This window comes from Phocoena phocoena, chromosome 5, assembly GCF_963924675.1.
Source record: "Phocoena phocoena chromosome 5, mPhoPho1.1, whole genome shotgun sequence".
In the NCBI taxonomy this organism is placed as follows: Eukaryota; Metazoa; Chordata; class Mammalia; order Artiodactyla; family Phocoenidae; genus Phocoena; species Phocoena phocoena.
In genome coordinates this window covers 55,613,520-55,685,608 of record NC_089223.1, presented here as the reverse complement: position 1 = coordinate 55,685,608, position 72,089 = coordinate 55,613,520, and the positions used below count along the sequence as shown (strand labels likewise).

The following is a 72,089-nucleotide window of genomic DNA, read 5'->3' as shown; positions in this document are numbered from 1 at the left end:
TGGGCAGAAGAAGATGAACTCTAATGCGGTTGCAACAAAGATCTCAGCCAAGCCCACAGAGATCTCTGAAGCTGGGGATGGCTTTCAGGGACTAAGCTGAGAGTTATGATTCTCTTAATGGCTAGAAATATGAGTGTCTTAATCCTGAAGAGGAAATTGAAGTACTTCACTTCAGAAACCACTACAATTGTGAATGGTTTTTATCTAATATATGAATTTCCAACAAACATTTGAAATTTAATTTTCGTTAACATTCAATAAATATTGTATTTTTTCAATATTGTGATTTTTAAATATTTTAATGTTTCTGAAATTAGGGTATATCTTATAATCAATGTGTACCTTTAGTTTGAAACCAGTGTTACACTTTCCAAGAAATTCCACTACAAAGTGGATAATATAGAGTATGTGTCAGAGGAGCTTCAAGATGGTGGAAGAGTAAGACATGGAGATCACCTTCCACCCCATAGATACATCAGAAATACATCTACACGTGGAACTGCTCCTACAGAATACCTACTGAACGCTGGCAGAAGACCTCAGACCTCCCAAAAGGCAACAAACTCCCCACGTACCTGGGTAGGGCAAAAGAAAAAAGAAAAAACAGAGACAAAAGAATAGGGATGGGATCTGCACCAGTGGGAGGGAGCTGTGAAGGAGGAAAGGTTTCCACACACAAGAAGCCCCTTCACGGGTGGAGACTGCGGGTGGCGGAGCGGGGAGCTTCGGGCCCGCGGAGGAGAGCGCAGCAACAGGTGCGGAGGGCAAAGTGGAGAGATTCACGCATGGAGGATCGGTGCCGACCAGCACTCACCAGCCTGAGAGGCTTGTCTGCTCACCCGCCGGGACAGGTAGGGGCTGGAAGCTGAGGCTCGGGCTTCAGAGGTCGGATCCCAGGGAGAGTCCTGGGGTTGGCGGCATGAACACAGCCTGAAGGGAGCTAGTGTGCTATGGCTAGCCGGGAGTCCAGGAAAAAGTCTGGAGCTGCCAAAGAGACTACAGACTTTTTTTTCCCTCTTTGTTTCCTGGTGCGCAAGGAGAGGGGATTCAGAGCACCACTTAAAGGAGCTCCAGAGACGGGCACGAGCTGCGGCTATCAGCGTGGACCCCAGAGACGGGCATGAGATGCTCAGGCTGCTGCTGCCACCACCAAGAAGCCTGTGTGTGAGCACAGGTCACTATCCACACCGCCCTTCCCGGGAGCCTGTGCAGCCCGCCACTGCCAGAGTCCCGTGATCCAGGGACAACTTCCCCGGGAGAATGCACAGAGCGCCTCAGGCTGGGGCAACGTGATGCTGGCCTCTGCCGCCGCAGGCTCGCCCCACTTCCGTACCCCTCCCTCACCCAGGCCTGAGTGAGCCAGAGCCCCTGAATCAGCTGCTACTTTAGCCCCCTCCTGTCTGAGCGAACAATAGACACCCTCAGGCCACCTACACGCAGAGGTGGGTCCAAATCCAAAGCTGAACCCGGGAGCTGTGCGAACAAAGAAGAGAAATGGAAATTTCTCCCAGCAGCCTCAGGAGCAGTGGATTAAATCTCCACAATCAACTTGATGTACCCTACATCTGTGGAATACCTGACTAGACAATGAATCATCCCAAATTGAGGAGGTGCTCTTTGGGAGCAACGAAATGTTAATAGGAACATACCTATCGATAATTACCTTAAATGTAAATGGATTAAATGCTCCAAACAAAAGACATAGACTGGCTGAACTGATACAAAAACAAGACCCATATATATGCTGTCTACAAGAGACCCACCTCAGACCTAGGGTTACATACAGACTGAAAGTGAGGGGATGGAAAAAGATATTCCATGCAGACAGAAGTCAAAAGAAAGCTGGAGTAGCAATTCTCATATCAGACAACATAGACTTTAAAATAAGGACTATTAAAAGAGACAAAGAAGGACACTACATAATGATCAAGGGATCAATCCAAGAAGATATAACAACTGTAAATATTTATGCACCCAACATAGGAGCACTTCAATACATAAGGCAAATACTAACAGCCATAAAAGGAGACATTGACAGTAACACAATCATAGTAGGGGACTTTAACACCCCACTCTCACCAATGGACAGACCATCCAAAATGAAAATAAATAAGGAAACACAAGCTTTAAATGATACATTAAACAAGATGGACTTAATTGATATTTATCGGACAACAGAATACACATTCTTCTCAAGGGCTTATGGAACATTCTCCAGTTAGGTCATATCTTGGGTCACAAATCAAGCCTTGGTAAATTTAAGAAAATTGAAATCATATTAAGTATCTTATCTGACCACAACACTTTGAGACTAGATATCAATTACAGGAAAAAATATGTAAAAAATACAAACACATGGAGGCTAAACAATACACTACTTAATAACTAAGAGATCACTGAAGAAATCAAAGAGGAAATCAAAAAATACCTAGAAACAAATGACAATGAAAATATGACAACCCAAAACCTGTGGGATGCAGCAAAAGCAGTTCTAAGAGGGAAGTTTATAGCAATACAATCCTACCTTAAGAAACAGGAAACATCTCAAATAAACAACCTAACCTTGTACCTAAAGCAATTAGAGAAAGAAGAACAAAAAAAACCCCCAAAGTTAGTAGAAGGAGAGAAATCATAAAGCTCAGAGCAGAAATAAATGAAAAAGAAATGAAGGAAACAATAGCAAAGATGAATAAAACTAAAAGCTGGTTCTTTGAGATGATAAACAACATCGATAAACCATTTCTGTGGAATCATCAAGAAAAAATGGAAGAAGACTCAAATCAATAGAATTAGAAATCAAAAAGGAGAAGTAACAACTGACACTGCAGAAATACAAAGGATCATGAGAAATTACTACAAGCAACTATGTACCAATAAAATGGACAACCTGGAAGAAATGGACACATTCTTAGAAATGCACAACCTGCCAAGACTGAATCAGGAAGAAATAGAAAATATGAACAGACCAACCACAAGCACTGAAATTGAAACTGTGATTTAAAATCTTCCAACAAACAAAAGCCCAGGACCAGATGGCTTCACAGGCGAATTCTATCAAACATTTAGAGAAGAGCTAACACCTATCCTTCTCAAACTCTTCCAAAATATAGCAGAGGGAGGAACACTCCCAAACTCATTCTATGAGGCCACCATCACCCTGATAGCACAACCAGACAAAGATGTCACAAAGAAAGAAAACTACAAGCCAATATCACTGATGAACATAGATGTAAAAATCCTGAACAAAATAATAGCAAACAGAATCCAACAGCACATTAAAAGGATCATACAACATGATCAAGTGGTGTTTATCCCTGGAATGCAAGGATTCTTCAAAATACACAAATCAATCAGATGTGATAAACCATATTAACAAATTGAATGAGAAAAACCATATGATCATCTCAATAGATGCAGAAAAAGCTTTCGACAAAATTCAACACCCATTTATGATAAAAACCCTCCAGAAAGTAGGCATAGAGGGAACTTTTCTCAACATAATGAAGTCCATATATGACAAACCCACAGCCAACATCATCCTCAATGGTGAAAAACTGAAAGCATTTCCACTAAGATCAGGAAAAAGACAAGGTTGCCCACTCTCACAACTATTATTCAACATAGTTTTGGAAGTTTTAGCCACAGCAATCAGAGAAGAAAAAGAAAAAAAAGGAATCCAAATCGGAAAAGAAGACATAAAGCTGTCACTGTTTCCAGATGACATATTATACATAGATAATCCTAAAGATGCTACCAGAAAACTGCTAGAGCTAATCAGTGAATTTGGTAAAGTAGCAGGATACAAAATTAATGCACAGAAATCTCTGGCATTCCTATATACTAATGATGAAATATCTGAAAGAGAAATTAAGGAAACACTCCCATTTACCACTGCAACAAAAATAATAAAATACCTAAGAGTAAACCTACCTAAGGAGACAAAAGACCTGTACTCAGAAAATTATATGACACTGATGAAAGAAATTAAAGATGATACAAATAAATGGAGAGATATACCATGTTCTTGGATTGGAAGAATCAACATTGTGAAAATGACTATACTACCCAAAACAATCTACAGACTCAATGCAATCCCTATCAAACTACCAATTGCATTTTTCTCAGAAGTAGAACAAAAAATTTCACAATTTGTATGGAAAAACAAAAGACCACAAACAGCTAAAGCAATCTTGAGAACGAAAAATGGAGCTGGAGGAATAAGGCTCCCTGACTTCAGACTATACTACAAAGCAACAGTAATCAGGACAGTATGGTTCTGGCACAAAAACAGAAATATAGATCAATGGAAGAGCATAAAAAGCCCAGAGTTAAACCCACGCACATATGGTCCCCTTATCTTTGATAAAGGAGGCAAGGATATACAATGGAGAAAAGACAGCCTCTTCAATAAGTGGTACTGGGAAAACTGGACAGCTACACGTAAAGGAATGAAATTAGAACACTCCCTAACACCATACACAAAAATAAACTCAAAATGGATTAAAGACCTAAATCTAAGGCCCAACACTATCAAAGCCTTAGAGGGAAACATAGTCAAAACACTCTATGACATAAATCATAGCAACATCCTTTTTGACCCACCTCCTAGAGTAATGGAAATAAAAACAAGAATAAACAAATGGGACCTAATGGAACTTAAAAGCTTTTGCAAGCAAAGGAAACCATAAACAAGACCAAAAGACAACCCTCAGAATGGGAGAAAATATTTGCAAATGAAGCAACTGATAAAGGAGTAATCTCCAAAATTAACAAGCAGCCCATGCAGCTCAATATCGAAAAGAGCAAACAACCCAATCCAAAAATGGGCAGAAGGCCTATACAGACATTTCTCCAAAGAAGATATACAGATTGCCAACAAACACGTGAAAGAATGCTAAACATCATTAATCATTAGAGAAATGCAAATCAAAACTACAATGAGATATCATCTCACACCGGTCAGAATGGCCATCCACAAAAAATCTACAAACAGGGCTTCCCTGGTGGTGCAGTGGTTGAGAGTCCGCCTGCCAATGCGGGGAATGCGGGTTCGTGCCCCGGTCCGGGAGGATCCCACATGCCGTGGAGCGGCTGGGGCCGTGAGCCATGGCCACTGGGCCTGCGCGTCCGGAGCCTGTGCTCTGCGGCGGGAGAGGCCGCAGCAGTGGGAGGCCTGCATACCGCAAAAAAAGAAAAAAAATCTACAAACAATAAATGCTGTAGAGGGTGTGGAGAAAAGGGAATCCTCTTGCACTGTTGGTGGGAATGTAAATTGATACAGCCACTATGGAGAGCCGTATGGAGGTTCCTTCAAAAACTAAAAATAGAACTACCATACGACCCAGCAATCCCACTACTGGGCATATACCCTGAGAAAACCATAATTCAAAAAGAGTCATGTAGCACAATGTTCATTGCAGCTCTATTTACAATAGCCAGAACATTGAAGCAACCTAAGTGTCCATCACTTAGGATAAAGTGGATAAAGAAGATGTGGCACATATATACAATGGAATATTACTCAGCCATAAAAAGAACCGAAATTGAGTTATTTGTAGTGAGGTGGATGGACCTAGAGTCTGTCATACAGAGTGAAGTAAGTCAGAAAGAGAAAAACAAATGCCGTATACTAACACATATATATGGAATCTAAAAACAACAACAAAAAAATGGTCATGAAGAACCTAGGGGCAAGACGGGAATAAAGACACAGACCTACTAGAGGGTGGACTTGAGGATACGGGGAGGGGGAAGGGTAGTCTGGGACAAAATGAGAGAATGGCATGGACATATATACACTACCAAATGTAGAATAGGGAGCTAGTGGGAAGCAGCTGCATAGCACAGGGAGATCAGCTCGCTGCTTTGTGACCACCTTTAGGGGTGGGATAAGGAGGATAGGAGGGAGGGAGACACAAGAAGGAAGAGATATGGGGACATGTGTATATGTATAACTGATTCACTTTGTTATCAAGCAGAAAGTAACACACCATTGTAAAGCAATTATACTCCAATAAAGATGTTAAAAAAAAAAAGGAGTATGTGTCAAATGGTAAAATTCTAGATAATGCCTCACACCCATAGGGATACCTCAGAGTCCCTTTCTGATGCCTTCAAAGCAGATCAAGTATGTAACTAACTTTCTACCTATGTATCCATGGAGAGATCTTTTGCTTGAGTTTTGCTTTGTGGTCTTTCAGCAAATCCTGGGGAATTGGCCTTTAGTCATGTTGATTCAAATCCTATCAGGCTAACCTGGCATCACTATTTATGTTTGAGTATACATCATGTAGATTATTACCATCCACAAGTCTTTCTGTAGCCTTCTGTATCTCCCTTGTCTTCTCAATGAATATTTTCTATCATTTTTGCTTCACTCTAATTACCAAAATGAATTCCCCAGGCTAGTACATCGCTGTTCTGACAGGTCATTTCTTTAATTGAGAAGGACGTCTTGAAATAGAGGTAGCAGGGTTAATAATTTTCAACAAGATTCATTAGAAAAATCTCTAAAATCATGTTGACTGGTGAAGTCTCCTTAAAGTCCCAGACTGGGAAACTAGACTTACAAAATATATGTCTAAAAGTGTTCTTTAGTGAAAGCTGCAACATATTCCTCACATGGAATCAAATGAAAATAGTGTAGCACATCTGGAATAAGCATCTGTTTCCTTAAATTTAATTTTCTAAAATTTCAGACAACTTATTTCTACGATCATCCCTTTTTTTTCCTTTATAAACTAACGTCTAGAGAACAAAAGACTCTATGACCCCTACACTCCCCCCTCCAACTAAATACTATTAGCTACTTATATAAGGAGTAGTAATAGCATGAATACTCCAGTGAAGGGTTAATTCCATTTCTATGATCTGTAAAAGGACAATATTTGATTCTTTTCACAGAACGCAATGACTAAGTTGATTACCAAATTAGTAATAGCATAATATTCCACTGGCTCTTTCAGGTTCTTAATATTGGTACCAAAGAAAATCACTCGTATACATTTAAAAATATATATTTCTAAGTGTTTATGTATCCCTCATTATAAATCAAATGTTTTTTGTGGCTTTTGCCTGTGTTACAAAAAAAAAGTTGAGATCATTGTGTGGTCGATCTGATTCATGTCACTATGCTGACATCTATAGAAAATGAATGAGTCAGTAGAAGACATAAAAGGTTAATTTAAGGTGAACAAGTTGAGATCTGCATATGCCTTTGGGTGGATTCACATCAGAAAAAGATTTCAATTCTGGGATTCACATTTGAATGTAAGCATCCAGTATGTCACAATAAGTTACAGTTGATCTGAATGTTATACAAGGCCAGTGGCTCACCATATGACCTCAAATGCTGTAAACCACATAAGCAACACAGGAAACTTTGAGACTCAGAGAAATGGCAAGAAAAGTAATTTCTGGTTAGAGAGGAAAAATGGAAGTTAAAAAAAATAAGTCCATGAAATATTTATGGGTTTTGCATGTATCATTCTAATAAGAATGCAAATATTGTGAATGCTTTCTACTCACACAGTACTGACATTTACCAAATAGAATTCTGTTATTTGACCTCCTTCTGTAAGCATTGACATTGCACTCACATTTATAATAGATTTCTGTCTGTTTTACTGCAGTTGAATGTTTCCACCGGGAATGTTATTAGTTATTACGGTTGAAAATGCACCTGCACCAGCTGTGCGGCTAAGCATAAAGAAGGCACCAGTCAAAATCCCGGAGTCTCTTAACAGACCTTTGCTGCATTACTACCACGGATCCAACATTCATCCTGAAACAGCAGGGAGGAAAACCTCTTCCAACACTTTATTTCCATAGAAATGAGAATCTGACTTCTACTCTTGCTTTCCCTCATAATATTAGCTACTGTTCCCTTCCTTGCATCCTAATCTTTATCATTTATCCATAAGCTGTAGACAGTTTCACGTTGCATTAGTAGAAACTATTGGAAGAAGAGGATGAAGTCAATTGAGTCATAGGAACATATAAATGTTAAAAAAAAAAAGATCAATGCAAGCAAGTTTATTTTAAAGTACAAAAGAGAATGGGAGAAAGCAAGAGCTTAGTCTATTTTTTCAAACTATTGAATTATTAACACACATTACTGAAAATTACTGAGATGCTCTCTGATATCAGAAATATTTTCCAGAAAAATTCCTACTTAGATTAAGCTCTTGAATAATTATATTTTTATAATTTTGTGAGTGGTAGAGATGGAGACAAGAGTCAGGTCAATTTAGAGTAAAAATGCTAAGAACAGTCTATGCAGTAGTTCAAGCTGGAGGAACTAACACTAACCCAAAATATGAATTAAAATACAACTTTCATAGATATTGTTTCTCTGAATCAATAAGGATATTTATTGATACTAACAGGTTTTTATTATACTATCAACTGGCCTATTTTTAAATAAGATATTTGAAAGAGGTTATTTTTGATGTTATGCATCCAGTAGTCAATTTCATTGTATTTAATTATTTTTGAGTGAGTTGTTTTGAAGATATTTCTCAATCTCATAGGGTAGGCTCCATCTCGACTTTGATGACACTTTTGTGGGTTAGGTTAAAATGAGCATTTTACTTTTCTGATAATCATTGAATTATTTTTTGTTGTTATTTATTGGAAGAGGTCATGGAGAGGGTACGACTGCTTGTTGACCCATGAGCTAGACCCCAGCAATCATACTTAGGCTCTTCATCCCCTCCTCTGTCCTTGGAATGTGTATTCCACTTGCCTTCCCCACACTAATACTTGCCTCAAGGACACAGCCTTGAGTTAGTGATGTGCTACTGAGACTGTCAGGACGGTATATACGACTGGACCCAGTTAAGGCCTCTATATAAACTTTTAATATTCTGGCATGCAAATGTAGAGATCTACTTGTCTTGTGGATGCCCAAGACAAGCCTTATGTGAAATTCTCTTGCTTATTAAACCTGCCACCTCCCAATCTGGAGTGGTTTGTCTCTTTCTTTGGTCTCTCATTGCCTACCATGTACAGAAGCCAGTTTCAGGTTTCACCCAGAAGCACCTTTGTGAACCAACATTATTCCTGCTCACAAAATTATGTTTTCTCATTTCATTTTGTTTGTGTTGCTTCCAAACAATATATTTATGATTACTTGAAAACCAGCGGCAATAAATACATAGATGCTAGTTTTCAGTCAAAAGTTTAATTAATTAATATGAGTTATTCAATACTCAGCTAATATGCTTTAAACACTATGGTTAGGGATCATATTAGGTACTGGAGAAATAATCCCCACTCTTAAGAAATTTTAAATACAGTAGGGATGACAGATAAGATGAAATGTATTTTAAATCACTCTGATATATGGTAAAGTGTGGGGTACTTTTTTGTTTGTTAGCTGAAGGTCTGTGATTGAAGAGAAATGAAATTTCATTAGAGGAAACAGCATATAAAAAGGCCCAGGTATGGTTTGTAGTTAGAAAAATATAACAATAGTCAGGACTTCCCTGGCAGTCAAGTGGTTAAGACTCCACACTTCCAATGCAGGGGATGCGGGTTCAATCCCTGGTCTGGGAACTAAGATCCCACATGCCACACGGCACGGCCAAAGTATATATATATATATATATATATATATATATATATATATATATATATATATATATAAAATAGTGATTAATATTTTTATTTTCATCCTTAAAATAGAGTTTTCCATACCACATTGTAAACCTCACACCTGGAATTCTGAAGAGTTTTGCCAAATTTATGAAGTTATAAAAAGTATGAAAGGTGATTATTCCAAATTAGGAGAATAATGTGTGTGCATGTGTATCTACATGCACATATTAATATGTGTGTTTTATTTGATGGTGTTTTAAAAGAAATGCAAACAAGCAAAACCCTGTAACTTACTTTCCTAAAATTGTCTTAGAGGCCCTTTTTGACATCATAAAAACAAAATCAAAAGCAAGTGCTTTCTCTCTCCTCCAGATATTTTCAGCACTAGAAACTTCCACACTCCCTAGTTTTTCTGCTTCTCCTAGTCAATGCTTGTATTTGAAAGAAGAACCATGTTGCCATTAAAAGAACACCTGCTTTGGAGTCAGACAGGGAGGGGTAACAGGCCCAGGCACTAATTAACTGTTTTACTCCAGTTAAATTTAATAAAACTCTGAGCTTTAACTTTTTCATCTGTAAAAGGAGGATACTACCATACATAGTTGCAAGAATTAAGGATGTTGTAAAGTACTTTTCAAACATAAGAATGTATGAACTCTTATTACCATGGCACTTATCTGCCTTGATTTCATCTCAGTAAAATAATTTTGAATGAAGATATTGGACAACCTAATATAAGTTTCATATATTGGATTGGCCCACTTGAATTGGCCCTATGCATTACATTCCTTTTATTTTCCCCTTCTCACTACTTTATAAAGTAATTGACTTATAAAACATCAATATTATTAATTAAATGCATATTCACTTGAGATATAAAAATGAAAATAGTAAGAACTAGGTATAATATTCCTGTGACTCAACAAATGCAAAATCTAAGGCATTTTAAAATTTTTCTTTTTTTTAATTAATTAATTTATTTTTGGGTGCGTTGGGTCTTTGTTACTGTGCCCGGGCTTTCTCTAGTTGCAGCGAGCAGGGGCTACTCTATGTTGCAGAGTGCAGGCTTCTCTTTGTGGTGGCTTCTCTTGTTGCGGAGAACAGGCTCTAGGTGCACGGGCTTCAGTAGTGTGACACGTGGCCTCAGTAGTTGTGGCTTTCGGGCTCTAGAGTGCAGGCTCAGTAGTTGTGGCACATGGGCTTAATTGCTCTGTGGCATGTGGGATCTTCCCAGACCAGGGATCAAACGCTTGCGCCCTGAATTGGCAGGCAGATTCTTAAGCACTGTGCCACCAGGGAAGTCCTTAATGCATTTTGATCAAATGTAGAAATAAAACGTAGAACAAAAGGAAGAAAATTAGTTTATCTTCATCAATTAATTTCTTTATCAAATATTAAGAAAATTTCAAAGCAATTCTCTAGATTCTTGTAAGGGAAAATGTGAAGAATGAGATAGAAATTATGATTACTACAGCTTTTGACAGAGGTGGAACTTCATATATTCTGGATATGTAACAAAAATTAAGTGTATGAATGTAATTCAACATAATATAGCTTCAATTAAAATTCTGCCAACTATTTATGGTCTTGAGAAAAGCAACTGATCATTGGGTAAGAATTAAATTATTCTTAGTCACCTCATTTGTGGCACAGCACTTGCTGCACTCACTTTATTAATCAATGCATTCCCATGTCAAAGTACTAGTCTTATTACCTAGAACCTACTGTGGATTATAAGTAGTTCCATGTTGCTCATAGCAGCAGAGGCAAAAAATCAGTAGATCCTAGAGTTTTGGAAGAAAGTCTTCCATCAAAGACGGAGCATGAGAGCATGGCTGTTGGGTGTACCAACACATAGTATCTTCCATATTATTAAAACATAATTTTTAATAAAAATATCACCTTTTATCCAAAGTCTTCATATAGATATATTTTAGTATATCCAGAATTGTAGAACAAACTACTGTCTTCCTAAAATACTCAAAGTTTCATCCTATCCATAAGAAGCATCTGTTTTATTTCAGTTTCAACTTTGACTCTTGCAGAGAAATCTGTTTCTAATCTTTATATAATGGTTCCTCTGAAAGAAAAGAAATACCAGTGAGATATGACCCACCATTTTCACCCCCGAATTCACTGGAAACAAACTGCTGTCCTCAAGACTTCAAAGAACCTCACAACTAGAAACCCTGATAAACAACTGTGTTTTAGATCTCCCTTCAATAAATTCCATGCAATGTGTGATTTCAGTTTTCCACCTAAGGAAGACTTTGCATGCAAGATGACAGCATGTGCTGTTTAAAATGGTGCATTGGTTCAGGTCAAATGGATCTCCCTCTTATTATTCCTACTTAAAAGAAAAATGGCATTTGAAATCCCAAGGTAAGGCAACAAATTGGCCATAATTCAACAATGTCTATGGTTTTATATGACATTTGGCACATTTGAAATCCTCAAACAAAACTGAAGTTTCAAATTACGAGACTATCTTCCTGCATCATGAAAATTGCTTCGAAAGACTCTCAGGCACTAATATATTTAGGATCCAATTACAGGCTTCCTGTAAACAAGTAATTTTTCTAAGTAGATAATAAAGTTTTGTGTCTTTATTCATTGAAGTGTTGTTGATAGATGGCAAAGAAAATACAAATATGTCAAAGGATTTTTTTCTGGCAATTGAGTGTTTCAGAAATTCTATTCTTTTGCATTCTGACTTGCAAGCTGCTACTGCTATTTTTCATTGACAAAAGAATTGTTTCCTAGATGTGACAACAAAAAACAAAAAATTTGGAAAACGGGGCTTAAATAATTAAATGTTTGAAATAACACATAATTTAAAATAATAGCAGTTGATTCGTAGGATAAATGTTACCCAAAGCTAATATATGTTTTGTTTTGTTTTTTTGCGGTACACGGGCCTCTCACTGTTGCGGCCTTTTCCGTTGCGGAGCACAGGCTCCGGACACACAGGCTCAGCTGCCACGGCTCACGGGCCCAGCCGCTCCACGGCATGTGGGAATCTTCCCGGACTGGGGCTCGAACCCGTGTCCACTGCTTTGGCAGGCAGACTCTCAACCACTGCGCCACAAGGGAAGCCCGCTAATATATGTTTTATGTTAGATGCCAAGTGGAAGAAATATATATTTTACCCATTAAAAAGTACTTTCATATCACTTGCTATTTACTTGTCTTCTCACAAAGTGATGCTCTTGTTTTTGCTGTAGTTATTGTTATTTTAATCTAAAATGACTAGATGTTTCCAGAAATGACACCCCAGTGGTCAGAAAAATGTGTATGTATATCTGTGCATACACACACACACACACACAGTGTGTGTGCACATAGATATACATATACATAATTATGTATGTATAAACAGACATTCATGCATACATACATCTGTAACAATTTCTATATCTAACTGTATACACACATACTGACACACACATGTATATATATGGCATGAGTTTATACCAATATTTCTAATTTCAATCCAGTACCTCAAGGTTCTTTCTAGCCTTCCTCCTTTCCTTGTTGGTAAAGCCACTTCTGCTATATTTGAGGGAGAATCCTGGGAAAAGGAGAAACCACTTTATTTATTTATTACTTTTTTAAAAATTCAATTAAATAACTTGAATTTTATTCAGTTAAATAAATTGAATTTTATTCAATTAAATAAATTGAAGTAAGAAATGAAAACAAAAACAGTTCACCCATTTATCTTACCACCTCACTCCCCCACCTCTGACAACCACCAATCTGTTTGCTATATCTATGTGCTCATTTATTTATTTATTTATGTATGAGAGAGATCATATGGCATTTGTCTTTCTCTTTCTAGCTTATTTCACTTAGCATAAGGCCCTCAAGGTCCATTCACATTGTCACATATGGCAAGATTTCATCCTTTCCTATGGCTGAATAATATTCCATTGTATGTATATGTGTGTGTGGGGGGGGTGTATCACAACTTCTTTATTCATTTGTGCAGCAATAGACACATAGGTTGTTTCCACATCTTGCCTATTGTAAATAATGCTGCAATTAACATGGTGGTACAGATATCTTTTCAAATTACTGCTTCCATTTTCTTCAGGTAAATACCCTGGGTATTTACAGGGGGAATTCGTGGATCATATCATAGTTCTATTCTTAAATTCTTGAGAAAGCTCTTTATTGTCTCCCATAGTGGCTGCACCAATTTACATTCCCACCAACAGTATATAAGTGTTTTCTTTTCTCCACATATTCACAACACTTGGTATTTCTTGCCTTTAAAGCCATTCTAACAGGTGTGAGGTGATATCTCATTGTGGTTTTGATTTGCATTTTCCTGATGATTAACGATGAAGAGCATCTTTTCGTGTGTCTGTTGGCCATCTGTATGTCTTCTTTGGAAAAATGTCTATTCAGATCTTCTGATCATTTTTAAATCATGGGGATTTTTACTATTGAATTTCATAAGTTCTTTATATATTTTGGACATTAGCCCCTTATCAGATATACGATTTGCAGATACTTTCTACCATCCAGAAGGTTTCCTTTTTATTTTGTTGATGGTTCCCTTTGCTGTGCAGAAGGTTTTGAGACTGATGTAGTCCCACTTGTTTATTTTTACTTTTGTTACCTTTTGGTGTCAGATTTAAAGAATCATCACCAGAACCTATGTCAAGAAGTTTACCAGCTAAGTTTTCTTCTAGTAATTTAATGGTTTCAGGTCTTACTTTCAAGTAATCTATTTTGAATTAATTTTTGAGTATGGTGTAAGATAGTGGTCCAGTTTCATTCTTTTGCATGTGGCTGTCCAATTTTCCCAGCACCATTTATTGAAGAGGTATTCTTTCCCCACTGTATATTTTGACTCCTTTGTTGTAAATTACTTGACCATATATGTGTAGGTTTATTTCTGAGCTCTTTATTCTATTCCACTGATCTATGTGTCTGTTTTTGTGCCAGAACCATCCTGTTTTAATTACCATGACCTTGTAATGTAGTTTGAAGTCAGAGCATGTGATGCCTTTAGCTCTGTTCTTTCTCAAGATTGCTTTGGCTATTTGGAATCTTTTGTGGCTTCATACAAATTTTAGAATTATTTGTTCTATTTCTGTGAAAAATGTCATTGGAATTTTCACAGGGATTGCATTGAATCCATAGATTGCTTTGGGTAGTATGGGCATTTTAACAATGTTAATTATTCTAATTCATGAGTATGGAATGTCTTTCCATTTATGTGTGCTTCTTCAATTTCTTTCCTCAGTGTCTATAATTTTCAGTATACCGGACTTTCACCTCTTTGGTTAAATTTATTCCTAGGTATTTTATTCCTTTTAATGCATTTGAACTTGGAATTGTTTTCTTAATTTCTGTTTCTAATAGTTATTTATTAATGTGTAAAAACAACAAAATTCTGTATATTGATTTTGTATCCTGAAACTTTACTGAATTATTATTTCTGACAGATTTTTTGGTGGAATCTTTAAGGTTTTTTATATATAGTACCATGTTATCTGTAAATAGTGACCGTTTTACATCTTCTTTTCCATTTTGCATGCCTTTTATTTACTTTTCCTGCCTAAATTGCTTGGCTAGGATTTCCAATACTATGCTGTATAAAAGGGATAAGAATGGGCATCCTTGTCTTGTTGCTGATCTTAGAGGAAATGCTTACAGTTTTTCACCATTAAATATTATGTTAGCTGTGGGATTGTCATATATGGCCTTTGTTATGTTAAGGTACTTTCCCTCTATACCCACTTTGTTGAGAGTTTTTATTATAAATGAACATTGAATTTTGTCAAAAGCTTTTTCTGCATCTATTGAGATGATCATGTGATTTTTATTCTTTAATTTTTTTAATGTGGTCTATCACATAGACTGATATGTGCATATGAACAATCCTTGCATCCCTTGAATAAATCCCCCAGTTGATCGTGGCGTATGATCATTTTATTGCCTTGTTGATTTTTGTTTGCTAATATTTTGTTGAGGATTTTTGCACCTATGTTCATCAGAGATATCGGCCTGTAATTTTTTTTTTATGTTATCTGTCTAGTTTTGATATCAAGGTAATGCTAGCCTCATAAAATAAGTTTGGGAGTGTTCCCTCCTCTTCTATTTTTTGGAATAGTTTGACAAGGATTGCTATTAATCCTTCTTTGATTGTTTGGTAGAATTCACCAGTGAAGTTGACTGGTCCTGCCTTTTGTTTATAGGAAGCTTCTAAATTACCAATTCAATCTCCTTACTGGTAATTGGTCTGTTCAGATTTTCTACTGCTTCATGATTCAGTCTTGGAAGGTTGTATGCTTTAGAAATTTATCATTTCTTCTAGGTTGTCTAATTTATTGGTGTATAATTGTCTCTCAGGGACAGGTCTTAGAAGTTGGGTTACCTGATATGGGGCATAAACCCTTCACTCTTCAAGGAGAAGCTCTGGGTTTTGAGTTACCTCCTGAGATGAGAGGTGAGATTGTGCCTCAGCCTCTTCTACCAACTTTGATGTGGAGTCCTTCTCATTTGCTTGATGTGAAGGGGTTGCTCCACCAGTTTTTAGGGTTTTTTTCAATGGAAATTGTTCCATATATAGCTGTAGATCCAGTGTATCTGTTGGATAAGGTGATTTTAGGATCTTCCTCTGTCACCATCTTGAACTGGAACCCCAATAGTACTTTAGCTATGCTCCTCTATTGACACCATTTACATTCCTGTTCTGTCTATAAGCAACTTGAGGAGAAGGCACAAACTTTGTCATCTCCAAAAGCCTCCTTCAAGTAATTAATATTAAATGATGTTTAATGATTACATGGATGATTAATGATATGTTGAATAAGTTGTATTTTTATATGGGTGATGCTTTCCTAATACCAAAGACAACTTATATTTATAATGATGAACTTCAACCATTAGGATAGTTATTGAATGTATCTTCTGCTAACATCCATGCTTCTAAAAGAGTACTTGACATAAAGCAAATATTTGAAGATTTACAAAATAGATACACATGGCCTAATAGCTATATTATTATACATCTTCAGGTGATACTAATTATTTGGGTTTCTGAGAAAGAAGTGGGTCAAGATAAAAGGAATGATGCTATTTTAACTAACAATGGATGCCTATTACATGTCAGAAATCCTCTACATATTATCTCAGTCAGCAAAATAACAGCAGTGATGTGCTGTTTTCATATTCATTGCACAGGTGATGAAACCTGTCCAAGTTCACACAGCCAGTAACAATAGAAGTAGTATATGAAGCCAGGCAGCTTGATATCAGATAATATACTAAACCACAGTTTGATATGGAAAATTTGTAGAACGATAACCAAAATTGGGGTGGGAAGAAGGGCATTTAGAACAGAAATAAAATGCCTACAAAGGATTCTTCAAATACAAGAAGAATTGTACTAAATCTAGTTGTAGGATGTCAATCGATGTCCCAAGTGGACTTAGAAGTATAGAGGAAGCCTAATTAAACATTTGATTAGGCCTAAAATAAGGTAAGAGAGACTAAGGATAGATTTTTTCAGGATTGTATAAAGGCCAAAAAAGTAATAGCCTATTATTTATTTCTATTTCTGAATTGGACACGGAAAATTTTGATCAAAATAGTAGCTTTACTGTTATAAATAGCTGAATGGAAGTCACGACTTTTGACCTGTGAAGAAAGTGCTTGCTAATATGTTATGGAAATACACAGCCTTAAGGCCATCCTTTCTTCCCTCCTCTATGTCACTGGCTCAGTAGGACACCACAGGCCCCACATTGAGGGTCTTAGCCAATTACTTCAGGTTACCTCAGAGCAAGGAGCAAACTAGACTTCACTATTTGCAGGCAGGCAGATACAAAATAGAGGCACAGACATATTCACGTCAGTACGCTCAAATCCTCCCTAATTCACTTAACAAATAAGTCCCTCCACCCTTGAGAAAGACTGAGTAGCAGAGAGAAGGTGGGTTTTTTCTGAGTGAATTTCCTGAAATTCATGAAAACCAGAGAAGTAGTTCCCCTCAAAGGATTAAACCTCTGGAACTGGTGGGGGGGTGGGGAACCAAATAGAGAAGATTAATAGGAATCTGGATAACATAATCCAAGTTATTTAAAAGTTCAGAATAGAAGTAAATGGGAGCATAAGTGTATTTAGAATAAATTGGGAATAGGACAACATAGTCTTGGATATGAAAGAAACTCTAAGGACATGACCCTCAAGGAGATGGGAGGCTGAAAAATAGCATTTGATAAAATTATAAATAATCCCAATTAAAAAAGAAAAAGGAAATCAGCTAAACTAAACCATATGGAATATATTTTCATTTGAAAAATGGGGGCTTCCCTGGTGGTGCAATGGTTGAGATGTACGCCTGCTGATGCAGGGGACACGTGTTCGTGCCCCGGTCTGGGAGGATCCTGCATGCCACGGAGCGCCTGGGCCCGTGAGCCATGGCCTCTGAGCCTGTGTGTCTGGAGCCTGTGTGTCTGGAGCCTGTGCTCTGCAGCGGGAGAGGCCGCAGCGGTGAGAGGCCCGCGTACCTCAAAAAAAAAAAAGAAAAATGGGATTTATTTTTATACTGTGAATAGACATTTAAGATCTTTCCTCAAAAAGTAAGTTGTTGCAACATTGTGTTTTTAATAATCTATTATTTTATCTTTGATGTGAAATCTTGACAATTCTTGTAATTAAAATTGAACATATATGAAGTACTGTTAGCTATGTTTAATTCCATTCATCTCATTCATTGGTCATTTATCTTGGCAGAAGTACAACACTGTTCTGATTATGGAGACTTTCTAATATGCATTTTTATCTAATATGATGAAACACTCTTTTCCTGATCCTTTTCCATCAAGACATTCTTCTAACAAAAAAAAAAGAAGTCTTTAGATTTCTGCAGTTAATCTGCAGAAAATGGTGGAAGCATTTGGTTGAAGTGCAAAGTATGTGGTTTTGTATTCACTTTGTAGTTGATCAGTCAGTCATTTAGTAAGGAGCTATCAATTACTTTCCCAGTCTGAGGATATACTAGTGGACAGTTAGTTATAAGCTATGCCTTCATGGAGTTTCCTAGTGATTAGGGATAACATACCTTAAACAAATCATGACAAATATCAATATGATGTGCTAAAAGTGAAATATGAGGGATGTTGTTCCCACATAAGATAAGGGAGTAACAATCTACAGGGTCAGGGCAAGCTTCCATGAGGAAGTGATGTTTAAGCTCTCACATAGAATATCAGTACACCTTAGTCATGAAAGGTAGTAGAAGAAGAAAATTTGGTAAACCATATTTTTACTGGTATATTTACTTATTTTCTATCTTCTCAAATTGGAATGTAAGTTCCTTAAGGGCAGTGTATGTTTTATTCACTAATTCATGCTCTGTGCCTAGCTTCATGCCTAGAACAGAAGGAAGGAGAGGAAGAAAATGAGGAGAAAGGAAACGTTATAGTTGAAAGACTGAAGACAAGTGAGGATATATTTTGTAGAATTTAAATAAGTCTATGTGTCCAGAGAACAAAAAGCAAGAAAAGGCAGATTTTGAAGGATTTTAAAGCTCATCTTATAAATGAATTCTATTCTAATAGCACTGAAAACACTGAGAGGTATTAAGAAAGGAAGTGATATTCAGGGATTTTTCTCTTTAAAAGATCATTCTGGCTGCAGTCCTGAGCATGGATTTGACTGACAGGAAGAGACAATGTGGAAATTACTTACTTGGACTAGAACAGTAGCAATGGTGATAGCAAGAAGTGGACAGAATAAGAATTCACTCAGGCAGTAAAAAGGCAGGATTTTGACTTCAAGTGTTATGGCTTGAGAAACTGGGGGTAAATTGAGAAGAAGTGAGGAAGTCGACCAGTAAATTTTTGAACATTTAAGTTTGGAGTATCCATGACACATCCAGGCAGAGGTATCAAGAAAGTAGGTAAATCTGAATCTACTTGAATTTAAGTTGAGGGCCATCTTTGGTAGAATATTAAGTAATTCTGTGATTACTCTTCACTTGTTAAACATTTTTTATTAGTGGCTTACAAGATGAGTTAAGATAGGCTTACCAAATTTTCAGGTGGCAAAAATCTGAGGCCACATAATTAAATAAAAGTGAAAATAGTAACAGAATATTTTGTATATGATGACTTTGAATATTAAATGAGATAATTGCTTAGTACTGTGTCTGTGGATTAGTAAGTGCTCAATAAATGTCAGGTTTTAAATAGTATGATTCAGTATAAAAATAATATTTTGGGGAGGAAAGAATGTGACAAAGCTGAAGAGTGCAAGTTAATAGAAATATTCACATATGCAATTGTTTCAAGAAGCAAATTCAACTGTAGAATGGAGAAGCCTTGGAATCATATCAGTTCATGAACAAAAGTTCCAGGGATTCCATTTGACTAATAGGTTAACCTGAGTCCACAATCCATAGTTGAAGCAGCTTAGGGTAAGGAAGAACTCTATGCCCTGCACTAAACAGACAATATATGATAGATTATCTTCAAAATGTAGGATCACAAATAGGATTGCATCCACAGAACAAACAAGACAATGAAGGATACAGAAACACTTCATATGCATAAGGTTTGAAAGAACTAATAATTGTTTTTCTTGAAAAATAATTCTAGGGAAATGAGAAACATGACAAATAGTGATTAAATTATTCTACTTTTCCAGAAAACAGAGTAATCATGATTGCATGGAATTTTAAATAAATCAATTTTTAAGGGAATCACTTATTCAATATAAAAATGAAATCCATAAATTTCACCAAGAAGTAAGTTTTCTCTTAGTGTATTTAAGTGAATGAAGGTAGATAACTTTCTGCTGGAATGTGCACAGAAACTGATGAGCATATAAGACTTCCTTTATTATCAACAAAATTCACCACATCACATCAAAGATACACTAAAATGATGTGTATCAAACTGTAATTCCACTGTTGTCAGTTAGCACATGGCTAACTGTGTATATATTTTACAAGCTCATTGTAACATTGGATATCCTATTCAAGTTGAATACTGGAAGTAATATTTAGTTTAGTACACTAAAGTTACGTTTGGTGTAGTATACTATAAAGTATAATTTATTTTTAAAAAATCACATTTAACGTCTCACAATTTGTTTAAAGCATATTTGTTACACTAGAGTGACTGTATATCTAAGAACCTGAGATCAGAATAATAGATATTAATTCACATTATTATTTGAAGTTCTGGGTTCAGAATATCCTGAATTCCATCTCTTTACTTATATTCTGCATTTTGTAATTTAAGGGTCTGCTACTTTGAACCCTCCATATAAATAATCAAGAAGAAATATTTTAAGATATAAAAGAACTCTAGCCTTTATCTGGTCTGTTTCTTTTCATAGAAAGGGAAGAGTTAAATCTCCAGAAAATAGTCAACAAAATTATTAACCCCATCAATTGGCATTGTGATGAAATAATTTTAATAATAATGGCAAAAGTAGCTAGACATTTAACTTTCAAGCATGCATTAGTCAGTGAGCAAAGTTCTATATAAGAACTAATTCATGTGTCATCACATCCTACTCTCTGGGGTAGGATGAATAAACTGAAGCCCAGAAATATTCCACTAGATCCAAGTCACACAGCAAGTAAGTGTCCCAGCCAGGATCAGACCTCAGTCAGCGTGGTTATAGAATCTTCATTTTTAACATATTCTTTAATTATTTTAGTGGAATAATCAAAACGTGCACATGTCAAATTGTAAAGGACAAAATAGCTACAGTAAATTTAAATGATAATGCTATTGAATATTTCTGCAAATTTGGTCCCATATAGTATAATAAGAAAAATCTCATTTTTTAAAAAAGACTTTGGTGATAAAGAGTATTTCTCTAAATGCTCCTTAGAATTTCCTTGAAAGGACTTTAAGGGGAGGTTTGAAATAATTGCAAAATCTAGGCCTTTCCTTACCTCCTTTAGCAAGATACTTAAAGAAACCTTATCTCATCTAAAGCTGAATAAATCTTACAAAATTTAGCTGTTTGGTAACATTACATCATTGCCATTTTCCTTGACCTTCCACCAGATGGAAAGCATTGACTCTAATAATTTTGCCTTGGAAATCCTAATGTTTGTTATTCTGTTAGAGAGGAAATGGTATATTGTTGCATCTCTTCCAACAGTGTTCTTATTATTAAATCAATGATGCCATTTTACATAAAAAGGGTTCCATAAGAACATAACAGTCTCATAAATAAAGCAGGCCCAGCTTGTCTGGTGAACTGTTTCTTACACATCAAATAACGCCAGATGCTTTAAAGGTACTGGTACTGGACCACAATGTTATTTTGACCAGACTATTTATATCACATTCATTTATCTAGTTCTTTCCTTGAATAAATATCATTATTTTGTTAGCCTTAGTACAATTGAAAAGGCTTCTGGTAATTTCATAATGATTTTTCCAAAAGGAAGTTAAATATTCAAATCAGGTCCAAATCACGGAAACAGACCAGGGCTACCTAGAAGTAACAAGATTCTCTTCATCTTGTCGGACTTGACAGTATGATTCATTACAGGCCAATAGATTGCTGTTGGTGGCTTGAGAAAGGTGAGACACTTTACCCTTATAGAAGTATAGAATATTTTTCTTGATAAAATTCATGATGTTGTAACTCTAGCCAGATACTATGACCCATAGTGGGTCAACTGGCAACAAACCAGTGTAGGGAGATATCCATGACTATGGGATTGTTTGCTTTTATTCACGTCAGATGAGTAAGAAGAGATAGTCTCAGTGTATACAACATTCACAGACACACACAGACACACCCATTACCACCACTACCACCATGGCTTAGAAATCATGTTGGACTCTTCAGGGTTAAAAACAGAATAAAAATATAATCATAAGGGAGACAATTTGGTTAGCATTTTCAAGAGCCATATTTAGGATTTATAATGTTTTTCTATATCAGATCTTAAAACATTTTAAAGACTGTGTATATTATATATTCACAGTTAAAATGATATGATTGTTAGCGCTGGAGGGTCAAGTGACCCAAGCACTGTTATAGAAATAAAGGTACACCTGTTAATGAAGTCTTCTTTCTCACCTTGCATTGTGTAACTTTAACTCAGACAAAATTACTTTACATTGTCTATATAGCAGGAATATATTATATTCATCCTTGCAAAAATCCACTCCTAAGTAGTTTTATGTATGAAATTAAACCTTCAAAGTGACCAAATTATGAGTATCTTTCTGAGTAGTTTTAGCAATATCAAGCCAAGAGCAAGAATGAATGAACTATTTTTAGCTAATATTTAGTTGACACTTACATGCTAGGAATTTTGCTTAGTATTTTGTGTTAAAATATATGTAATCTTACCTAATAGGATTATTATTGTGTGTATTTTACCATGAGTTATCACAGTACTATGTTATTGAGGAAGAAAAAAAGAGGCAAAACATGTTTCTAGAACTTAGAAGTTCTTTTATTTTGGTTAAGATATGTGAAACTAATGATGCCAAAATATTAGAAAATAATTGATTTTGTTAGTAGTGTAGCAACAGTTACTAGCTCAAGATATTTGAAGATTATTCTTGACTGGAACAATACATTTTGAATTTGTAGGCTATGTAAAAGCTGAGCTGAACTTAGCATAGCAGGTAGAATTTGTATACTTCATAGAATAAAAGGAATTCCTTCCTAACTAGGGGTCACGTATGAAGCACAGTGTCTGTCATCCATGCTGAATGTAGCAAAAGCAAGTTCCAAAAAGAGACAAAGAGATTACAGTGGGGAAAACCAAGAAATAGGATTAAATAGATGAATGAAAAAAACTAATACCAAGCTCTATAAAGCTGAGAGCTTAGAGTTTAGATTTTGATGTAAAAGACCATTAAGGGTAGAGTTACATAACAAAAGTTCTACCTGTCATGATCTATTCAAATAAAAGTTGGGGTTATATTCAACTATTTAATATTCCTTTGGTAAAATATAAATATTTCATTAAAAATTCCAATATTTGATTACATGTAAGTTACTTATTAGAGAATATTTTTGCTAGAATTACAAAAGGATGGGGAGTAGCATGGAATCAGGATTGGACTACAGACACAGAGATTCAGTGTATGTAAAAACACATATCAGTAATAGAAGAAAGGATTGAGGGTATAGTGTAAGCCAAGGTTGAAAGCATTGAGAGGGAAACAGAACTAAAGAAAATATTTCAGAAATTTCTGAGTGATGCAAAATTGAATACTCTAGGTGACTTTCAGAGAGGTATTATGGCAATAAGTTCTACATTATTCTTCAAGACCTCGGGAGTTGAAATAGTGAAGAGACTGGAACGCAAAGTTAGTAGCTGGGGTGAGGGATAGGAGAGCATCTCTATTCAGATAGCAGGTAGACAGTGCTTAAGATTTATGTGTCTTCAACAAACAAAGAAAACCCCAGGCTTCTCAGCTGAATCAAAAGAATAACTAAATGGACAAATGTGTATAGGCCAATTCATGATTAGCAAATAAATTTCAACCTTTGATTGTTGATTTGATATCAAAGGTATCATCTCTTAAAATACAAGGTGAATAGGCTGAAATTCATGCTAGAATAAAGCTCAAAATAAAAAGAAGTACTTATTTGGAAGTACTTATATAACTCAAAACCTCTTCCTTCAGTATTTTAAAACATATTTGAATTTAATATAAATTTTCAGGAGAACAATAAGTAATATTAAATTGGTCCATTCTTTGAACATCATCCAACTTTCCTATAGATATTGCTTATGAAAACTAAACACCCTTCACAATGTTTTTGTCTTCTTCATCTATTTTTAAAATGCCTATTTAATCCAGATATTCCTTCAAAGAGTAAAGTGAGTGTTTCAAATTATAACTGTCAAGCTCACAGCATTTTCAAAGGCTTTTGCATTTGGAGAACATCTTATACCCATTTGTCTGGGAAAAATAATTGGGGTTACTCTGACCCCCCCAATATGTGTGACTAAATTTAAAGGTATTGACTACTATTAGCCTTGAGAATATATCATATGGTGGATTTTTTCCATGGAACTTTCCCAAGGTATTCTCAACCCATAGAATTTTTCATGTATAATTATCAGAAATCTTATAATTTGACATAATTTGGAGAGAAATCTCTATTATTATAATAATTTACTTCTAACTCTTTAGGAATCCCCTCCCATTTTAAATTGTGATTTTCTCATTCTTGATTACCTTCAATGAGCAAGGTATATCTATAATAAATTGTTTTTGAAATGGATTTATTTTCTAAGTTATGTGTGTGATACAGGTGCATATTGAACTCATTAAGTTGGATAATGTTTACAAATTGATTTTCTTCTGAACTCATCTTGTTTCCATGAAACAAATATAGTTTAATAAAGCCATTATTACTTGTCAATAAATGACATTTCATTTGATCATATATGAGTAGAATGCACAATATTTTCACAGAGCATTGCTTTTATAAAGATGATAAATATTTTAGCTAATGAATTGTTAGCTCTTATAAAATAAACAATACATAACAGCATTATTGATGAAATTGGATATATTGTTCCTCATTTATTTATATTTACCAAATTTTAGTCTTTAGCTTGGTAAACTTTTCAGACCTCATTTTCACAAGTTTCTTAGAATTTATACTGGTAAAAGAACTGCAGACGTATGGAAATGCAGATCCAGTATATGCCAATAACACTAATGAATTGATTCACTATTTTTTAGATGAGATAGAGAAAGAGCAGAAAAATAAGATGAAAATTGTCCTCTTTCATTCTTGCAGATTTCCCTATCCTAATAGTGCTGCACATCATTTGGCTTTAATTCCAGATTTTCTATTTCTCAGCATAGAAAAGAAGATAATGTTTCTTTTCTTCCTTCTTTATAGCATCAAATAACAAATTTTAACTATTTAGAATATGAAAACTTGTTGTATAGTAGAGGAGTGGCAATATAACACGGTAACAATCTCAGCTCCACCACATACTAGCATAGGACCTGACCTCTTTATGATTCAAGTTTCTTTGTTAATAAAATGGAAATAATAATATTACTTAACTTATAGAGTGTGCTATTGTTGTGAGCACATCAAACTTTAGTTATTGTACTAGATTTGTATGCTGTACAATAAATTACAAATTTAGCTCCTTAAGACAAATATTTATCATCTCCCAGACGTCTGGGGATGGCTCATCTTGGTCCACCGTTCAGAGTCTCACAAGGTTGCAGTCAAGATGTAGGCTGGAGCTGGGTTTCCTTCTGAGGCTGGGGGTTCTCTTCCAAGCTGATATAGTTGTTGGCAGGTTTCATCTCCTTGCAGCTATAGAACACATAGAAGCCTATTTCTTCAAAGCCAATGGGAGACTCTCTCTCTTCAGAAAGGTCCTAGTATCTCTTTCATATCTTTTCACTAATGAAGTCAGGCCCACACAGGACAATCTCCCTTTTGATTACCTCAAATGCAAATGATTTGGCACCTTACTTACAGCTGCAAAATCCCTTTACCTTATGACATAATTTTATCACAGGTCTGAATCATATTCACAGGTCCTGGTTACATTCAATGCAAGGGAATTATACAGAGGGAGGGGAGTCATACAGCTTCCTTAGAGTTCTGCCTACCACAGTTAGCTACCTACAGCTGGATATCTTTGTCCTTTCCTTTCTGTACATCTGGTAAGGTTGTACTCTATACAGAGTTCTAGTCATTCAATATGTTGGTCAATAAGTGGTATTATCAGTCTTTTTGAATTTCATCTTTTCTTTTGAATGCATAGTGTTACCCTATTTTTGTTATAGGTGTATTACTCACCTGAAATGGTGTTCTTTATCTTCCAAGTAAAGCCAAGTAGATTCTTTTGCTCTTCCTGGAGTGTCAGCCATGTCCAGGAAAGCATTATCCATATACAGGGTGATATGTAGAACAAAAGTCGGAAATAGAAGCACTCTGTTCAGTCACTGTTGTGATGTCAAGCATTGTGGGAACAACTGTAGCATCTTTTGGTTAACCCCTGATGGTCTACAATAAGGGTCCAGGTAGAATAGCTACCAGTGGAGACTAAGTTTGGCCCATGAGTCAGTATTGCAGATATCAGTTACTTATTTTGGCTGAGGGTTCTCTGCTTTTTCCATGTGCTCCACATGGAAAAAGTTTTTGTCTTTTCCAGACAAAAACTTTTGTCTTTTCCAGACAAAAACCTTTCTACTTTATCACTATGTTCATGTACTTCCATGTTGGGTTCTCTGAATCAGCCTTTTCCCCAAAGTGCAAGTACTTTTCCTCAGTGGTTGGCACCCAGGACAGGTTGCTGGAATGATTTCCCAATGGCTGAATACCAGTTGTGAGCTGGCTTCTTCCTGATTTCATCCATGAAGAAAGCTTTTGGCCCTGGGCAGCAGAGGCCTAACGATAAATATGTCTGCCTAATCTTTTCTTTTTCTTGAAACACTTAAACTTTTCTCTTTGACAGGACAGTATAGACTTACTAAGCCAAGAACATTACCTCTGGGCATGATGCCACATATGTGCATAACTGCCAGCAGGCACTGAGGTTTCACTTGTAGCACATCTCCACACACTTCTCTCATGGTGGCAGTTAGCTGTCCTGAGAAGAGTCCACAGCAATCAGGCAGTAACACTTCTCCTTTCTGAGCAGTCCCCTTCTCAAAAGGCTCAGAGCAGCCATCTTGATTTTCATCTTGACCAGATTAGGTTTCATCTTCCCCCTGTTTCTCCTTTAATAGACCACTTGACTCTTGATTCTGCTTATCACTTGCTCCTTGTTGCTCGAAGTTACTTAAGGCTCGTATTCTAAGACAAAACAGATGCCCATGAGAGGGCATCCATGAGAGGATGGGTCCAGAGAGGGCTGCGATTGGAAGATACTCACAATGCTGTTGTCCAAATCTCAGTATTTACTGCCTCATTTGGAAACTTGATCAGTTGGGCCTGGTCATATCAAGTTCTGAAAAGCCTCACTATTATGGACTAATAGGTTGGACCCAAATTTTCTTGGGACAAACAACCAGATTTGGCCAACAGTGTTCCTCCATTTTCTCCCTGTTAGATGTTGCTCTAGTTTTCCCTTGAATTCACAATTCCCTCTTAGATCTTCTGGTGGATCATTAATTTCTGCCCTGATTCACTGAGGATGTCAGTTCCTCCACAGAACAAACCAGATCACTATTTTCTTCCAGAATCTGACTGACTTCTTCACACTGAGCATGACAAATTTATTGAAAGTTGTTTTGGTGATTAGCACATGAGTCAACCTGGATTCCTTCATGGATTTTGCTTTCTTTTGTTCTGTGTATGACTGTAATTTTTTGTTGATTGACTATTTATTCATTTACCATATCAACTTTTGAAGGTTTTATGATTGTTTTTCTGAATAGAATAATGGGTTCAGGTACACTGATTTTGAATCTTTACAATTTTTTCTTTTAAGTCATCAGGCATTGTTGCATGTGGATTTCTCTGGTTGTAACTAAAATGTGCCCTCAGCTCAATTTCCTGAATTAAATTCCAAGGGGTCATTTGGTTTAACAGCTTCATTTCTTTGATGAGGTGGGGCATTTCACTTGGGGGGTCTTTATTCAACGGCAACCCTGACAATAAGGGTGGCTACAAAGTTGAGTGGAATAAATGGTAGGCAGGATGGCAAGCTACACAGTATTGCAGAAATCACCACAAAGTCTTGTAGGCCTCCTGTTCTTAGAGATAGCCCCTCTAGATTTTCCAGTTCCTAGTTACATTCTAATCAGAAGATCTGTGTTCTTAAGAATACAAAATGTCATGTGAGGACTTGGGGAAGGACATCTGCTGGAACTGAGAAACCTAACGGTACCTGTTGCAAAAGTTCAAGCTGACCGTCCTTGGGCCATCTTTCTTTTATTTCCTCTTCAAGCCATATGAAATACAACATACTTGATTGTTTCCCTCCTAAAACACAGGTTTAGACGTCATAATCTCCATCTTTTGCCCATCACCTCTTGACTCTTCTCTCTTTAGATTTGTTTCATGGGCACTCCCATTTGGGGTGGGCTAGAAAGACACCTGCCCCTGAACTGCTGCCAGCTTCTGCATGTGCCTTTGTCTCACATCCTCATGTCAGATTTCTTCTTGAGTGAGAGATCATGACTTGTGAGGGAAAACCTCAGCACCAACTGGAAATATGTTGGAAACAAAGATTATAACTGGAGGATTGTCTTCCCTTCTACATCTCATAAAAGCTGATTTCAGTGCCTGGGTTTCTTGTGGAAGAGAATCAAACATTTGTCCTCTTGTGCCCATTAATTTCTCCACTCTCTTGGCTATAATATTAAGCAAGCTATAATGTTTCTGACACACTATAGCAAGAACAGTTTGGGATATGGTGGCCACTGACAGTAAATGGCATTGTTCTGAACATTAGTATCTAAATGAGTTGCCTTCTGGGCTCCAATATTTTATCCTAAAGAACTTACTATTTTATTAATTTTTTCTTTGTTCTTTTTCAAGACAGCATCATATAAACTACATATATTTTCCAGGATCAACTTTATAAGTAAAAAATTTCATTCCTTTTGCCTGATCAATCCTCCTAATTTTCTTATTCTTTATAGTCATCTAATAATCTTCTCACAGGTTTTCAAAAAAAACTTCCTTTTTGATGCTAATCTTTTGACTAGATTTTGTCAAGGAGCTCAATTCCAAAGTCTCACCCATCCAATGCACTGGTAACCATATTTCTTTAATCTGGGAAAAGTAACATTAAAAAGTATCCATATCCTCTAAGCCAGTGCTTCAGTAATATTCTTGCCTTCTTTGTTCAGAATTTGGATTCACTTGCAATTTAATCTCTCTCTCTGCTCTCCTTCTGGGACGTTAGAAGTAAAAGAGCTCCTGTGAGTGCGCTAATCTCTTCTAAAAGATGCGTAAGATGAGAATAAGCCTCTTGTGGAGTGAATTTCAGTTCCACTATCAAGTAATCTCATTCACTAATCACTAAACCTAGATGAATATTTTTGATCCAGACTTGTCACAGAACTTCTTATGTCTGCAGACAGACTGCTTCCATCACATTTACCAGTTATGTACCCATCACAAATGCAACCAGTTTATAGTTCAGAGGCAAAATCGGTATGTCCTGGAGAGTGTATCAGATTAACCAGGTGGTCCTCATTACTTGGGTAGATGAGGGGCAGGTGTGGACTGACCTCAAGCTGGTCAGTGATCTCCACCTGGACAGCCTGACTCTTGCATAACGTAGTGAGATGGAAGTGGATTTCATAGTGATACCTCACATCTGCTCATTTTCTCTGCAGTCCACATACCTTTACCCTTCCTCAGATATGTCTTGACTATTATTGGCCCTTTGTTCTTCTATATGAATTTTAGAATCAGCATATCAAGTTCCTGCTTGCCAGGCAACTGCCATTACTAGATATAAGACAGTTAGTCAGGGCAACAGGAGCCAAAACACAGATATGTCTGATGTTCGCAGTGTTTCTTTGGAGTTGAATCATCTTATCCAAACTATTGAACACTGTGGCCACTTTATTTCTTGTGAAGACTTCAGCCCCCAACTCAGCTCCAGCTCTTGGCATACAGCACACCACATGTCAATGAGACATGAAGGCTTCCAGGGTTTTTGTTTGTTTGTTTTTGTCATTGGGAGACCATTCTGCTGCCTAAACTTGCGTTTTTAAAAGACCTCAACAAATGAGTTAAACATCTGTGAGGCTTGCAGGGTACTGGGCTAACAGACTAGGTGGCTACTTGATACCTACCCTGGCAAGATGACTCTTTTGGGGTTTGGAACAGACCTCTCAGCAGTCATTTAAAGGAGGGAGGGCTAAGCTGACCTAACAGCCAGCCCACTCACTCAGGGCTAGCAGAGGGTGACCTGTCCTCACAATTAGAAAGAAATAGTATCCACCCATGACTAAGCCAGTTAAGTTTTTTCCAAAAATTCATAGGCAGAGTGGAGTATGTCCCTTAAGGACTAACAGCGGTCCTAAAAAAAGAGTGTAGACATAAAACCATAGTACCATAAAGGTACAGATGAGATGGACCTTACTGGGAAAATTTTACAAGCAGAGAAGGAATAGAGTGTCCAGAATCTCTTGTTATCCTATCTCACAGACTCCACTGGGCATAAATGGACTACATGCACACTGGCCAACATTTGAGGAGAGAGGAAGACTGCCTCAGTAATGCTCTACTTATAGGAACAGGGGAGAAGGTAAAATACATGGGACTATATAAGAGTAGAACCTTCTTGGTTTGGGAAGTGACTTTGTGATAATATGAAACCCATTGACTAATATCAAACTCTTCTGCCTTTGAGTTAACTCGGATCTACTGAGCCAAATATCTGTCAAACAACCAAAGGGGGAAGGAAATGAGCTACCATCACCTTCCAAATCTGTCTTTCTTCAGTGATATTTAAAAATCTACTCATGAAAGTATTCTTCTCTGTTATTTCCTAGAAGTGTTTTTATTTACAGCTTTCATATCTAAATCTACAATCCACCTTGCATTGCTTTTGTGTGTACAGTGTAAAATGGAAGTCAATATGTGTGGATGTATGTGTGTGTAAAATAATAAATATTTTCCCATATGGATATCTAATTAACACAAAGCAATTTATTGAAAAGGCTCTCTCTCCTGAGTACACTGCCATTGCAGTGGCATATCTGTAAAGTAACTATATGTATAAGTTTGTTTCTTGATTCTCTCTTGGTTTATTTAGCTATTCTTCTGCCAATAACAGACTATCTTATTCAATGTTACTTTATAATAACTCGATATTGTTGGAAGACAATTCTCCAGGTGTCTCTCAGATTCCTGCATGTTTTGCAAGCATAGGACCTGTCTATCATTGTTCTGGTTTAACTTTTCAAGGGTGTTAGTAAAGTGAACTGTCTTGGAAGATGAAAGATAGTATCTTTTTGCAGAGCAAAGGGAAACTTAGCTTATAGTCTCAGAAGGTAGAGATAGTGCCTACCTCTGGAGCAAAGAGAAAGAATGCTAACTGTTTAAAAGATTCAGGTTCTGTAAGTTTAGGATTCATCTCCTCTAATGCAATATTCTGTATATGCTGGTGTCATCTGGACCTCTTTGCATCATCTTGTAGGAATTAGGGTTTAGGGAACTGACACAACTATGCTGTTTCTGTTCTGACTCAAGGATAGATGCTTGTGTGATTTTGTTATATAAGTGATGCTGGCCTAAACTGATAGTTTCATTCCTTCAGTAGACTGGATCATAACACGAGACAAAAGACGAAGTTTAAGACTGCAAAAACATACTGATTTTCAGAGAAGTGCATAGAAGCAAGCCATAAAGAACCACCAAAATGAATAAGCAAGTGAGATATCATTCTGTCTGCAAACACAATATTAACCTATGTTTTGAGTAGGTGATTATGTGCTATGTCCAAAATATACAAATTTTATGGTGGCATTTTAAGTAAGTTAAAGTAAGTCTAATATCACAAATTTCATAAGTTTTATTCACTGATTCTTTTTTTAAAAATCAATGCAATTATTATCATAAAAGTATTAAAGAATAATATCTAAGCATTTCATTTTCAGAAATCAAGAAGTAACTCTGGTACAATTTTATGGAATTATAAAAGATTAGATGAATGAGATTTAGATTTGTTAAAGCTATCTGACATCAACACTATGCAGTTCTTTTTTATTAATTTCATTGTACTTCTTTTTCTATAGTTAAAGGATGTCCTTATCCATCTTGTCTAGAGAAAAAATGCCCACAGATTCTAAAAGCTAAAGAATGCCAGGATTCAGTATTAAATTTAAAAGATGAAGTGTCAAAGCAATTAATTAATGTTGGCCCCATGTCAGATAGAAGTGCCACATAATGAAGCCCTTAGAAACTGATGTAAAAATCTAAGAGTTAAAGCAGTTAGTTTTAGACCTACTCTCCTATTGATTTAATTTGTAGGGAGGCAAAGGGTTAGTATTCCCCAACCCTGTCTCCACACACTGCTAAACAAAAGTGTTCTTGCGTTTTTCATTTCATACCAGATCTTGACATCCTTTTGAATTTATTTTACATACTTGGAGAACATGAATACAACTTCATGCTTTCATCCTTTTATAAGACATTCATTATGTGCATTAACTGACAGCTGTGAAATTATCTGCCACTTGTCTCAAATAAAAGCAAGAAAATTCAAAATAGATGTGCATTCTGTACTTAGGCAAATTTCACATAATCTTCTTTAATTCAAATTTCTCTAGACACTTTTAATATAGGCTTTAAGTACAATGAATATGTTCAGTCATTACTACATATTGAGTGTCTGATGGCTTTTGAAAGCTCAGGAGGCAGTCTACATTTTTCTCACTTGTTTTTAGTGTAACTAGGTTTGGCAGCTCTACGTGAGTTTTTGCATCTTAAAAAATCTCCATCTCTATTGCATTTTTTTTTTTTTTTTTTTTTTTGCGGTACGTGGGCCTCTCACTGTTGTGGCCTCTCCCGTTGTGGAGCACAGGCTCCGGACGCGCAGGCTCAGCGGCCATGGTTCACGGGCCCAGCCGCTCTGCGGCACGTGGGATCCTCCCGGACCGGGGCACGAACCCGCGTCCCCTGCATCGGCAGGCGGACTCCCAACCACTGCGCCACCAGGGAAGCCCTCTATTGCATTTTATTATATATTAATGTTGTTCTTTAAATTGTTTTAATATTCATTTTGCCGTTTAAGGCAAAGTTGTCCAAAAAGAAGTGACTAGTGAGCACAATGTTTTCAGCCATTCAAGCTGATGCCACTTTTTTTTTTTTTTTTTTTGCGGTACGCGGGCCTCTCACTGTTGTGGCCTCTCCCGTTGCAGAGCACAGGCTCCGGACGCGCAGGCTCAGCGGCCATGGCTCACGGGCCTAGCCGCTCCGCGGCATGTGGGATCTTCCCGGACTGGGGCACGAACCCGTGTCCCCTGCATCGACAGGCGGACTCTCAACCACTGCGCCACCAGGGAAGCCCTGATGCCACTTTTTTAAATCCTTTTTGGTAACAAATATGAAAAACTAGCAAGTGGGAAAAGTATGTTTCCCTTAGGGAAGAGTGTGTGGGAAAATATTAATGGTCATTTCTAGCTATAGGCCTTTGTTCTGCTTTTCATAAAGATAAAGATCTGATTAGATCAAAAGACAAGGACACAGAGTTTAAGGCAAACAAAACTGTATAAAATGAGTAAAAGTGGGGCTTCCCTGGTGGCGCAGTGGTTGAGAGTCCGCCTGTCGATGCAGGGGACACGGGTTCGTGCCCCGGTCCGGGAAAATCTCACATGCCACGGAGTGGCTGGGCCCGTGAGCCATGGCCGCTGAGCCTGCGCGTCCGGAGCCTGTGCTCCACAACGGGAGAGGCCGCAACAGTGAGAGGCCCGCATACCGCAAAAAAAAAAAAAAGGAGTAAAAGTGAAAAGCCCTATCCTGGAAATTAAACTGTGGAGACTCCCATCCACTTTTCACTATTATTTAGGTTTTATAGCAGTAAACTGCAGTAAACAAAGTAACAGCTGCTCTATAGAGTAAAAGATTATTCAACCCTTAGTTTCAATTTCTTGGGCAAAAACTTCCTTTGGAACATGCTCACATACTTTACCAAATTAATGTGTACTTTCATATTTAAAATATAGATACTAGACAGATGGATAAATAGATATATAATAGATGTTTTCTTAATAATTAAAACAGCATAAAAATATAATGGAACATTATTGCTTTTTAATTTGACTTATTTTGATTGGTAGATTTATATTTACCAAAATAAAAATGGCAGGTGACTAGGCAGTTACACTATTTAATAACTTGTGCTTCTAAGATTTTCTTTGGGAGGTATAGGTCTGCCTTAAATAATCTGTCTGTAGGATAATAACTTAAATCATTACAGGATACTGTTTCACTTCAGGATTTACCTCAGTTTGTGTGTTTATGTTTGTTGACTAAGTATGAGTAGTTATGTTATTCTTATAGTTATTTTACTATGATTATTATTATTACTACTACTACTATTATCATTAATGGGGAGAAGACATGGACAAATAACTTCAGAGACAAATATAAAAATGTAACCATAGTAAGTACAACAAAGCAGAGGTATATTTTAGTGAGATAACATAAGGGGATATAATACTGGTAGAAAAACAGTGGATCATTTTCAAGTGGAAGAATCTATATAAATGACATCTGAAAGATGATTAGGTGTTAATTAGTTAAGTATTTGCAATTCCAATAAAAACTCTGTCAGTATTATTCATGGGATTTGACAAGCTGCTTCTATATTTTACTTGGAAAACAAAGTAGAAGAGGAGCCATGTTAATTTTGAAAAAAATAGGAATAAGTTGAAGAAGCTTGCCCCATCAGATATCAAAGTATAATAATTAAAGATATGGTATTAACCAATGAAGAGGTAATTAGAACAGAACTAAATAAAGAGCACAGAAAAAAGCCTATACTTATAAGGAAATAAAGTATGATACAGGGAGCATTACAGATCAGTGTGAAAAGGTAGACTAGATATTAAATGCTTCCTGCACAATCATCTTTATGGGGAAAAAAATGAATCCATACCTGACATCATATATATTTAAAAACTTTAGTTTTAATTTTAAATTTAGGAAGAAAATATACTCTCTTCATAAAATTGGAGATTTCTTAAATAAGGAGTAAAAAACACAGACTTTAAAGAAAAATATTGTTAAATTTGATTACATTATAATTTATAACAATTTATATTCATAAAAAGACATCAGAAAGCTAAAATATAATTTTAGGTTAGGAGATACTTCCCATAGTATATTTTCAAAAATTAAAAATTAAGGAGAAAAGGTAAACCCAATAGACTAACAGACAAAATATTAAATTGGACAATTTATAGAAGAGAGTAATAAACATAAAATGAGCTCAAATTTTCTACTATCAAAATGCAACTAAAAACTTAGTAAGATAGAATTTCCCAGTAAGTGATGACAAAGATGCAGAGAAATGACATCTCTTATTCTGCTAGAGAAATATGAACTAGTACAATCATTTTAGTCAGCAATATGATAATTCCTAGAAACACTGAAGATGTGCATACAATGAATGCTACCCAACCATATATATGTACACAAGAGAAATAACTAACTTGTTCATATCAACATTTGTTTTATCACTCAAGAAAAGAAAGGGTAGTGGAAAGAAGGGAGAGGAGAAGGGAGGGAGGAAGGATGGAAAGAAAGAAGGAAATTTAAAACCCTAAATGTAATCTTTAGAAGAATGGATGAGCAAATGACATTGTATTCCTACGTTAGATATCAGACAAAAATAAAAAGGGATAAACTAGGGCTCCCCTGATGGCGCAGTGGTTGAGAATCCTCCTGCCGATGCAGGGGACACGGGTTCGTGCCCTGGTCCGGGAAGATCCCACATGCCACGGACCGGCTGGGCCCGTGAGCCATGGCCGCTGAGCCTGCGCGTCCGGAGCCTGTGCTCCGCAGTGGGAGAGGCCACAGCAGTGAGAGGCCCGCATACCGCAAAAAAAAAAGAAAAGGGATAAACTAGCTCTATATGTATAAATATAGATGAACTTTTCAAGTAATATTGGGTGTAAAAGAGTAAACTGCATGTGAATATATACCATGATATTCAGTGGTATCTACCATGATCCCATTTACATAGAGTTTTCCGGACGCACAGGCTCAGCGGCCACGGCTCACGGGCCCAGCCGCTCCGCTGCATGTGGGATCCTCCCGGACTGGGGCACGAACCCATGTCCCCTGCATCGGCAGGAGGACTCTCAACCGCTGTGCCACCAGGGAAGCCCTACATAGAGTTTTAAAGCGTGTAAAACAGTGATTTATTGCTTAAGAATACATATATATGTAATACAAACTATTTGTTAAATGTGTGGAATTGATAAACCTTCAAATCAGAACACTGGTTATCAGGGATTGAGAATGGGAGAGGAAGTAGATGAAGTAGATATGATTGGAGTGACAGGGATTCTACTCTATTGGCAATGTGTTATTTCTTATGTTGAGTGATGTAAACATGATTATTGGTTATTGTTGTTTGGTTATGTCTCTATTGTTGTTTCTTTTTTGTATGTCTAACAGTAGGTAAGGACTTTCCAGACAGAGAAATTGGTGTACACATAGGCCCAGTAGAAGGAAGAGACATGAGACTAAAAGAAAGCCAGTGTGCTCAGATGGAGCCCATCAGGGCTAGAGTGTTTGAGATGAGACCATACAAGTTAAGCAGATGGGAAGATCATGCAGAGTCTTGCTAGACGTGCTAAGAGAGCTTTGTTCTCAAAGTTATGGGGAAATTCTGAAAGAATTTAAGTAGAAAAGTGATGTGATCAAATTTTTCTTGTAAAATAATATACTCAAAATTTTATTGTTTAATACTATTTTCCTTCTGCCTGATTTTATGGATATAATCTAAATTTAATCATAGATTTTTTAATAGATCTTTATTGGAATATAATTGCTTCACAATACTGTGTCAGTTTCTGTTGTACAACAGAGTGAATCAGCGATATGAATACATATGTCTCTCCATCTCCTCCCTCTCTTTAGCCTCCCTCCCACCCTCCCTATCCCACCCTTCTAGGTCATCGCAAAGCACCAAGCTGATCTCCCTGTGCTATGCTGCTGCTTCCAAATAGCTATCTATTTTACATTTGGTAGTGTATGTATGTCGATATTAATCTCATTTCACCCCAGCTTCTCCCTCCCACCCAGTGTCCTCAAGTCCATTCTCTATGTCTACATCTTTATTCCTGCCCTGCCACTAGGTTAATCAGTACCATTTTTTTTTTTTTAGATTCCATATATGTGTTAGCATACAGTATTTGTTTTGCTCTTTCTGACTTACTTCACTCTGTATGACAGACTCTACATCCATCCACCTCACTACAAATAACTCAATTTCATTTCTTTTTATAGCTGAGTAATATTCCATTGTGTATATGTACCACATCTTCTTTATCCATTCATCTGTCGATGGACATTTAGGTTGGTTCCACATCCTGGCTGTTGTAAATAGTGCTGCAATGAACATTGTGGTACATGACTCTTTTTGAATTATGGTTTTCTCAGGGTATATGCCCAGTAGTGGGATTGCTGGGTCATGTGGTAGTTCTATTTTTAGTTTTTTAAGGAAGCTTCATACTGTTCTCCATAGTGGCTGTATCAATTTACATTCCCACCAACAGTACAGGAGGGTTCACTTTTCACCACACCGTTTCCAGCATTTATTGTTTCAAGATGTTTTGATAATGGCCATTCTGACCTGCGTGAGGTGATACCTCATGGTAGTTTTGATTTGCATTTCTCTAATAATTAGTCATGTTGAGCATCATTTCATGTGCCTCTTGGCCATCTGTATGCCTTCCTTGGCGAAATGTCTGTTTAGGTCTTCTGCCCACTTTTTAACTGGGTTGTTTGTTTTTTTGATATTGAGCTGCATGAGCTGCTTGTATATTTTGGGTATTAATTCTTCGTCCATTGCTTCATTTGCAAATATTTTCTCCCATTCTGAGGGTTGTCTTTTCGTCTTGTTTATGGTTTCCTTTGCTGTGCAAAAGGTTTTAAGTTCCATTTGGTTCCATTTGTTTATTTTTGTTTTTATTTCTATTTCTCTAGGAGGTGGGTCAAAAAGGATCTTGCTGTGATTTATGTCATAGAGTGTTCTGCCTATGTCTTGCTCTAAGAGTATTATAATGTCTGGCCTTACATTTAGGTTTTAATCCATTTTGAGTTTATTTTGTGTATGGTCTTAGGGAGTGTTCTAATTTCATTCCTTTACTTGTAGCTGTCCGGTTTTCCCAGCACCACTTATTGAAGATGCTGTCTTTTCTCCATTATATGTTCTTGCCGCCTTTGTCATAAATTAGGTGCCCATAGGTGCGTTGGTTTATCTCTGGTATTTCTATCCTGTTCCATTGATCTATATTTCTGTTTTTGTGCCAGTACGATACTGTCTTGATTACTGTAGCTTTGTAGTATAGTTTGAAGTCAGGGAGCCTGATTCCTCCAGCTCCATTTTTCTTTCTCAAGATTGCTTTGGCTATTCAGGGTCTTTTGTGTTTCCATACAAACTGTGAAATTTCTTGTTCTAATTCTTTGAAGAATGCCATTGGTAGATTGATAGGGGTTGCATTGAATCTGTAGATTGCTCTGGGTAATATAGTCATTTTTGCAATGTTGATTCTTCCAATTCAAGAACATGGTATATTCTCCATCTGTTTATGTCATCTTTGATTTCTTTCATCAGTGTTTTGTAGTTTTCTGAGTACAAGTCTTTTGCCTCCTTATGTAGGTTTATTCCTAGGTATTTTATTCTTTTTGTTGCAATGGTAAATGGGAGTGTTTCTTTAATTTCTCTTTCTGATTTTTCATTGTTGGTGTATAGGAATGCCAGAGATTTCTGTGCATTAATTTTGTATCCTGCCACCTTACCAAATTCATTGATTATTTCTAGTAGTTTTCTGGTGGCATCTTTAGGATTCTCTATGTATAGTATTATGTCATTTGCAAACAGTGACAGTTTTACTTCTTCTTTTCCAATTTGGATTCCTTTTATTTCTTTTTCTTCTCTGATTGCCATGGCTAGGACTTCCAAAACTATGTTGAATAAGATTGGCAAGAGTGGATATCCTTGCTTTGTTCCCAATCTTAGTGGAAATGCACTCAGTCTTTCACCATTGTGTATGATGCTTGCTGTGGGTTTGTCATATATGGCCTTTGTTATGTTGAGGTAGGTTCCCTCTATGCCCATTTTCTGGAGAGTTTTTATCCTAAATGGGTGTTCAATTTTTTCAAAAGCTTTTTCTTCAGCTATTGAGATGATCATATGGTTTTTTCCTTAATTTGTTAATGTGGTGTATCACATTGATTGATTTGCGTATATTGAAGAATCATTGCATCCCTGAGATAAATCCCACTTGATCATGGAGTATGACCCTTTTAATGTGCTGTTGGATTCTGTTTGCTAGTGTTTTGTTGAGGATTTTTGTATCTATGTTCATCAGTGATATTGGTCTATAGTTTTCTTTTTTTGTGATATCTTTTTTGGTTTGCTATCAGGGTGATGGTGGCTTCATAGAATGAATTTGGGAGTATTTTCCCTCTGCAATTTTTTGGAAGAGTTTGAGAAGGATTGCTGTCAGCTACTGTCAGCTGTTCTCTAGATGTTTCAAAGAATTCGCCTGTGAAGCCATCTGGTCCTGGACGTTTGTTTGCTGGAAGATTTTTAATTACAGTTTCAATTTCATTATTTGTGATAGGTCTGTTTATATTTTCTAATACTTCCTGGTTCGGTCTTGGAAAATTGTACCTTTCCAAGAATTTGTCCATTTCTTTGTGGTTGTCCATTTTATTGGCATATAGTTGTTTGTAATATTTTATAATCATTTCTATTTCTGCAGTGTCAGTTGTGATTTCTCCTTTTTCATTTCTAATTTTATTGATTTGTATTCTCTTCCTTTTTTTCTTGATGAGTCTGGCTAAGGGTTTATCAATTTTGGTTATCTTCTTAAAGAACCAGCTTTTAGTTTTATTGATCTTTACTATTGTTTTCTTTGTTTCTATTTCATTTATTTCTGTTCTGCTCTTTACAATTTCTTTCCTTCTACTGACTTTGGGTTTCCTTTGTTCTTTCTCTAGTGGTTTTAAGTGTAGGGTTAGATTGTTCATTTGAGATTTTTCTTGTTTCTTCAGGTGAGATTGAATTGCTATATACCTGCCTCATAGAACCACTTTTGCTGCATCCAATACGTTTTAGGTCATCATGTTTTCATTGCCATTTGTTTCTATGTATTTTTTTATTTCTTCTTTGATTTCTTTAGTGATCTCTTGGTTATTTAGTAGCACACTGTTTAGCTTCCATGTATTTCTGTTTTTTACAGTTTTTTTTCCTGTAATTGATTTCTAATCTCAAAGCGCTGTGGTCAGAATAGATGCTTGATACGATTTCAATTTTCTTAAATTTTCTGAGACTTGATTTGTGACCCAAGATGTGAGATGTGATCTATCCTGCAGACTGTTCTGTGTGCACTTGAGAAGAAAGTGTATTCTGCCACTTTTTTTTTTCAGAATTTATTATTTTCTTTTACTTTTTTTTAAATTAAATCTTATTGGAGTATAATTGCTCTACAGTGGTGTGTTAGTTTCTGCTGCATAACAAAGTGAATCAGCTATACATATACCTATATCCCAATATCTCCTCCCTCTGCATCTCCCTCCCACCCTGCCTAACCCACCCCGCTAGCTGGACATGAAGCACTGAACTAATCTCCCTGTGCTATGTGGCTGCTTCCCACTAGCTATCTATTTTACATCTGGTAGTGTGTATATGTCCATGACACTGTCTCACTTCTTCACAACTTACCCTTCCCCCTCCCCTGTCCTCAAGTCCATTCTCTATGTCTGTGCCCTTATTCCTTTCCTGCCCCTAAGTTCTTCAGAACCTTTTTTTTTTTTTTTTAGTTTCCATGTATATGTGTTAGCATACGTTATTTGTTTTTCTCTTTCTGACTTACTTCACTCTGTATGACAGACTCTAGGTCCATCCACCTCACTACAGTAACTCAATTTCATTTCTTTTTATGGCTGAATAATATTCTATTGTGTATATGTGTCACACCTTCTTTATACATTCATCTGTCAGTGGACACTTAGGTTGCTTCCATGTCCTGGCTATTGTAAATAGAGCTGCAATGAACATTGTGGTACATGACACTTTTTGAATTATGGTTTTCTCAGGGTATATGCCCAGTAGTGGGATTGCTGGGTCATGTGGTAGTTCTATTTTTAGTTTTTTAAGGAAGCTTCATACTGTTCTCCATAGTGGCTGTATCAATTTACATTCCCACCAACAGTGCAAGAGGGTTCCCTTTTCTCCACACCGTCTCCAGCATTTATTGTTTGTAGATTTTTTTGATGATGGCCATTCTGACCGGTGTGAGGTGATACCTCATTGTAGTTTTGAGTTACATTTAATGTTTATTGATGTTGAGCATCATTTCATGTGTTTGTTGGCAATCTGTATACCTTCTTTGGAGAAATGTCTATTTAGATCTTCTTCCCATTTTTGGATTGGGTTTTTTTTTTTTTTTTTTGATATTGAGCTGCATAAGTTTCTTGTATATTTTGGAGATTAATCCTTTGTCAGTGGCTTCATTTGCAAATATTTTCTCCCATTCTGTGGGTTGTCTTTTCACCTTGTTTATGGTTTTCTTTGCTGTGCAAAAGCTTGAAGTTTCATTAGGTCCCATTTGTTTATTTTTGTTTTTATTTCTATTTCTCTAGGAGGTGGGTCAAAAAGGATCTTGCTGTGATTTATGTCATAGAGTGTTCTGCCTAAGTTTTCCTCTAAGAGTTTTATAGTGTCTGTCCTTACATTTAGGTTAATCCATTTTGAGTTTATTTTTGTTTATGGTCTTAGGGAGTGTTCTAATTTCATTCTTTTACATGTAGCTGTCCAGTTTTCTCAGCTCCACTTATTGAAGAGGCTGTCCCTTCTCCATCGTATACTCTTGCCTCCTTTATCAAAGATAAGGTTACCATATGATGTGCATGGGTTTATTTCTGGGCTTTCTATTCTGCCACTTTTGGGTGGAATGTTCTATAAATATCCACTAAATCTATCTGGTCTACTGTGTCATTTAAAGCTTGTGTTTTCTTATTTATTTTCTCTTTGGATGATCTGTCCATTGGTGAAAGTAGGGTGTTAAAGTCCCCTACTATTACTGTGTTACTGTCGATTTCCCCTTTTATGGCTATTAACATTTGCCTTATGTATTGAGGTGCTCCTATGTTGGGTGCATAAATGTTTATAATTGTTATATCTTCTTGGATTGATCGTTTGATCATTATGTAATGTCCCTCCTTATCTCTTGTAACAGTCTATATTGTAAAGTATTTTATCTTATACGAGTATTGCTACTCCAGCTTTTTTTTTTTTATTTCCATGTGCATAGAATATCTTTTTCCATCCCTTTACTTTCAGTTTGTATGTGTCCCTAGCTCTGATGTGGTTCTCTTGTAGACAGCATATATATGGCCCTTGTGTTTGTATCCATTCAGCCAGTCTGTGTCTTTTGGTTGGGGTATTTAATCCATTTACATTCAAGGTTATTGATATGTATGTTCCTATTACCATTTTAAAAATTGTTTTGTGTTTGTTTTTGTGGGTCTTTTTCTTCTCTTGTGTTTCCTGCCTAAAGAAGTTTCTTTAGCATTTGTTGTAAAGCTGGTTTGGTGGTGTTCAATTCTCTTAGCTTTTGCTTGTTTGAAAAGCTTTTGATTTCTCTGTCGAATCTGAGATCCTTGCTGGGTATAGTAATCTTGGTTGTAGGTTTTTCTCTTTCATCACTTTAAGTATATCCTGCCACTCCCTTCTGGCCTGCAGAGTTTCTGCTGAAAAATCAGCTGATAACCTTATGGGGACTCCTTTTTATGTTATTTGTTGTTTTTCTCTTGCTGCTCTTAAAATTCTTTCTTTGAATTTAATTTTTGTTGGTTTGATTAATATGTGTCTTGTGTTTTTCCTAGGCTTTATCCTGTATGGGACTCTCTGTGCTTCCTGGACTTGGGTGACTATTTCCTTTCCCATGTTAGGGAATTTTTTGACTATAAACTCTTCAAATATTTTCTCTGACCCTTTCTCTCTCTCCTCTTCTTCTGGGACCCCTATAGTTTGAATGTTGGTGCATTTAGTGTTATCCCAGTGGTCTCTGAGATTGTCTTCAGTTCTTTTATTCTTTTTCCTTTATTCTGCTCCTCAGCAGTTATTTCCACCATTTTACATTCCAGCTCACTTATTCATTCTTCTGCCTCAGTTATTCTGTTTTGATTCCTTCTAGTGTATTTTTCATCTCAGTTATTGTTCTGTTTATCTCTCTGTTTATTTCTTCTTTAGTTCTTCTAGGTATTTGTTAAACATTTCTTGTATTTTCTCAATCCGTGCCTCAATTCTATTTTTGAGATTCTGGATCATCTTTACTATCATTACTCTGAATTCTTTTTCAGGTAGATTGCCTATTTCCTCTTCATGTATTTGGTCTTGTAAGTTTTTACCTTGCTCCTTCATCTGTGACACATTTTTTTGCCATCTCATTTTTTTTTTTTTTTTAATGAGTGGGATTGTGTTCCTGTCTTGCTTGTTGTTTGGCTCAAGGCTTCCAACACTGGAGTTTGTAGGCTGTTGGGTAGAGCTGGGTCTTGGTGCTGAGATGAGGACTTTCATGAGACCTCGCTCCAATGAATATTCCCTGGGGTCTGAGGTTCTCACTTCATCCAGTGGTTTGGCCTCAGAGCTCCCACCTCGGGAGCTTTGGCCTGACCCCCATCTCATGAACCAAGATCCCACAAGCCACATGGGGTGGCAAAAAACAACACACAAAAAACGGAGAACAACAACAAATTAAAAAATAAAATTAGACTTGGAAACTAACAGATATGTTAGAAAGAATATAAAAATAAAAATATAGATGAATTAACAACTGGGAAGGTACATCAGTACCACAATAGTAAAAAAGAGGAGAAGAGAAAAGAAAAAAAAGAGAGAAAGAAGAAAAAAAATTGGGGGGAAAGCCTTGGCTGTGGAAGGTGGGGCCTAAGCAAGGTGAGGTTTTGGCAGTGGGTGGGGCCAATGCTCAGGACCCACAGGGCTGGAAAATGCCCTGGGGGCTGTGGGGGGGGTGGGGCTTAGGCTCAAGGAACAGAAGGGACCCAGGCATGCCCCACTCTGGTCTCAGAAGGTGGGGGAACCTCACCTGGGAGCTCAGAAGGCTTCCTGGGCTCGAGTGGGGGTAAGCACCCTCCTTTCCTCTCTTGCTACTCCTGGAGGGCCCCTCCCACCTGCCTCTCATGTTCTCCCCTTGGCCCTCCTCCTTAGGGCTGGGACTGGCCTGGGAGCTCAGCAGGGTCACCAGGCCTGAGTGGGTGGGGCAAATGCCCTCTGCTCCTCCCAGATGGCTCCTCCTACCTGCCTCACCTGCTCTCCCTGGCCTGCCTCTTATGCCCCCAAGGACCCACACGGCTTGGAGAGCTTTGGAGGGCAGGGGATAGGCCTGGCATCTCAGCAGGCTCCCCAGACACAAGAGGTGGGCAATTGCCCTCTGCTCCTCTCCTGCTCTTCCCAGAGGGTCCCTCCCGCCTGCCTCTCCTGATCTCCCTGGACTTAGGGATGCCGATCTTGTCTGGACTCCACTTCTCCTCCCCCCTCAGTCCCCCCACGTCCTACAGGTTCACTTGGTGGTTCCTCCCATCTCCTTGGGCGTCAGGGTTCCCCACCAGCGGCCAGCAGGCGACCTAGTTGTGGGGAGATGCTAATTTGGCATCTTCCCTCACCACCATCTTCATGCACTCCCCAAGCCAAACTTCAATCATAGATATTTGATATAAAAGTATAATCGAAATTTGTACTGTCCTATGCAAAAGTAGGAAACCTACAGAAACATAGGACGTGCTTGTTTTTTCACTAGGGATTTTACAGGACATTAGATTTTCTTAGAAGCTAATAGATTACTCACATGAGGCCATTCATGTCCCTGGCACAAAGTCAGTGTACTGAACATTTTCCCATAAAGCCACACATGGATCAGAATTATTGTCTTCCTGGTCTTATCTAAGTATTAGTACTAATTTTGATTCCAGAAAATTAGAAGGGGTAGTATTTGGATCAGCTCTTAAAACAGGATTTTTCACACATGGTTAATTTTTATAATTTAAATAAACACAACTTTAATTAGACTGAATGCTTTTCAGGTTTTTTGTATCTTTTTTTCTTCAAATACTACCATTTAGAGTGTTCTGCATAAATAAGTATGTGTTAAAATGTTGCATATTGACCAAAATTTCTTATACTTAATAGATATACTTCAATCCTCAAGTCAGTTATACAGTCCTTTGGGGAAGTGACACTGCTTCATTGAACAGTTTTCATAACTTCTGCTTTAGCTTCCTCTTCAGAGAAATAAATGTACTATAGACTTCTTAATGACTAACAGATTCTTCCTATGGAGCTGAAGCCACTTTGTTTTCTAAGTCTCAATCTTTTTCAGCAAGTGAACAACTCTGAGGAATACAACAAAACTTAACGTTCATGATGAATTTTCCCATCCATCATTAGAACTGTCACACTGCTGTGGTACTCATGTAATAGATCTTTGGTGCAAATGCACCATCGTGATATATTACTAATAAGGTAGGTTCTTCTGAACTGTCGATTCAGCTTAATAAGAATATTGCCAGTTGTTTGGAAACATAAATTTCCAAAATGACACCTTATGCCAGACCCAATGCCATTTGTCACTCAACAAATAAACTACCTGTTACATAAAAGGTATGAAAACATGCTTTGAAATGCCACATACAAATATATCAATGAACAATTGTATGATTTTAGAACTTAAATTTAATAAATCTATATATCTAATGAAATTTAAATTTACAAGAGAATAGATATTTTACCGGGTTTTTTTTTTGGTTTTTTTTTTTTTGCGGTACGTGGGCCTCTCACTGTTGTGGCCTCTCCCATTGCGGAGCACAGGCTCCGGACGCGCAGGCTCAGCGGCCATGGCTCACGGGCCCAGCCGCTCCGCAGCACGTGGGATCTTCCCGGACCGGGGCATGAACCCGCATCCCCTGCATCGGCAGGCGGACTCTCAACCACTGCGCCACAAGGGAAGCCCGAGAACAGATATTTTAAAGGTTGTAAACTATCTTAAATGCTTTTCAGTCTTTTCCTCCTACAGTAATTACTTACACATATACACAGTATCTCAGTGGAACTAAGAAATACAGCAAAATCACTTTTAAAATATAATATTACCAAATATCATACAATTTTTTCAATATATACTATTTACTTTTTTGTCTTTTGAATATCAGATCCATTGTATATAATTCATTGATTGATCTTATTAGAAAATAAACATCAATCCTTCAAGGTTTTTATGGAATTAAGACTTGTTACATATAGTAACAAGATGTAAAATATGCTAAACATCTTTTTCCTCCTTGAGGATTTTTAAATGCCCATTCTCCTTTCAAAAAGAATAGTAAGTGATTGTAAAAGTAAACAAAGATTTTACTGTTAAATTCTAATAATTTCATACAGAGAATATTTTTTTTCTCTCAGACCAATGCTTTCCTAGTGTTTCTTTTAATAAATGGCATTGTATCCTTTGGACAATGTCCCAACATTTTATGCATTTATGTAATCACAGGTCACAAAAATATTGGCTTTTAGGTATGTCTATTTTTGTATACTTCCCATTATTACAAAAAGAACTTGGGTTCACTTGTTCTAATCATGTAATACCATTGGTAACATATAAAATTTAAAAGCAGTGTTAAGTAAGAACAAGATTAAATATTAAAATGAAACAGCTTTTAAGACCTGAAAAGAGAAAACTGCACAAGTATAAACCTCATTCAAAATTTGACTACATCATTATCAAGTATCATAGATTGTGTAGAATAAAGGCTTGTTAGTTCATATCTGATGTAGAAATTTGATAGCACAAGAAAAAGTCTTTTGCGGGGCCCCGTAAAAAGATGAAAAATTCACTCAAATTTCTTACCAACATTTTTACAAAAACTATATCTTAATTTTTTTCTTATAGAATTCCTCAATAAAACCTAATGAAGAACAATCTGGAAAATGGATATTTGTTAATATTCTCTGCTACTTTTCACAATTCTAGGCATCACATATCCCTTTGCTTCTTTCTTTTCACACATAGAAAATACTCTGAAATTGCTCAAGAGAAATAACCTACCTTCCTGTCCTGTCCCTCCAGCTCAGAGCCAAGTTCTCTGGGTAATGAATTTTGTGCCATGTTTGGGTGTGGCTCCTTTTGATCCACTGACCTATAAGCACAAAAGATAAGTTATTTGCCCACACACTTCACACACACACACACACACACACACACACACACACCATGCAAAATGGTGGAAGAGTGATGATTAATGTTCCTTATTTAAAAGGAGGAATAAAAGGGAAGGAAACACTAGAATTCCTTTTATTCAAGCCAAAACCACAGAGATATATCTATACCTCTAGAGATATATCTCATTTTTAAAATATTTCCTTTCTCCTTCAGTCTCTACCCCAGAAAAATGATGTGTGAAATCTTTACATACTTTTCTTCATACCATTAAAGATGTTTAAAAACAATAAAAAGATACGTTTTTTCTGTATTTTGAGGAAAAATGAGACCATGTTTATCTAGCAATCTATCTGTTTTTCTAACTATTTATTCATATTTATTATGTGGCAACCTATGTATCTTTTTTCTTAACATTATATCATGAATTTTCTTCCAAACCAATGCAAATACATCTAAATAATTTTTAAACAGCTACAAAGTACTTCCTACTATGTATGTGCTCTGTGTAAGGGCTAGGATTTACTCCATCATTCTCTTATTTATAGGTTTCCAGGGATTGTTTTTCTCAGTTATTTTCCCACAACAAACTATCACACACACACACACACACACACACACACACACACACACACTGCACTTTTTTTAGGGGGGATATAATGTCAAAAGTGGCTTTTGAATCAAATTTTAATTATTTTATTTTACAAATTGTAGCATTTCAAACTTGGACTAGTGTACCACATCTTCAACAGCAATAGATATGATTCATCTTTTATAATTTTATCAATTTAAGTGAAATTTTGCATTGAGTCTTTGAATTTCATTTCCCTAATTCCTAGAGAAGCATTTCATAGGTCTGAAGGTTTTTATATTCATAGTTTGCATTTCCATCATTTCTCATTTTTATATTTTTGTCCTTTTATTCTTTTATCTTATTTTATAGGTACAGATTTATTTTCCTCCAGTTTAAATGAGAGATGATTGACATACAACACTGAATTAGTTTAAGGTGTACAGCCTAATGATTTCACTTACATACATCATGAAATGATTGCCATTTAAATTTAGTGAACATTCATCAACTCATATAGATACAAAATAAAAGGAAAACAATAATTTTTTCTTGTGATGAGAGTTCAGGATTTACTCTCAACCCTTTTTTTTACATAACATACAGAAGTGCTAATTATATTAATCATAGTTTACATTACATCCCAAGTGCTCATTTATCTTATAACTGGAAGTTTATACCTTTTGACTGCCTTCATTCGTTTCCCCATCCCACACACCCATGTCCTATAGCCACTTTTTTCTATAAATTTCTGTGTTTGTCTGTTTTTTGAAGTATAATTGACCTACATTATGTTAGTCCCTGGTGCACAACATAGTGATTTGATATTTCTAAATATTAGAAAATGATCACCATGATAAGTTTAGTTATCATTTGTCACCATACAGTGATATTTTGTTATTTACTGCATTTCCCAGGCAGTATATTTCATCCCTGTGACAGTTATTTTGTAACTGAAGGTTTGTACCTATCCCTGCCCCCACCCCCACCACCGGCAGCCACCTCCTTGTTCTCTGTATCTATGTTTCTGTTTTGTTGTGTTTGTTCATTTGTTTTGTTTTATAGATTCCACATATAAGTGAAACCATACGGTATCTGTCTTTCTTTGTATGACTTATTTCACTCAGCATAACACCCTCTCGATCCATCCACGTTGTCACAAATGGCAAGATTTCATTCTTTTTTATGACTAATATTACATTATATATTGTAGATACACACCACAGTTTCTTTATCCATTCATCTGGCAATGGGCACTTAGGTTGCTTCCGTATCTTGAAAATTGTGAATAATGCCAAAATGAACATAGGAGTGCATATATCTTATAATATTAGTGTTTTTGTTTTCCTTGGAAAAATACTCAGAGGTGGAATTGAGGTGGTATGATAGTTCTATTTTTAATTTTTTGAGGAAATTCCATACTTTTTCCATAGTGACTACACCAATTTACATGCCCACCAACAGGGAACAAGGGTTCCATTTTCTCCACATCCTCTCCAATACTTGTTATTTGTTGTCTTTTTGGTAATAGCCATTTTTACAGGTGTAAGATGATATCTCATTGGGGTTTTGGCTTTTTTTTTTTGCGGTACGTGGGCCTCTCACCGTTGTGGCCTCTCCCGTTGCGGAGCACAGGCTCCGGACATGCAGGCTCAGTGGCCATGGCTCACCGGCCCAGCCGCTCTGCAGCATGTGGGATCTTCCCGGACCAGGGCACAAACCCATGTCCCCTGCATCGGCAGGCAGACTCTCAACCACTGCACCACCAGGGAAGCCCCTCATTGGGGTTTTGATTAGTATTTTCCCTGATGATAGTGATGTTGAGCATGTTTTTAGGCATTTGTTGGCCATCTATATGTGTTCTTTGGAAAAATATCTATTTAGGTTCTCTGCTTATTTCTTAATTGGGTTGTTTATTTTTTTATATTGAGTTTTATAAGTTTTTTCTATATTTTTGATATTAACCCCTTACCAGATATACCATTCAGAAATATCCTCTCCCATTCAGTAGACAGCCTTTTCATTTTGTCGCTAATTTATTTTGTTGTGCAAAAGCTTTTTAGTTTGATGTAGTCCCATTTGTTTATTTTTGCTTTTGTTGTCCTTGCTTTAGGTGACAGATCCAAAAAAATACTGCTAAGACCAGTGTCAAAGAGATTACTGCCTATGTTTCCTTCTGGGAGTTACACGTCTTCCATTTAAGTCTTTAATCCATTTTGAAGGGGTTTTTTTGCTTTTTGTTTTTGTTTTTGTTTTTTATTTTTGTATCATGTGAGAAAGTAGTCCAGTTTCATTCTTTTGCATGTAGCTGTTCAGTTTTCTCACCACCATTTATTGAAGAGGCTCTCTTTTCTTCATTGTTTATTTTTGCCTCCTTTGTTATAGACTAATTGACCATATAAGTATGTGTTCATTTCTGAGCTCTCTATTCTGTTTCAAGGATCTATGTGTCTATTTTTGTGCCAATACCATACTATTTTGATGACTGTGATTTTGCAGTATAGTTTGAAATCAGAGAGCATGATACCTCTAGTTTTGTTCTTCTTTCTCAAGATTGTTTTGGCTATTCAGGGTCTTTTGAATTTCCATACAAATTTTAGAATTATTTTTCTAGTTCTGTGAGAAATGTCATTGGTATTTTGGTAGGGATTGCATTGAATCTGTAGATTGCCTTGGGTAGTATGGTCCTTTTAACAATATCAATTCTTCCAATCCATGAGCACAATATCTTTCCATTTGTTTGTATTGCCTTCAGATTCTTTCAACAGTTTCTCATAGTTTCCCAAGTATAGTTATTTTATCTTCTTAGTTAAGATTTATTTCTAGATATTTTATTCTTTTTGATGCCATTGTGAATGGGATTGTTTTTTGTACTTTTCTTTGTTATAGCTTGTTGTTAGTGTAGAAATGTAGCATATTTCTGTATATTAATTTTGTACCCTGCAATTTTACTGAATCCATGTTTTAATTCTAATAGTTTTTGGTGGCATCTTTAAGAATTTCTATATGTCATATATGTCCTCTGCAAACAGTGAGAGTTTTACTTTTTCCTTTCCAATTTAGATGGCTTTTATTTCCTTTTCTTGTCTGAAATCTGTGGTTAGGACTTCCAATACTGTGTTGGATAAAAGTGGCAAGAGTGGGTCCTTGTCTGGTTTCTGATCTTAGAGGAAATGCTTTCAGCTTTCTACCCTGATGTGGAAAGTGACAATATGCATCTTCAGAGTAGGAGAATTAATGAAGTTAATCAACTGAGAAGAAATAAATATTAATGTTTAATTGTGTGACCTTAATATTTAAAAGTCTTAATTGACTTCACTATTTTTATTCATTCATTCAACAGATATATATGCAGCTTTTATAATGTGTCAGATGCTATTCTAAGTACCATTGTTATAATAATGAAGTACAGATTTTTTTCCTCTCGTGGTGTTTACATTATTTTAGTGTGTGAGTTGTGGGAATAAACAAGTTAATATAAAAGCACAAAATGAACTAGGTGATTATGAGATAAGGCCTATGAAAAAATGAAACATGATGACTGAAGAGAAGAGGATTAACTTAGATTGGGTAGCCAGAGGTTTTACTGAGAAGGTGATATTTGATCAGAAACAGAAACAAGAAAATAAGAAGGATCCAGCTGTGCAGAGTTTTGGGGCCTGAGGGTTTCAGGCAGGGGGTTCCACAAAAGCAAAAATTATGATTCAGAAGTGAGTTTGAAATGCTTTAGATTCTGGCAGAAGATCGGAATGGATGAAATGAAGAGAGATAGGCAATGAATCAGAGAGGCTGATTAGAACCAGGTAGTGTAAGGTCTTGTGGGTCAGGATGAGATTCTCGAGTTTATTTTCTGATTGTTATATAAAGTCATTGAAGAGTTTGTGTAAGTGAGTAAAGAAGAGAATTTCCATCTTAAAACAATCACCAATTTTGTTTGTAGAGAACAGAATCTTAGAGAGATGAGAATAGGATCATGGAGACTAGTTAGTAGGCTACTGCAATAGTGAAGATAATTGTTTAAGTCAGATGATATATTAGTATCTTATTGCTGCTATAAAAAAATTACTGCAAATTGAGCAGCTTGAAGCAGTAGAAATTTATTATCACACAGTTTTTGAGGGCAGAATTCTGAAATAGGTATCACTGGGCTAAAATCAAGGTGTTAATAGAATACATTCTTCCTGCAGGTTCTGAAGAAAAATCTGTTCCATACCTTTTCCAGTTTCTATAGGCCACCCACATTTCTGGGCTCATGGCCCTTGCCTCCATCTTCAAAGCCAGCAATGTCTTTCTCATATTGCCATCTTTCTTGGTTCTCCCTCCCCTGCCTCCCTCTTTCATGTATAAGGACCCTTGTGATTACAGTGAGCCCACCTAGAGAATCCAGAATAAACTTCCCCTATCAAGATCTACTGATTAGCAATCTTAATTCTATCCACAACTTTAATTATTCTTTGCCACGTAACCTAACGTATTCACAGATTCCAGCGTTAGGACATGGACATCTTTGGTAGTCCGTTGTTCTGCCTGTCACTGATAGCAACGTCACCAATGGTAAGAGGTGGTCAGACTCAGAATAGAATTTGACAGTCGGTCTAACAGGATTTATGGATGCATTGGATGAGGAGCAGAAAGCAAAAAAAAAACAGTAGGAGAAGATTTCTCAAATTTTTGGTCTGAGTGAATGCTGATACCATTTGTTGAGAGTGGGCAGGCAGTTCATTCTAAGAGGCTTGCTTTCAGGGGAGGGATTAAAGCTGGAGATATACAGTTGGAGAATTCAGGCTTCAGTTTTTATTTTTTCTTAAATATGTTCCATTCAGCCTTCTACTTTGCATGCCATAATAGTAGTAAATGAATTACTCTTCACCCTTTCTCATTTACTTGATTTCATAATAGTTGCTTTATGTGTGTCTTCTTATGTAAATTTTAATTATTTGGTGCTAAACAAAAGAGTAATTCAATTTGGAAAAGAGACATTGCCATCCATCACTCACGTGTTTTGACAATGTAATAAAAAAATCTCTTTCTTGATTTGCTATCTCACTCTTTAATAATACAGAGCACTCAGCACAATCCTGCTAAAAGGGTTGCATTAAACCAAGGAACAGATAATTACTCCTCTTGCTTTTAAAGGAAAATCTTAATTTACTCCATTAAAAGATGAATTTAATTCTAGTAAAGGAAGTCAGTAGATCTTCTAAAACTGAAATTATCTGTAGAAATAGGTTACTGGTCTGAGATTTTTCAAATAGTTCACCCAATATGTAAAATCTAGTATTATAGTCATTAACAGTAGGTAAGCAATTTATGTGTATACAAATTTTATGCTTAACTTGGTTGAAGAAGCTCATGTAATGAAGTAGAAAGACTTTTTATGACTTTTCAAAACAGAGGAGATGAAAAGGCAGATATAGGTATAGATAATAAGTTTCATGTGTCCAAAATTGCATTCACCAACTGACTTGACAGAACAGATTGAATAGCAATAGGAGTAAGTGTGGTAGTTCCATAAAGGATAGTGCCACCAATCATGGACTCGCAGAGGGCTTGAGGGACCATGAATCTGGGTCTCTCAAAGATTGTGAATGACAGTAGATTGGGGGAGGGGTACAAGCAGTACAATACCTTTGTAGTTTAAGAAAATATTTTTTAATTGACTTAGTTATACAAAGCCTTCAGTATGGAGGACTGCTGTGCTTATCTATATGAAAATTTAACCACCAACATTGTCATGGATATTGGCCATGTGTATAGGTTTAAAGTCATTTGACTACTTTGGGCTCCCCTGGTGGCACGGTGGTTAAGAATCCACCTGCCAGTGCAGGAGACATGGGTTCAAGCCCTGATCCGAGAAGGGCCCACATGCAATGGAGCAGCTAAGCCCGTGTGCCACAACTACTGAGCCTGTGCTCTAGAGCCCACGAGCCACAACTACTGAGCCCCTGTGCTATAACTACTAAAGCCTGCGCACTTAGAGCCCGTGCTCCCAACAGGAGAAGCCACTACAGTGAGAAGACTGCGCACCGCAAGGAAAAGTAGCCCCCACTCGCCGCAACCAGAGAAAAGCCCGCGTGCAGCAACGAAGACCCAATGCAGCCAAAAATAAAATAAAAACAAATAAATTTAAAAAATATATATCAGAGCTGGAAGAGCTTTTAAAATAAATAAAGTCATTTGACTACTTTGATTAACATTTTTTTCTCACAAAGGCAATAATATTTTGTTTATATAGGCTTGGCTGTCAGTGATTTATTTTCATAAATTCAACTATTGTCAAAGTACATACTATGAATTTTATTCAACGTTTTTCATTTTAGAAGTAAAGTCAATTAAGAAAAATCAGTGGTAACTCCAATTTGGACAGTTTTGTGAGGAAAATGTACTTTAAATCATTATCTCAGTAGCTGAATCTATTTACTCCACCTGAGAAAGGGCAGTGTGTAAATTCTTAACAAACTCTACCCTTATTACTTACATTTGACCACAAAACAGAATTTTTCTATTAAATATTAACATAATTTAATTACACACACTCACATGCACACGTAAGCAGTTTTACTAACATTGTGATTGCTTACCATTTCTGGCTATCATTTATTGAGTGCATTAGTCAGATTCTCAGTAACTCAGCAAGTAACTGTTATTTTGTTTCTCACACAATTGTGCTGGTCTGGCCCCTCTTCAAGTCAGCTCCCTTCAAGCAGTGACTTGGGGATCCTGGCTTCTTCCTTCCTGTGACTCTGCTGTCTCACCAAAGAGCCTTTATGGTCACCACAGCAGAAGAGAGGCTGACAGTAGAGCGAGAACATTAGCTCTTTAATTCCTCAGCCTGGAAGTAACACTTCTTTTCCTTGGATAAATTTAGTTCCTTTCACCTAAGTGCAGAAGAGCTTGAGAAATATGCTTTTCCTGTGGCTCAGGAAGAGAAAAATCAAGAGATGGTGCTCACATAACTTGTTCTCTGCCATAGTGATTGCTATGCCAGACACAGTGTGCTAAGCACTTTCCAAACATTATTTCCCCAAACACTAAGAGGTAGGCACATTTTTATTTACACTCTTCAGGTAAGATAACAAGGTACAAAATACTCAGAAATTAGTAGCTCCTCTATTAGATGGAGAAGATTTTTTTTAAATCTAAAGCTATTTGAACTTTAATACTTAATTTTAATGTAAGATTTAGTGTTTCAGAATATAAACTTTAATAAACAAGTGATATGACTCATGTAGTTAACAACTCTGCCCTGTATACATTGGAGTTTGAATACCTAATCATTAGGTATTGGAAGGGTTCCTATCCTAATAGGATTCCAAAATCCTATTCAAAAACTGGAAGCAATTTTTTTTTCTTGCAAATTTTGATCTGATTCCAAATTATATCAAACTTGATATCCCAACAGTCATTTTATAAACTTGAGCAGCATTTGTTTAATTTTATGGTTATTTAGGTTGTATAGATGAGCAATTGGTCAATTATATTAAAGCTCAGTTTTAATTAAGCTTCGTGTAATAGAAATATTGCATTGTAGAAAAATTGGTTAAAATATTGATTTAAAATATCTCAAAAGGGCTTCCCTGGTGGCGCAGTGGTTGGGAGTCCGCCTGCCGATGCAGGGGACACGGGTTCGTGCTGGACCAGTGAGCCATGGCCGCTGAGCCTGCGCGTCCGGAGCCTGTGCTCCTCAACGGGAGAGGCCACAACAGTGAGAGGCCCGCGTACCGAAAAAAAAAAAAAAGTGCATCATAGAATCAATGAATGATAATTCCACAAATAGTTAAATTTAGCAATGGATTTTGAGTATGGCTTCTTAAATGTATCATTTTTAATACCTAACTTTATATTAAGCACATATCCAAGAAATAATTTTAATCATATCTTTCAAAAATGCCAAAACAAGTTGGAAAAAATTTTTAAATCAATTATTTTGCTGTTGCTTATTAGGTTCGTTGATTAATGAAGAAAAATACACATTCTTGTAAACGTTTTAAAATTTTAGCTAAAGTCGGTTACTTGTAGAATATATTTAATCATATTTGTTTGTATATAAATACCTTTACTTAAATTCCTGAAATAACATAGTATACAAAATAGTTAATGGCTGAAGCTAAAATTTGATTAAGATAACATTTATTGGTTTAATTTTCAGTGTCATTTTAATAAAAAGCATACTTCTTGATCATTGGAATAGAGCAATATATTTTACAGTATGAAATTAATAAATGCAGATGTTATTGATTAAAATGACAAAGAAGTTGATAGTGATGTTTCCACTGAAATAAGAATTTAATCATGTAATTCATGGGTTAGGAATGCAGGCAGAGAAGAACCAGCAACTTCTTAGATAATTCAGAAAATTTGTTGGTGAAATGATTGTGTACTCATAGGTCAGGTTTTGTTTTTATTATGATAGCCAGGGCTACTGTGTGTAAAATTATGCCTTCTGGCCTCAAAGGATTTTTCAAAGAATTTTTCAGTAACCCTGGCCCTCATATTATATAACTTGGCTTTCTAGGAACTGAGGAGAAATCAAGCAAACCTCAGAAGAATCTCTAAATGTTAACCTCAGCCTAGACTCCTCCCCCTGGCTCTATGCCAGGACACTGGAATAGAGCAATTTCTCTAATCTATCTTAATACAGTACACATTTCCAGCTCTCTCAGGCACAGCACCTCTTAAAGCTCTTTCCCTTATAAAAAATATATTTTGTGTGAATTAAAGACATAGGGCCAGATTCTTATCCCTTGTAACTTCAGGGGAATACCTACTCATCAGACCTACTTACACTGCATTTCCCTCGAGTTGAGAGAATGAGCTGGCCTGCAGTAGTTTATTCTCTTGCCTTGGAGTGCTTTACTTTTTCTGGGACTTCATAATTTGAAAACCTTATTGTCTCAATTTTCCCTTCCTCTAACATATTTCTGCTAAAGTCTGAGTCTTATTGCTTCATTTGCCTTAGCTTTTATTCCTGACTTTTTTGTCACTTAATCTTTTCTGAAATATTACTGATGCCCTGAGATAAAGGGTTATTTTTCCTATTTTGTCCATATGCTGAGATGATCAGGAGTAACAAGTAAAATAAAATGCTAGACTTTTTTTTTTTCGATAAACATAGATTGCTGATAGATTATTTCTTTTAGAGAAAGGAAATTAGTGTCAGAAATCTTCCCTTTTTTTCTACTATATACACTTAGGCTTCAGACAAAAAAATAATCTTTTGTTTATGCGCATAGTAGGAATTCAATTGTTATTTAATAGATAATTAAAGTGAAAAGAAAAAAATATGACCACTCATTGAAAAATGCTTGTCTATCTTGTGTATATTTTTAACACATCTTTAAGTTAGAGAATTGTCATTAACTGATTGATCTATCCAATTGATCTGGGTGTCTAAATACTGTTATGACATATTCTTAATTTTTGTTTTTTTTTTTTAATTTGAATTCTCTTGACCTCAGAATGTGTTATTACCTTTATGCAGCCACTTCTTTATAGATCAATTAATAGGTTATTAACTCAATCTATTAAGCCACTTCTATGTGACTGTTGCTGGATTGTTCTAATCAGTTGGGATATATCAGTAAAACAGAAAAGATACTCCTCTTCATGGAGCTTACATGAGAGAGGAGATGTGATTTAAAAAAAAACACAAATGAGAAAATAACATAAATGGTACTAGTTAAGAAATACAATGGTCAAACAACAACAAAAAAAAAGCAGAATAAAAAGCAAAAGTGCAATTTTAAATAGGAAGATAGGAATTAGATTTATTGGGAAAGTAATATTTGAGTAATGACTTAAATCAGTGAGGAAGTGATTTCTTATAGATATGTGGGGGGAAAAAAACATTCTAGGCAGAATAAAAAGCCAATATAAGTGTCCCAAAGGAGGAGTATTCTCAGCACGTATTAAGTGTATCGAGGAGGACAGTGTGGCGACAAAGAATAAGCCAGACGAGAGAATTAGAAAATAAAATTGTTGAGAAAGGAAGGTGAAGATCACACTGGGCCTTGGAGGCACTTTATGTACTTTGGCACTTTATTTGAATGAAATGAAGGTCAATCACGGGGTATTGAACTGTGAAATGACGTGATCTAACTTAGCATGTCACTTTTAAAAATTCACTATGACTGTTGTGTTCAGAATAGACTATAGGATACAAGGATTTCATCCATGTGACCAGTGAGAGGATGATAACAGTAATCCCAGAAAGATAATGGCAACTTGGTACAGGGCTCTAGAAGTGGGGATGGAGAGAGTAGTCAGATTCTGGTAATGTTTTGAAGGTAGAGACAGCAAGATATGGTGTGAGACTGGATTTGGAGTATGGAAGAAAGAAGGTGTCAAAGAGTCTCCTTTTTTTTTAACTAAAAAAATAGAAGAATAGAGTTGTCATTAGCTGAGATGAAAAAGGCAGTGAGATGGGCAATGGCTCAGAGGAAGTGCAGAAATTAAATTTTTGATACGTTGAGTTTAAAATTTTTATTAGACATGACCGCAAAGATGGTAAGTAGGCATTTGCAAATACAAGTGGGTATACGAAAGGGAAGGCTGAGTTAGATTAAGAATGTGCACCCTGTTTGTTTATTGATGGTATTTAAAGCCAGAGGCGTGGATGATTTCGCTAAGGCAGTGTGTGCAGAGAGAAACAAGGACCAAGAATTGAGCTTTAGATTCTTCCTGCATTAAAACATCAGGAGAAAGAGGAGAAACTAGCTAAAGTTCTAAAATGAGTGAGCAAAGATATAGTAGGAAAACCAGGAGAGTATGCCATCATGGAGGCAAAGTGAAGAAAGTGTTTCACAGAATAGAATGGGATCAACTTCATCAAATGCTGCTAACAGGTCAATTTAGAAGAGAACTGAGAACCAACCACTAGAATTAGCTACATAGGGCCATCAGTAACCTTGTCCATAACAGTTTTAATGCAGAGATGCAGACAATATCTTGATTGGAATGGGTTGAAATGTGTCCTCCTAAAAGATGTTGATATTCTAACCCTCAGGGTCTATGAATGTGATTTTGTTTGGAAGTAGAGTCTTTGTAGATGATCAAATTAAGATGAGGTCACTAGGCTGGACCCTTATACAATATGACTCTGTTCTTATGAAAAGGGGATATGTGGACACAGAGATAGACATGCATAGAGGGAAGATGATGTGAAGTCAAGGGGAGAATGCCATCTACAGGTCAAGGAACACGTGAGGATACCAGAAGCTAGGAGGAAGCATGGAACAAATGCTCCCTCACCGCCCTCAGAAAGAACCAGTTCTGCTACACCTTGATTTTGGACTGCTAGCCGCTAGAACTGTGAGATAACAAATTTCCAGAGGTGGGCCACCCAATTTATGGTACTTTGTTATGGCAGCCCCAGAAAGCTAATACAGAGTGCATGTAAGAATGTTTGGGAGAAGAGAAATTGGAAACAGATTATAGTCCATAGGTGGTAACTATAGTTATGGTAACAGAAGATGGGACTCACGTGGTCTCTATGCCCTTTAGTTCAAGCACATTCATTCAATTAATTCTCAAACAAGTGTTTATTGAATGACCATTATATGCATTCAACTTGGATAAACACTGCAGTGCAGAGAGGAGTTACAGGGCAGGTTATCAGGCTCTCAGCAACTTGTGGACTTTTGCTACATTTCCCTATTTACGACTCATTCTAAAAATAAGGCTCTGCTGGATGTCACTACCCCTCTCCACCACCCCGCCCCAGTTCCCAGCTCTGACTCCATCTTCTGCCTCTCCTTCCCTCACTCATTCTGTTTCATATCCCTAATCACCTCAGGCTTTTTGCCTTTTGAGCATTCTCTGCCTAGGATGTTCTCACTCCAGGTCCCATGCGGCTCCCTCCCTCCCTTCCTTCAGGCCTTTACTCAAAGGGCATTTTCTCAGTGAGACCTTTCCTGGCCAGAACTTTCCTAAAATTATTATTGTCCTTCTCCTTCCCACCATGGAAATATAAGAAGGTAGAAATAGCAGAAAGAGAAACAGATTAGTAGTAGAAGACTCTTTGTACAAGACAGAGCAAGTGTACAATAAAAGTAAAATATAAGATAAAAATAACATAATGACTAGATAGGTATAATTAATAAATAAATTGTGTATATACATACATACCCATATGTATAGATAGATGATAGATAGATAGGTAGATAATGTAATCAAAACCTTTATACTGAAATAAGAAACTAGACTCTCTTTTCAAATCCTTAGAGTACATTTATAAAGATCTTCTACATATTAGGCCACAAAGGAAATCTCAGTAAATTTGTCTCTCTGTGCTGGATTCCATGCACCAAAGACACTGCAGAGGAGTGGGTACCAGGTACCAGGAATGGGACCAGGCAGGCAAAACCTTGGGAACCACAACTACAGCAGCTCCCTTGTTACTGCAATTTGAGAAGAGAGCAAGCACTGACCAGGCTGCTGTGTGCTTTTCCTCTAGCCCATATCTCCCAGTCACCCAGATCAGCAGATCAAGAGCCTCAACAGGAAAAAGAAATCTTCATTAAAGTACTAAAAATCCTTAAAAAAGAAAAGACTATATTAATTAGTCCTGAGTGCCAGAAAGTAATTGCTTTTCATCTCCTATTTTTGCTGCTCCAGACTTGAAGGTCTGAGTTAGAAATGCTAACAAAACAGAAATTCTTAGAAATTTAGTTAATAACCACTGCCTTGCAATTTCAGGTGATTTCCCTTTAGCCAACTTCGGACAGAATTCTACCTCTTCTTGCTTCCATAGTACCCTTCAAAAACCTGATCTATTGCCTTGATGACTTTCAAAAGGAAAATAAATAGATTAGTAAGAAAACATTTTTGGCAAGCCTAGGCATTTACAAACATACACTACCAAAGGGAGAAATTTGTCATAGTTAGCATTTTCTCTCATCAAACACAGGGCAAGTTGTGGAAAAACTGATTATCTGGAAGGAAAAATCCTAAATTCCATTACCACCTACAACTTTTGTTGGGAACACTAAGCTTCCCTTAAAGCTGCTATTTATAGTGTATTAGTGTCTCAGGAAATTATGAAATTGTTTTATTCCTACAATAGTGTATAATTTGTATATAAAGATAATGGTTTTTAATACTTTCATATATTTTTTGTACTGAAGATTTGATTCTTTCCATTACTGAAGAGACCATGTTATAAGCAGGCTGTACACATTTTAAGGCCATATTACTGAATGGTGGCCAGATTTTATTCCCCTTGAGTCTTTCTGTGTTATTTTGGTCCTTTATCCCTGTCATCAGTTCTAGCCAGCATTTGCTCGTCCTTCTCCCTAGGCATTAAGCTAACCACAGAATAGGCATTTTAAACAACGATCAAATTTAGATGGAACTAAAATCACATCTGCCACTATTATCTAATCCACAATGGTCTAGGTTAACCACAAAGAGAGTTATAATTCAGCTTTTGGAATTTGTCTATTTAATTAAAAAAAAATAATGTGGAAAGTTAATCTGTATTATATTTATTGGCATGATAATGTAACTTTGCTTGTCTCAATGTTTTTAGTGTATCTTGGTAAGGAAAGAATGCAATATTTTTTCTCTCCTAAGAATATGTACTGCTCACCTAAATTTGTATAGAGAAATATGGATGGGGTGAAGGAAACTGTTTGGGTAATAATCTCCCATTGAGTGACAATTCTCAGAAAGAATTGACCTTATGTCTATGGGTTTTAAATCAATGACACCAGTGAGCTTTTCTCATTTAAGGGAACACAACTGTTGTACCGAATTCATACATTATAAAAAATTCAAATTTTTATTATATTGAAAATGAGGATATAGGTTAGATCTTTAAACTCCAGTTATGTGCCAGGCACTATTTTAGGTACTAGGGATTAGAGAAGTACAATAGAATCCCTGTTCTCATAGGGCTTATATTCAAATGGCAGAAACAGAAAGCAAATATGCAAGCAAATAAATATATAAGAAATATTATTTAAAATTACTATCAAGAAGATTAAATAAGTCACGGTAGAGGGTTACTGGGGAGCTGGTCATTCAGAGAAATGATATGAGCTAGGCTGAGGGCAGAAGACCTGTCAAAGAGAATTATATTTGAATTCACACCTCAGTGATGGGAAGGAAGAAAGAAAAGATCTATGAAAAGTGTTCTTCAAACAAAGAGAAGAGGAAAAGTAAAACTACTTAATTAGTATAACTTTACACAACTCAAGTCAGGATTCTTAAGCAATGACTGTAGCCTAATTGAAGTGAACACTGAAACCACAAGCTGAAGACATTTATCTATTTGACTAATAAAGAAATATCACTAAATATCTGGCACATATTTTGTTGTTGTTGTTGTTGTTTGCGGTACGCGGGCCTCTCACTGTTGTGGCCTCTCCCGTTGCGGAGCAACAGGCTCCGGACGCGCAGCTTCAGTGGCCATGGCTCACGGGCACAGCCGCTCCGCGGCATGTGGGATCTTCCCAGACCGGGGCACGAACCCGTGTCCCCTGCATCGGCAGGTGGACTCTCAACCACTGCGCCACCAGGGAAGCCCCTGGCACATATTTTTTATGACACAGGCTTTAGACCTATAAGATTCTATGGTTTCTAAGGGGAAAAATGTAAAGTATACCCTGAGGAGCTATAGCAGGAATTAAATCAACAAGCCCCAAAATAGCATAAATACCGAACTAAGTTTAACAAAATTTATAATACCTCGGAAAGTTCAAAAAAAAAAAAAAAAGGAAAAGAAAATAGGAGCTGGGAATTAGAGCCAGGGAAAGGCTAAAATAGATGTGAAATATACATTTTCAAGAGTCAAGCAATTATAATAAAATTTGAGAGATTCCTGGGGGTTCAAAAAGAGTTAAGCCGAGATAATAATAACCTTTATCTTTGCAGATCTGATTCAGGTTGGAGGTTATTTTCCATCAAACAGTAAATAAAATATTATCCTTTGGGATTTTGAAACTTTTCACTTTATGAGAAATCTGCATCGCTATTCCGCATTTCTTGTTTTGAAAGAGATCAGGATAATTGCTGCAAGGAAAAGAAACAAAAATAATCAAGACAAAAGATGATATAAGGAGTAATGAAAACTGGGAAGGAGAACTCAACTAAGTAGACAAGGAGACTAAAAATACGAATAGTTAAAATTGTTGCTTCCCAATTTTGAAGCCAAAGGGGGGAAAAAAAGATTAAAATATAGTCTGTCCCCTTTTTAATTTTTGTCAAACTGTTAAATGGAGCATCTTTTCAATGTGTTTTGGACATTCTTGATTTCTCTTCTGTGAAATGCCTGTCCCCGATTTTTGTTCAGTTTTCTATTGGTGATTTGTCTTTTTCTTAAGGATTTTTAAGAGTTCTGTGTGAATTTTTTGATATGTACCAGTTAATTATCTTTTGTCAGTTAGATGTACTGCAAATTTTCTTCCCCTAGTTGGTTGCTTTGCTTTTCATTATCATTATTGTGTTTTTTTTAATGAACAGGTGTTCTTAATTTCCTCCTTATAAGGAACTTACCTTTCTGGATAATTTTTGCCTTCATATTTTGAATCTGTGCTATTAGGTGCAGACAAGTTTACACTCATGATGTATTCACAATAAATCAAAACTTTTATCATTAAAAAATACACACACATACACGTATATGTGTGTATTCCATGGTTACATTTTCAGAAAGGAGGAAATCTGCAGTTTTTTGGGAAAGGCAAAACTTTTCAAGCACCAAAGTCTAAAAGAAATTCTTTAATTCTTCCATTTCTTGAATAATACTACAATGCACCACCAAATCAATCATTCAAACTTTTTTAGCAAAAAAGATGAAATATTTTATATGATTCATCTTATAATATTTTTGATGACAGCCAAGAACATAATATAAAAATGCAACATGCCAAAGGTATTTTTTGTAAAGCTAAAATATCATACCTGATAACATTTGGCTTTCTAATTATCAGGCTTTATTCAAGAATAGTGCAAAGAGTGTAAAGATTGCACATCTTTCAGAAAATTTTCCTAAATTTCTTTCTCAGCTGGGCTTTTGATAGGAACTTGAGAGAAAATACTTCATTCTCTTTAAAAAAGACCTCAATTGCTAACATTTTTAGGTGGAGGTTGAAGTTGCAAACAAAGCTATATAAACATTATGTAAATGTATAATAAAATAGACATTCTTTTGTGAAAAGTTAAGAATCTAAGCAAAATCCCCAGTTATTGATTTTAAGTTAGTTTTGTTTATATTTATTGTTAATGGCTTGTTTCTTTCTAAATTTAAATCAGGAAACATCAGGAATTTATTTGGGTGCATGATATGATAGGCTTTTATTTTATTTTATTTGTTTATTTATTTTTGTGGTACGCGGACCTCTCACTATTGTGGCCTCTCCCATTGCGGAGCACAGGCTCCGGACGCGCAGGCTCAGCAGCCATGGCTGACGGGCCCAGCCGCTCCGCGGCATGTGGGATCTTCCTGGACCGGGGCACGAACCCGTGTCCCTTGCATCGGCAGGCAGACTCTCAACCACTACGCCACCAGGGAAGCCCAAGATAGTCTTTTAATATAAAACATTTGGTAGCTCCACTTATGACAAAATGGTGACGAGCATGGTATACCTTTATAACTAATGTGCTCTCAAATCAGGTGTTTCTAATCCCAATCTATTTAATAGTCATAGATTGTACCAATTTCCGAGGAATCCTAACTTTGCCTTTTTTTTAAACTGTTCTTTCCTGTTGTTGTTTTTCTGTTTTACATGGTATATCAGTGTAAATTCAGCCACATCTTTTGTAGGTTTGTCTTATTTGAAAGCAGCTACTGGTCTTAGTCTTATGTGATTTTTTTCCTTTGGCATCATGGCATCTTTCTGTCCCTGCTCTCTGAATATAGGAAGCAAAAACTGGTACAGGGCACATGAGAGAAAGTTCCAAGGATGATGCAGAATACTAGGGAAATCCATCTGAGCTCAGTAAGGGAAACAATGGAGAACTATCAAAGGAGACACCCTTAAAAGGGTAACAAAAATAATAACAGCCAAAAAATAATCAAAATGTTTCAAAAGTGAAGACAGCTAACATACTATGTAAACAAATGTAGCAGTATCTTCTATGGATCCTTCTTGGAAGCCAGAAAATGTAGCAGATTCTTTTCTAAGTCTTGGGTAGTCTTTCTAAAATGACTTTTCATTGGATATTTTACAAAAGAACTTGTGAAAAATATGCTAAATTAAAGTTAAATAGATTACTCTATAGCAAGATAGTTCAGTTTCTAAAATGCCAATACACTGCTGAAATCTCCAACAGGAGAAATATGAAATGTGTTTTTTTCCCAAATGGAATACTTCTTTCTCATGTGACATCCATTAATCTCACAGAACTTTGTTTCTAGAATTGTTTCATGGAATAGGGTTTGGGGAACATTGCTTTAAAGTATAAATTATCTTTCTGCTGGCTTTCTCTTATATGTCAATAAGTTGCTATTAGTAATTCCCAGAGTCCAGAGAGGTTTTCTATTCAGCTGTTTGTCATTCAGTTGACTGAATAAAGAAATTGAGTTCTTTTTTGTGTATATAAAGGCTTGCATGTATATCAGGGAGCAGCCTGAAATATATCAAGAGACAAAATGAAAATAACCTCTTTCCTGATTTCTGAGTCAGCATCCACTATAAACAGAAGACTACCCTTTTCTTGTCTTTGAATGATGAGTGATCTCTTTCCCCCTGGGCTTTTTAGTTTGCTGTAGCTTATACCATATGACTCGCTTGTTTCATGCATTAATAACAAATATCTAATTTTTAATCTTATATTTAAACTACAATAACAATTATTTTGGTGAAAGTTATATTGGTGATTTCAAGAGCCACAGTTTTATTCTATTGTTCCAAAACTTGATTTTAACTGCACCTCCCATTTTCCATCTTTCTAATCCAAACGAATGTTTGTTGCATAATGGTTGAGGCCCAATTCATAGAAATACTGTGCATTGTTTTACACATTTGACTACTTCTAGATTAAGGTATTTTTCTTATCAATATTGTAAGTAGAATTGTGATTAATTTGTTTCATTGAGTTAGTAAAACTATTTAAAATTTATCCTTTGATTTAACTTCTTAAGTCATCCTGCAACCATAAGGAACCATTTTCTCCCATGATATGTGACATCTTACCAAATTTGTGGATATTTATATCTTCTCTGTTTTGTGCGATTTTAAATGAATATATTCTGATTAACCACAACAATGAAAAATATTGATAATTCGATGTTCCTTGGATTTTTTTCCTCCAACTACTTAAAGATTTACATAAATCAGTATTTTCTCTAGAATTCTAAATTGAACATCTTTTATATTCAGAGTAAAAAGCACACAGTCACTTCCACCTTTAACTGACACTTTTGCAATGAATGGTTGATTCATTAATACACATGCTTTTCAGGAAGTACAATTTTATTTCAACCAAGTTCTTCTGACATATTTCTACAAAGTCCTTCTGAGAACAGAAGTCTTTCTAAAACAGAACATATGTTTCATTTTACAGCCTCTCTCACTTTCTTGGTGATTGTGTAGATTTATTTCCTTCCAAGCTGGCTGAGATGTTTTCCAAGTAGTTTCATAGATATGTAGAATGTTTCAATAGTTATGTAGTAAAAAGTATTACAAATGTGCATATATATGGATGGATTATGTTTAAAAGATCTTTCAAAAATTATGGTGTTCTCTGAAAGTGGGGCAAAATCTCGTCTTCAGATATTGGTTGGTATCCAAACACATTTGAAACAACTATTGTTCTCATTTGAAGCCATAGCTTGAAATGGTAAAATACTGGAATTTAAAAGAACTGGTTCTCAGGGGTAGTAAGAGGGCATGAATAGCCAATGAACAGGTCAAATAAATCAGTTTATTTGATGAGTATCTTAAGTCAGAGATTTACTTCTTTTTGTATTACCCTTATAACCTAGCTCAGTAATAAATGCTTATTGAGTAAATGATGAAATAAATGAATACATCAAGAACATGGGTTTGAACTGTGCAGGTCCACTTACAAGGGGATTTTTTTCAATAAATATACAGTCTGCCATCTGTATCTGAGGGTTCTGATTCCACAGACTGAACAAACTTCAGATCCTGTACTATGTTTATGCCCCAAGTTGGCTGAACTTGCAGATGTAGAATCCCAGGATATGGAGGGCTGACCATGGGACTTCAGCATCTACAGATTTTGGTATCTGTGTTGGGGCCAGGAACCAATCCCCCTCAGAAACTGAGGGGTGACTGCATAGCATAGTGAGAGAGAGAAAGAACCTCACATCATTGAAGAGGACACCATCAAAAAAATCAACATGAAAAACAATTCAGATTTATCCATTTATTCAAAAATATTAAAAAATAGGGCTTCCCTCGTGGCGCAGTGGTTGAGAGTCCGCCTGCTGATGCAGGGGACACGAGTTCTTGCCCCGGTCCAGGAAGAACCCACATGCCGTGGAGCGGCTAGGCCCGTGAGCCATGGCCACTGAGCCTGCATGTCCGGAGCCTGTGCTCCGCAACAGGAAAGGCCACAACAGTGAGAGGCCCGTGTAACACACACACACACACACACACACACACACACACACACACACTATATATATATATATATATATATATATATATATAAAAATAAACCTGAAAGTCTATATCATGTATGTCATGTATATAGACAGGATTAGTGCATACCAAGTTGTACAAGTTGAATATTTTTGCCCTTACTATATTCCAAGTCAAGTTTTATAGATTTCAAAAGAAACACACACACACATACACACACACACACATGCACACACACTCCTACTTTCTTGCACGAAAATGTCTCTTCAAGAAGTATATATTGATAGGAAGCATAAACATCAGTTCTGTCCTTAGGGTAAATGACAATAAACTAACAATTTGACAACTTCAAAAAAAGCAAAATGGATTAAAAAAAAATTTTCCATCTCAACCAATGTTGAAATGAAACGTATCCGGGTCCTTCTGATGATTAAAAGTATAGTGTAGCCAAGCATTATCCTGCCTCTTAGGAAGTGAGCAAAATTTGTGATTACTGCTTCTCTCTGCAGAATATAAATCCAGACCAGACTCCCATTGACAGGGCAGATTTAAAGCAACACAAGAGATTCATTAAATTCCCAAAGTCCATGCCCCTGCCTCCTGACATTCTCAAAAATCATTTTGGGAACTTCTGAGGTTATTTTCTATTCAAGTTCACCTTAGAGATTTTGATACTTTTATCAGCATTACTGCTAGATGTTGCATTGAAATTTCTTATGATTGATTTTTTTATCAGATAAGAATGCCATTTTCATGAATTTTATGAAATCTAGATAATATTTATTGCCTCTTAATAGTATTTGCAATGGAAGCGCTGAAGGCATCATGACACCTTGTTAAAGAGTTGATAGAAAAAGGTCACATGATAACCAGTGTCTCTGACAGTCCTTAAAATTTTAACAGCAGTAGCTGTCTAGTAGCTCGGCTGATTTCTGACAGCTGCTATGATGAGAAAGACCGGACTGTGGAAAAGGATGTATAACTTCTCTCCACTGACCTTCAGGCATAACAGCTGTGCACAGTCCTATATGAAAATTTCGAATGAACAGTTCAGATGTAATTTATATACACTGTGTTGGATTTTAAATGTTGATAGTTCTATAAAGCAATAGCTGCATTTTACTCAATGTAGCTTCCAAAATATAATTATTTCATAGTTTAATAACAAAAAACTTTATGAAGACATCATGCACATGTATGTTTGCACACTTGTATTAATATATCTTAAGTATAAATAATAGAAGTGAAATTTCTTGTATATATTAAAAAGTACAGTTAACATTTTGATAAATGATTACATATTTCCCTCGTAGACAGTTGACAAGGACTTACAAGTTCACAGAATGTCCAAAAGTTATTTTTTCATATACCTTTGCCAAAAGACAAACTTCTGAAATATTTTCCAAGATATTAGGTAGAAAAATAATGCTATATGTTTTAAATGTTTATCTAAGGAAGAGTGAGATTTTTTTCATATTTATTGAACATTTATAATTATTTTTCTATTGGTCACTAATTTTTCTGTAACAGCTAAAAAACTAAAGCCTGCTCAGCCTACCTTCTCTATATGAGTGCTATCTGCTGACAAGACAAAAAATAAAATCATCAACAAAAACACACACACATACACACACACAGACAACTCTACCAACTTCCTTTGAGGCAGAAACTAAGGAGGGTAGTGGTTTGAGATTCAAACCTTAGAAGTAAACTACTTTCAAGGGCATAAATAAACAGAATGCTTGTAGGAGTATTAGTATATGCTGGTAGTTTTACTTATTATTTTTTTGTTCATGAACTCTATCAGTAAGGGTTTGGATTTTGTTTGTTTGTCAGTTTGGGTTTTTTGTTTGTTTTTTTCTTTTTTTAAGAAGTTCAAGTATTCTTTAGTCAGTTTAAAATGTACCACACTGCATTTTCGCAAAAATTCACTGGTACAAAACACTTTGCAGATGCTGAGAAGGCAATAAAAAGTTGCCTTCAACTTTTAAACTCATTACTATAAATTATTCTTACAGTACTTTGCAAATTCAAAATTTTCAAACTACATCTTATTTTTCTAAATTGCCCACAGCACTCAAGGTTCCTGAAGCTAAGAGGATTAGGCAGGGGAAAGTATAGATAAACTTTTCACTCCAGCAGAACTGCACAGGAGGTATAATTACTATAACCTAGGGATCTTAGTGTATACTGTACCCTGTTCTCCATCTACAAGTCTGAAAAATTAGAATATTTAATGAATATTCTATAAGAACAGTCAAAGGAAGTTAATATAATCTGTCTATTGGCAAAGAATGTCATGATAAACATCTTTAAATGGACATATTAAAAAACACTCATATGAACACACAGAAAACTACAGAACAGAGTTTTGAGCATTGGAGTAAAACAACTATATATTCTCAGTATATTCCCCTAGAAGAGTGAACAGTAGTGAGACAAGCACTGTGGAAAAACCTCCTAGGAGAGTTACTACAGTAGCTCAGGCAAAAAAAGATGGCAACAATTCTGAAGTATTAAAGTTAAACATGGAAAAATAAGGGCATATTAAATGTTTCAAGAGAGAGTTAAAAATATTTGGTATTTGAAGGACTATTGAGTGATGGTACTTAAAGGAAAGGGAAATATCATTGAAGACATTAATGACATTCTGGGATGAACTATTAGGTGGTTTTGATACTGGACTGAGACAGGTATCCCAGGAAAAGGAGGAGCACTCTTGTGTCTTGTTGGTCTGAGGTTAGGGAGAAATTATGAAATCAATTTTAGACAAGATTTTGAGTTTCCTGTGAGACATCAAGGTATGTTAAGTCAGATTCTTGGAAATCAAAAGGGAGTTCTAAACTGGTGCTATACATTTCTAAATAATAGTCATATTGATGTTATGGGACTAGATATGATCACTCAAAGAGACAGTGTAAGGTAAGAATAAGAAAGGCCAAGGGGCTTCCCTGGTGGCGCAGTGGTTGAGAGTCTGCCTGCAGGGGACACGGGTTCATACCCCAGTCCGGGAAGATCCCACATGCTGTGGAGCAGCTGGGCCCATGAGCCATGGCCGCTGAGCCTGCACGTCCGGAGCCTGTGCTCCGCAACGGAAGAGGCCACAACAGTGAGAGACCCGCGTACCGCAAAAAAAAAAAGAAAGAAAGGCCAAGGATTGAGGCCTTTAGAGGAATAATGAAATTTTGAATGAATGCAGACAGAAAGAAAGATCTAAAAACAGACCTAGAAGTTGGAAAGTCATCTATGAAGCAAGAGAAAAACCAGGAGATTGTGGTGTCACACAGGCCAAGTAAAGAGAATTTTCAAAGGACAGTATTGTGAACCGAAAAAAATAAAATGCTTCTGGAAATTTAACTAGGATAACTGAAAGGATTATTTTTTATGGAACATTATGTAATCATTCTTAAATTTAGTAAAAACAAGACTCAAAATTCTTATCACTATATGCCTGAAGCCAGTGAAATAATTTCTAAGTAATTTTGATAATAACAATTGTGCAGAAAACCATGTATATTATAGCTGTTTTATTCTATACTTTCAAAAACAATTGAAAATATTTTAGATATGCAAAGAAATTTAAAATATAATATCCATACAATGTTTTTGAAAATCACTGCAATACTGGCACAAAAATCAACAGAAAGATCAATGGAACAATTTACATAGACCTGAAATAGATTCTAGTATATTTAAGATTTCAACATATCATAAAAAAGGAGTCAGTAATGAATGGAAAATCACACATTCCTTCAAAAATACCGATGTAATGTTTGGCTATTTGAACAAAAAACCATCTTACTATATTGCGAAATAAATTTCAGGAGGATTAAATATTTATTTGTAAGATTAACATAATTTAATTCAATAAAGAAATTTAAGTAATTAAGAAAATTAAAATCATTACTAGAAATAGAATAAATTTCCCCACTCATTTCATAAAATTACTGTTGTATTTGAAAGCTAGATAAAGGAAACTCAAGAAAATTATAAATTTGTATCACTTGGAGATAAATATTAGCTTAAAAATCACAACGGTGTATTTAAAAGTAATATTTCATGATCAAATACCTTATCTCAGAAACACAAAGATCACTCAACATGTTGTACATACATGGTCTAAGTCAATAGACCAAACAGAAAAAACATATTATTACATCAATAAATATATATATAAAAACTTCTGGTAAAGTTCATTTCCTATTTAAGAAATATACTCCTAGTGAACTACGCAATGAAACATATGGATAAACTCCAAATCAAAAATTATAAAGCAGAAAATTGGTGAATAGAACCACAACAAAATTAAGAATCTTAATGTTTAATAAAGATTACAAGATACAAACAAAAAGAAGACAAATTAGATAAGGTATTCTCAATGTTTGTAAATAACAGAGCAGTTAAAGGAACTTCTGAAAATTCACACAACATGGAGCTGGACAAGAAGAACCTCAGAGAACTAATGGGCAAAAATAT

The 72,089-nt window shown here is 36.2% G+C and overlaps 1 pseudogene; it reads right to left on the bottom strand.

The window, feature by feature from the left end:
* Positions 1-26,682: 26,682 nt before the first annotated feature.
* Positions 26,683-30,179, bottom strand: LOC136123176 (elongation factor-like GTPase 1; annotated as a pseudogene).
* Between the last annotated feature and the right edge of the window lie 41,910 nt (positions 30,180-72,089).